The following is a 71,650-nucleotide window of genomic DNA, read 5'->3' on the forward strand; positions in this document are numbered from 1 at the left end:
AGCTTCTAAAAAGCTTCCATTATAAAATTAATTTATTTTTACCTACTTTTACTTACTTCTACCTATTTATACATGTAATTATTAGCTTACATGCGTATGTCCATGACATTACTTTTGCTTTAAGAGACGAGTTCTACAATGAGCGGTCATCATATGTTGAAGAAATCTATGATGCGACAAATTGTATTTGCCACATACTCTAATCATTTTTCTCTTTGAAGATGATTGATAGGACCTTTCAACCTTCGATAGTATTCCATAGATGGTTATTCATTATCTTTTAGAGATGTCTTTTTATAAAAATAATAATCAATAGTAATAATAGCTTTGTAGTATTTAATATCATTAAATCTCTCTCTAATCTAATCATTTTAGGCTAATCATGGTTAAAAAAATACAATCCTTAAGTAGATTGAATTTCTTGTACTCTTAATTTTTCTAAAAATATAAGTAAGAGTATAATTAATCAAATAGAAAATGACAAGTCTAGTAGAATTAAACCTATGTTTATCACGGACACAGAAATACAGACTCGAGATCTAACAAGAAGTTTAAGAAGAACTGGCAAGAACTAGATTAATTAGATGAATACAAGAACAACACCAGAGAGGTGAGCTAGAGCTCCAAGAGATGTGTTGTCGAGATTGAAGAACTCTTCAGCCTCGATTCCAATATATACTCCTATTTAGGAAGCTTTTCAAGCAACTTCTACCAACTAGGAAGCTTCTAGAAGGTTCTAGAGACTTGCTTCTAGAAGGTTCTAGAAACTTATCTCTAGAAGGTTCTAAGGACTATGTTCCTAACATCTTCTATCAACTAGGAAGCTTCTAGAAGGTTCTAGAAACTTGTCTCTAGAAGGTTCTAAGAACTATGTCCCTAACATCACCCCCTGCTTTAGCTTTGAGGTCTGTGAGAAGCAATATTGTTGTTAATCAGTACCAACACAAGAAAATGAAGATCTGTTACATAACGTCTACTATGAACTCCAACTGTTGTTCACGAGGCAAGTGGTTCATCAGTCCTTGAAGCCAACGGTAGTGGCCCACTCCTTCAACTTCTGACCAAGCATGAACTTCTATATCCTCATTGTGAAATTGTCCTGCAAACACGCCTTTTGGCTGACCATCGTAAGCAAATTCGGACTCAAATACAATCACCAGTGATTGGTTACTCGGTATCATCCTTCGTCGTCGTGGTATAGGCAGTTCTTCATCTCGAGGTTGCCTTCGTGAACTAGTCGGTTGAGATAATCTGACTGGCACAGTATCTATCTCTTGGCTATCCATATCATAAGACCAAACTATGGCTATTGAAAAAATTCTATTTTATCTTAGAGAAAATAACTACATCAACTACAAATTTTGGTGGTGCTCTCCCCCTTTCTTATATTCTTGGGTGAGCAAGCTTCAGAAGGAAGCTATCGTTGAACCGGCTTAGGTTTATGAGGATGTTGTTGATGAAACTCCTGTACCTTTTGCGGCGCATTGGTGAGATTTTTAGCTGGCTCCCACGTTCGCTCATTAATATCATAGCCGTACTAATGAACAAGTTACTCCAACTTGTCCCACCTTTGCCGTGAATCCAGCATCTTTTCAACCTCGTATTCCTCATGGTTCTTGATCTCAATACTAGGTGGCGAACATTGCACTCTTCCAAGAAAAGACGACTCTTGATAAGGCTCCAACAGACAAACATGAAAGACTGGATGTACCTTCATAGAAGCCGGTAATTCCAAACGATACGCCATTGGATTGATTTGCTTCTGGATGATAAATGGTCCCAATCTTCAATAGTCCAACTTATCACATAGTCGCTTGGTCTTAATATTTCGTCGAAGAAGTCATGTTTTATCTCCAATTTTGAAAGTAGGTGCTTGATTTCGAAATCTATCTACAAATGCCTTGTAGGAATCTTGAACGGATTGTAATTGAAACTTCAATGTATTTTGAAGCTCTAATAGTTGTTTTGTAAATCTTTCAGCTGTTGGATTATTATTTGTTGACAGACTCAATAAATCAAGCTTCGGATGATATCCATAGTTGGAAAAGAAGCGTGTGTATTGAGTCGACGCATGGAGGATGTTGTTATATGCAAACTCGGCTAGAGACAGATATGTGGTCCAATCGTCTTGCTGATAGTTGATGCTGCATCGTAAGTATTGTTCCAAGACTTGGTTCACCCGTTCCGTTTGGCCGTCATTTTGAAGATGAAAAGTCGAAAAAAGCTTGATATCCACCTTCAGAATCTCAAAGAGAGATCTCCAAAACTTTGATACGAACTGGGTTCCTCGATCTGATACGATATCATCTGGTAGTCCATGATATCAATACACATTATCGAGAAAGAGCCTTGCTGTGACTTCACTGGACAATGTCTTCTTGTAAGGGACAAAGTGTGCCATCTTTGTAAGTCGATCTACCACGACAAAGATGCTGTCAAATGAATTCAATGATGGCAAGTCCGTGATGAAGTCCATGGAAATTGAAGACCATGGTCGACGTGGAATCAACAATGGTTGTAGGAGTCTATAAGGGCGATGCCGAGGATTCTTGGATCTTGAACAGATGTCAGAGGAAAGGACAAAATCTTTCACATCCTTCCACATTTGGGGCCACCAAAAATCTCGACAAATAAGCTCTAAGGTCTTGTTGAATCCAAAATGTCTCGCAGTTGAAAAATCATGGCGAGATTGAAGAACTCGGAGTCGTGCTGGTCCTTTTGGGATATATAACCGCTCCTCAAAGTATAAAAGATCTCCCTCCACCTTGAACTTGTCGTCATTGGCACACTACTTAATATCAATGGCTACTGAATCTTCAATGGTCACGGCACGTACCTGATTCAAGAAGTCAGCATCAATTGGCATAATAGTAGCGCAAAGCTAAAATTGCTCTGGCTTCAACAATGCCGTACATTGTTGATCAAACGCTGCTTCTCCAGCCTTTGGTACAAGATACGATCTCCTCGATAAGGCATCAGATTGTCCTTGCTGCTTTTACAGGTCGATAAGTGATAACAAAATCGAACCTAGATAGTAATATACTCCACCGAGCTTGACGTTGATTTAAAACTCAAGCCGACATGAAATACTCCAAATTCTTGTGATTTGTGTGTACGGTCATTGGATATGTAGCTCCTTCAAGAAAGTGACGCCATTCTTGGAAAGAATCCACTATAGTAAGAAGTTTCTTATCGTGGATCTCATAATTGATTTCAGTAGTAGAGAACTTTCGAGAATAGAATGTAACTAGATAGAGCTTCTTGTCTTCTCTCATTTGTGAAAGTACAGCTCCCAAAGCAAAATCCAAAGCATCATTTTCTAAATAAAAGGCCTTTGTAAAGTCAGGATGTACCAAGATTGGAGCCATAGTAAATGCGATCTTCAGGTCTTGAAATGCCTTCTTCGCTAGAGGTCCCCATTCCAGCTTATCCTTGCATGTCAACTAAGTGAGAGGAGCAGCAACTTGAGAGTAATTCTTGATGAAGATCCGATAGAAGTTGGCAAAACCAAGAAAGTATTGTACGTCTCTAACCGTCTTCGAAACCTCCCAGGATACGATTGCTTCCACCTTCTTGGGGTCCATCTTCAAGCCTTTCGTAGTCGCAATGAATCCCAGAAACTCCATCTCTATTTGGTGAAATAAACACTTCTCTAACTTGGCATATAGTCCTCGCTCGCGTAGTTTCTCCAAGACCAAACAAATGTGCTTTTCATGCTCTTCCTAGTTTTTGGAGAATATCAAAATATCATCCAAATAGATGACAACAAAATCGTCAAGGTGCTCTCGGAAAATGTCATTCATTATATGTTGAAAGACCGTTGGAGCATTGGTAAGACCAAAGGGCATGATATTATACTCAAAATGGCCATACCTTGTACGAAACGTTGTCTTCCACTCATCTCCTTCCTTGATTCATACAAGGTTGTAAGCTCTCCTTAGATCAATTTTTGTAAAGATCCTTGCACGTCAAAGTTATTCTAAGAGACGAGAAATCAAGGGTAATGGATAACGATTCTTGTTTGTTACCTTGTTGAGGCCTCGATAGTCCACGCACATCCACAATGAGCCATCTTTCTTCTTCACAAATAAGATAGGTGCTCCAGTTGACGATTTTGAATGACGGATGAAGTTCTTGGCTAGATTCTTGTTGATGTACTCCCGCAACTCCGCTGACTCCATCTGCGATAGATTATAGATTGGGCCAAAAGGCGGTTGTACTCCTTCCTGCAAGTCTATGGCGCAATCATATGGTCGATGTTCCGGTAGCATGTCGGCATTCTTCTTTTGAAACACGTCTTTAAAATCCTTATATTGCTCAGGTATACTTGTTGTCGAGATCTTCTCCTCGGTAGTTGGAGCCGCATAAATGACAAACGATCTGCCTTCCTTAGACGATCTTATAAACGCTCTTGCTCCAATGAATAAGGATTTTTCTATTTGGGGTTTTCTACTAGGCTTGCTCTTGGGTGGTTTTGTAGGAAAGGTCATCTTTTGCAACCTCCAATCTATGGATGGATTATGCTTTTCCAACCAAGAAAGACCAAGAATAACAAGATTTGATGGGGTTCTAATAATATTAAAAATAATATGACTACTATGGCCCTTAAACGACACTTCTATAGGTTTTGATTCATGGATGACACTACCAAACAATAAAGATTGCCCATCTATGACCTCAACATGAACATGTTTGGATTTTTGTACGAAAGGGATCTTATGACACTTCATAAATTCTTCGTCTAAGAAACAAGCAGATGCTCCTGAATCTAATAATGCTAAGGTTCTCAGTTTTTGAGGACCAATAAGCAAAGGGATTGTAAAGCAAAGGGATTGTAAAGCAAAGGGCAGGTTGAGCGGAAAGAAAGGAACCTGGTTGTTGTTGCGATATTTCACTGTCCAGCTGCACGGTTCCTATTGTGACTGGGCATCCTCGTTTTCCTAAACAATCGCACTCCTAGTCCTAACAATACGTCGATTTTGCTTCTTGGGGTAGTTTTCAACTTTGTGGCCTTCTTCACAGCAATACAAGCATAGACCTTCCTCCATACGCCGCTTTTTTTCTTCTAGGATAAGGGATTTGACATGTACCGCATCAATTTGCATGTCTTCTACCTCTAAATGTGAATTCACACTACTTGCCGAGATAGTTGAGACGTGGCGAACCATATGTTGTCTTGAACGTTGGTCTTGGCGGCATTGGAATAGGTGATTATTACACTTCACAACTTGGCTAATAGCTTCGTTGAGCATTTGTGGATCAGGAAGAGTTAACATCAAATCCTTGACATCGTCCCTTGAACCCCAATAGAATTGATTCATCAACGCTTCTTCATCTCAATTGATGTCGTATGCTAATTGCCTGAAGTCCGATGCATAGACTGATGTAGAGCGCATTCCTTGTTGTAGTGATCGGATCTTTTTTGTAGCCCATCGAACCTTGTCGTGTTCACCAAATGCTTCCGCAAACGCCTCCGTAAAGGTTTCAAAGTTGTTTAGTATGGACGATCATTTCTCAAACAAAGGAGAAAACCATGATAGAGTTTGCCCTGTAAGTAAGGTTCCAACAAGCCCAACACGTGACTCCTCCGTTGGATAGCATTCGGGCTGTAAAACTGTTATCAACCTGATTTGATTGACGAATCCTCGAAACTTGGAACACATACCATCGAAGTTATCCGGAAGGCTAACTCGAGGCTCTTTATGTTGTAGAACCAGCGGTGCTTGTCGAACCTGAGGCAAAGTTACTTTTCCAAGTGCAGAAGTTTGAAGCTGGTGCAACCTAGATTGTGCCATCCCAGATGCTCCATCATTATGAAGCCTTGCCACGACTCCTTCAATCTCTGCAGTTCTTTGCGATAACGTAGCAAGGGCATTCATGATAGCATCCAACTTGGACTCTGAACTTTTCGTCATACTAATGTCTTGGCCTCCGACCATTCTAAGAGAAGGACAAAAATGACTCTACAAGAAGACAATATTGGTTTAGAGGAGGATACTTCACAACCTCTAAAATGCCTTAAGAGCTTCAAGAAAAGGGGTAATCCACTCTCTCCAAGAAGAATAAGACTCCAATATTGTAACAAAAGAAGTATCAATTTAGAGGAGGGTAATCCGCAACCTCCAAAATGCTAGTTTACTTCCAAGCAGAGGGATAATCTGCACTAAAGAAGCATCAAAGAAGGAGATGAATAGAAGATTATATTTCAAATCAGATACACATATTTTAAATATAATGTTATGCCTTTTGGAGTTATAAATGCACTAGCAGCTTTTTGACATCTTATGAATGATTTTTTTTGAGAGCTTTTAGATAATTTTGTTGTCTATTATCTAAAAGATATCTTAATCTATTCTAAAAATATAAAAGATCATAAACTTCATATTTATTGTGTATTACAAAAATTAAGAGATGCAAGACTTTATATCTAAATAAAAAAGTGTATATTCCATACCACTCAAATTGACTTCTTAAGTTACATTATTTCAAATGATCAACTTATGATGGATCCTAAAAAAGTTCAAACTATTATGGATTAGAAGATCTCAAAAATGATATAAAATATCTAATGTTTTTTGAGATTTGTCAACTATTATCAAATCTTCATCAAAGGCTTCTCTTAAGTTGTAGCTCCACTTACACATTTGACTTGTAAAAATAAAATTTAATAGAATCAACAAGCAGAAGAAACATTTCAAGCTTTAAAGATAACTTTTGTATCTGTACCAATCTTGTATCATGTTGACTTTTTTAAGGCAATCTTTACAAAAATAGATGCATCAAACTTTACTTTGAGTATTGTATTATCACAAATGGAAACAAATGATAAACTTCACCTAGTAGCTTTTCATTCCAAGAAATTTTTAGCAATTGAAATTAACTATGAAATCTATGATAAAGAACTTTTTATGATTGTGGATTCTTTTTAAGAATGGCATCGTTATTTAGAAGGCACTTTTAATCTAGTCATCATGCATTCAGATCAGAAGAATCTTGAATACTTTATCAACATGTGTTTTGAATTGTTGCCAATGTCGTTGGAGCATGTTTTTATGAAGATTTGATTTTAAGATCACATATTGACTTAAAAAATAATAAGATTTGTCAGATGTTCTTTCTAAATATTCTTAACATATATCAAAAGAAAAAAATACATCTTTTGATCAATAAAGAATGATTTTCTTGAAGCTTGAGCATTTTCATCTTTAAGTAATGAAATCAACATTGGTTGTTGATTCAATCTTTGTCAAACAAATTCAATCAAGTATGTCTTCTAGTATTCTTATTTATGATAATAAGAATTCTTCTTCTAAGTCTCATGATGCTTCCAAATTCAAATTCAAAAACAACCTATTCTATTTTGAAAGCTGCTTATATGTTTCAAAAGGAGAAGCACATTTATGTGTTTTTTAAGTATGCCATAATTTTCCAACAACTGGACATTTTAGATCCAACAAGACTTTAGAGCTCATATCTAGAGATTTTTGGTGGCACAAATATACAAGGTGGTCAAAGATTTTGTTCAATCATGTGATGTTTGCTCAAGATCAAAAACTTCCCATCATTGATCTTATGGATTTTTTCAGCCGTTACCTATTCTAGAACAACCATAGTCTTTTCTTTCTATGGATTTTATTACGGATCTTTCAATTTCAAGTTCATATGAAACTATATTTATTATAATAGATTATTTTACAAAGATGGCATATTTTGTACTATGTAAAAAATCTATCACAAGTGAAGAAACAACCAAGCTTTTCCTTGAGAATATCTATTGATATCATGGATTGTTCAAGGATATTATATCGGACAAGGAAACTCAATTTGTATCAAGATTTTGGAGAACCCTTTTCAAGATTCTAAAAGTAGACATAAAGCTATCTTTGTCCTTTCATCTACAAATTGATGGACAGAAGGAGCATATAAATTAAGATTTGGAGCAATATTTAAGATATATGATTAATTACCAATAAGATAATTAAAAAATTCTTTTGCTATTAGAAAAGTTTTCTTATATTGATACGATGCATTCTTCTATGCAACAAACACCTTTCTTTGTCAATTATGGTTACTATTCATGATTTAATACTTTTGACTTTTCAAAAATTGATAAACTTATGGTAAAAGATTTTAAAAAATCATTTATCTGAGCTATATACAAAAATGAAGGTGCAATTAAAAGAAGCTCAAGAACAAAAAAAAATCAATGCAGATGCCTATTGAAAGGAACAACCACAATTCAATGTAGGGGATAAAGTATGATTATTTTGTCATAATATCAAGACTACTTGTCCTCGCGACAAATTGGACTATCGTAAGTTTGGATCTTTTCCTATTTGTGGACAAATTAATCTAATTTCTTATTGATTACATCTACTAGAGTCAATGAAGATCTATTTTATCTTCTACGTGTCTTTTCTAGAATTATATAAGTCTGTAAACATTGTGAGCATAAATTTCACTCTTCAACCTCAATTAAGAGTTACTTTTAATTGGTGATGTAAAGTGAAATATTCAATTGACAAAAAACCAAAAAAGAACAACCATAATACAAGGAAAAGAAATGAAATCAAGTAATTACAACATCCAAAACTAAGTCATAGTCTATTCACTATATTTTCATCTAATAAAAAGTAAAATTAAAAAATAAAAAGTATATTTTTAGATAGATAATTTTATTATCTTTTCAATGACATAAAAAACATGTAAATTTTAATTATTATAAATAAGTTATAAAGTTATAAATAATTAAAAAGTGAAGTAAAAATATTTTACCTCAAAAGTAACTTGTTTATAGATCAAGGATTCGAACCTCACCAAGACTCACATGTAGTGTATAAAGGTATCTAAAAGAGGCTACAGGACCTTAGTCTTATCCTCCTAACTACCTTCAAGGTGCTACAACCCATATGAGACTTATGCACCTCCCTTCCTACAAGGACTATACTAGCTACTAGTCCTCCTATTTTCTACTATAAGAACCAACATTTTTACATTTTTGACCACACCATGGTGTTTAAAAACATCCAATTAGCCTTTGAATCTTATTTGGCCTCCAAATCTTGCTCTAATTCTTCATAAAGGCTCCCAAATTGGTAAAATTTATTTTTACCAAGATCTCTAAAATTATTCTAAAAATTCCTAAAAAATATTATATAAATTTTAAATAAATTTTGAAAAATCCTATAATATTTCTATAATACTAATTTCCATTTAAGGCTACATTTTTTTACCTTAGTGATTTTTTATAATAATAAAAATTAATTTAAATCCACTATAAATCTGATTTTTTATATCAATAACTAAAATGACATGAGGTCATATCCAATGAACTTTAAGATGTTGTCTAAGACCATACTTGGATTTGAAGCCACTTTAGGATAGTCATTCAAATTTCAAAGTTTAGGATTTAGTAGATTGTGTTAAGGACTAAAAATTTTATATAAAAATCAAAGAATTTGAAATTTTTATGAGATAGAAATAAGTAATTGAACTTAGGATCTTAAAATTGTACCTACTAACACTCTTTTTGTAAATATAAGGGATTATATAAGAGCTTTTAGAAATCAAAAAGTGAGATTGAAAAGTTGAATTAAGAAAATATATTTTATATAAATAATTTAATAAATTCTAATTAAAAATAAAAGAATAAGAGCTATTAGAAGTCAGTGCTTTAAAACTTGAGTTTTTAAATAAGTTCTTTTTATGGAGGTTTTGATTTGGACCATATCTCAAATTTTTAAACGAAATTTTTGCTCAAAATTTCTATAAGTGTAGATGACTATGTTAAAAAGCTACGTATGAAATTTCATGATATTTGAATATTAGATTTTTGAGCTATAGTAGATTTAATGTGTAAGTATTTAAAAATTGATATATTTAAAATTTGCTAGAAATTAGGTGATATTTGAAGATTTATAATAAATTTATGTTAATTGTTTTTTTAAACATGTTTAAGGATATAAATTAATCTATAGAGAGGTTTGAGTACAATTGAATAGTTAGATTAGAAGTTACTAGATGATACAAATTTGGAAAGAATCTCCATAAGAATAGAAGTAGTTTTAAGATATTTAGTTATATCTTGGAAACTCTTGTGCATTCAAGACTTGTAAACTTGATGTAATTATCTTTATAGAGATAAGCTTTAATAAGATTTGTGTTTTATAAACTTGCAACTTGTTTAAACTATTATTGGCACCTAGAGGATTAGTGCTTTTTTGAGACAAAATTTTCTCTACTGTGATAATTTTTTTTTTCAATTAAGTCAAAACCTCCTTATGATGCTTATTAATAAAATGGCTAAAATTCTTAATATTATTTATGCAACTTTAAAATGAGATATAAACTTTCAATAGCAAATTTCTTTGTTGAATTAAAGTTTATTTCAATCTTTTCTATAGTCATTTATAAAGATTGCTTATAGTGAATCTCTTTCTTAAAGAGGTGGAAAAAAATACATTTATTTCAAAAGTCTACAATCCGAGCAACTACATCTAATGATGTTGTATTATATGAAGTCTTACTTAAGAATGCACCAAGCACCTGGCTATAGAAGGTAGAAGAAAAATTGCAACAATAAGATCCTAACAACTCTAATAGAATATTAAATAAATTCTAATTAAACCTTAACAATACTAATAAAGCTTTAATCAAATCCAAAAGAAATATTAAAGAAATTAAAAATATATATATATATATATATATATATATATGAAGAATCCTAAAGAACTTCTAAAGAAACTGTAAAGAAATTATAAAGAAATAATAAATAGATCTTAAAGAAATCCTTAAAAAATCCATAAAAAATCCTAAAGAAAAATTAGAAGAACCTTAAATAAATCTTAAATAAATTCTAATAAAATCTTATTTTAATTCTAATTGAAATCCTAATGGATTTTAATTAAATTCTAGATCAAATTCTAACTAAATCCTAAACCAAATCCTAGATAAATTAATCTAATCCTAGAGTAGTTTAGAACCTCAATATCTATCAATTATATCATTGATCTTGATTAAGATTTAATACACCTCTCAACAATTAACTTCGAAATAAGTACAAAAAATTTGAAGAAGATTAAATTTAATAAATAAAAGATTAATCCTAAATTCTGCTTGGGTGTTGGCCAGCCTCCTACTCCAATCCAAATGTTAAACTTCCAATACCACTATCTCCTTCTTCAAATATTGAATTATTTCCAAATTTCATCTAAATTGTTGGAAATCAAGTCTAGTCTCTATATAAAAAAATTCACTTCAATCCAGTTGTCAAATTGCTAAAAATCTTAAAAATACTTGTTGACCTTCAAACTCTAATTTCTGAGATTACAACCCACAAAAACTTTCACAGACTTTGATCTAACTATTTGATTGACCTCAAAATTTGCATTCACATTTATAACAAGCACATCAATACTCTATCCAAAATTTATCTATACATATACTACAAAATTCAAGAAATCCTCAATTTTGTAAACGTAACTTTATTTTTTAAAATCTAATCCAATCAAGAACAACACTAACTTTGAAAATTCTCAAAAAATTAAATATTAATTTGATTGACATAAAACCAATGCTCAAAAATCTCTTTGCAAGTTTTCTCTCAAATCTCCTTCTTTGATCTACCAAAGAACCATGGAGTTGCCGTAGTTTTGTAGTTGTGTACCTCATGGTTTGATTTCAACCTAGGTTGACAACCAGTCCTCTCTAGGTATCAAAATTTGGTAATGTGAGGTAATTTTTGCTTGAACCTAGCAATAATTTCCTTCTAAACATGTTTGTATTAATTACTTATCTCATTTACTTTGATTTGAGGTATTTATGTTGCTACAAATCAAATAGAAGCCTCTTCTCTAAAAAGCAGCATTAAGCCTAAATCTTTTATTACCTTCCTATCATTTATCCTTGTTTTTCTACTACATCTTTCTACTAGGCTCTTCTATAACAACATCCATGTTTTTATTTTTCACCATATAGTCGTGTTACTCCATAACATTGGTTGTTTAAGAGTTTGAAATACTTGAAGAATATAAAAAGAGAAGTATGCTGTATATTCTTAATTACTCTAACATGGAGGCATCCAATATATTGTCATTGGTAAAGAAGTTTGCAATCAAGTTTATCTATACCTTCTTGAGGTAGATATACAAGGTCCTTTGGTTGAATTACATATACTGCAAGCATTCTCGATTGAAATTGGAGTGGTCTATAGAATGTAGATATTAAAAGCATCTTTTAGTATGCATTTATGTATATGTTATGTTTTTTTTTTAAATAGGTCCAACTTTTGTCATCCTAGTATATGAAGAAATTTGTTTCATCTAGAAAGAAAAAAAATAAAAACAAAACAAACAAACAAGGTTGCTTAAATATGAGGTGGCAAACACAAATCCATTATTGAGTTGAAGATTTTGAGAGACTTCACATATGTAATTGAAAAAACCCAGATTATTAAAATGTCCATGTAAAAACCTCATAAGTGTTTAAAAAAATATAACAAAAAATAAATAAATAAATAAATAAAAATAGAATTTTTTTTTCTAAAATAATATATAGCTACATCTTTGATATGCTTTCATATTACAAAGTCTTTGAATATGTCATCTATTCTTATTTATTAGTTCTAAGTAGGGGTTTTTTTATACTATCAACACTTTCTACTTCATTTTTGTACTTCTGTATGATGGACTAGTTTATGTTACAAGGTTTTGTAGCACTTGACATTTCATAGTATTTTTATATATGAAATGTGGAGGTGATCAAGGTTTGTTGTAGCTATCATTGCATGGTTTTGTTTTCATACAATAATGATGGACTTTCTTTTGAATTCATCTGTTGTAAAAAAAAAACTTCTTACAAGTTCTGGTCATTTTCAAGTGTGCTTCATTTGAGAATAAGGGCCTTGTAGCTTTTTTATTATATTAAAGTAGGAAAATTTCTTAAAAATGAATCAGCTATACTCCATTGTATGTTTAGTGAGAAGTTGTGTAAATTGGAAGAAGTAAGGAGGGCATTTGGATAGTTGAGAAAGTGTGCAATCATAAAATATGTAAAGTGTATATGAGGTGGGATTTGTAGAACAAAATCAATATTAGATAGAAACTGTACTATGCACCATTTGCAAAGGTAGTGGAATATAATCGATACCTTTTTGACATTCCACAATGCCGGTAGAATCATGGAGTTGGAATAGATGCATTTGTGATCAATATCGAATACCTTGGCAATTTGGAACAAACACCATTACAAGAAGGCACATCCATCAATGTATTTGTGGTCCAACACATCTTATCAATTCAATGTTCTACAAAATAATCATTTTGTTTTTAATTGATTAACATATGATGTTGTGAAGCTAGATTATAAAAATTGAAAGAATTATAATAAGACTTTCAACATTAATTAATATGCAAATAATATAATTAAATAATTAAAGTTTTTATTATAAGTTAGATTATCAAACTTTTAGACAACAAGAGTTCCCACTAGACTAGTATAGCATTATATATATATATATATATACACACATGAAAAAGAGGAGAGAAGTTAAAAGAATAAAATACAAAGAGTGTAATGGAGTAGAATAACCAGAAAGACATCGAAAAATATCTGCTCATTCTACGCTCCTCTTACGAAAGCTTAAAAAAAGCTTCCGTATTGAGCTCATCCTTGCAAATTGGCGCTGCGGATACTAAATTATTTATAAATTCATATTTAGGGTTAGGGATTCTCTGAGGAAAGATCGACCTGCTGCACGATCTCAAGACGTCGTCTGATCATACCGTCGTTTCTGCCGCCGCTCTGTCTCCTCGAAACAATATTATTCGAACCTATCGTACTGCGAGATCCTAACCAATTCTATAAACCTAGAGAAGTTACAGATGAACGGATTGTTTGTGAGCACCCATGCATAGGTTCCATAGCTGTCCAGTTCAGACTAATGCTCTTGACGTCGCTACGAGATAAAGCTAAAGCATCACCATAGTCTGTGAGCGAAGGTACTAATTGATCACCAAATTAAGAAAACTAAACCTCCACAAAACTCTGCCAACCACCAAGTCGCTGCCATCACGCAAAAACCCGTCCCCTAGTATGAAAATCCCATTACCTACTGCAATTTAGGACAAGAACAATCCAAGAAAATGCATTACGCTTCTCCTTTTGATCGATTAGCATACGCTTCCAGTATCAATTCTCCTTCTCGATCGAGATATAACTCCCGGTAAAGCAAAGCACTACAAAGCAAAGCCCCCAGAAAAGCACTACCAATCATACGGGCTAATCAATAGCTGGAAGAGAAATTGCAGCGGACAAGAAGCAGCCTGAGTGGCACAAGTGCAGCAAGAAGGGTCTGGTGAGTGGCACTGAAAGAGCTGCGAGAGTGAACTTGCGCCGCTGCGGAGACCATTGAAGTTGGGTGATATGACAGTTCTGAACTTGGAACAGTCGTTCGCGTCTGCTGCACACCAAAATGATTGGACTAATAACAGAAGAAAACGAAAAAGGAACAAAACTTAAATTCAACCTCTACATATATATATATATATACACAGATTTTCACACATATGGTGGGAGAGGGTGGAGGAGGAGAACAAAAAATAGAGTACAAGCAGAAGACAGATAACAAGAACAAGGGAGAGGTGATATTATATTGTTGAACCAAGGCACTTGAACTATGTACAAAAGTACATTTTGCTTTCTCACCATAAGTTTTAGAAATATATGATAGTATCTGTGAGATGCTGAAAAGTTATTATAAAACTCATAGCATGTAACAATATTTTAAGAACTTATTATTAAAACGTAGAAAATATATAATTGTAGTTTTACTTTATTTTGTAGATCCAATACTATTGCAATCCATCACATGCCCGACTTATGTTTTTCTTATAGGAGTTGTTAAAATCCTGATCGCAATATTAGTTTTTGGAAATAAAAAGAGTCCTGTTAGTTTAGTTGAATTATAATGTTTTGTTTCACTCATTCGGTTGAGACTTGCTTGACCACATATGCTTGGAGTGCATAAAAACAATATCAAAACAGGGCAGAATAATATTACAGCTAGCATGTTGTGAAGCTTAAATACTCAAAAATTATAATCCATTGAGAATTTAACCGACATTTAAAAGTATTCGAGCAATACTTCAATAGTGAGTACGAGTGCCGATGAGTATATTCAAGGGATTGTCCTCCTTCAAGAAATCTTTAAAAATGACTTGATTCGCAATTTTGGGAAATACTTTCCTTGGTCATCAATCCTCGACGATTTGGACGAGCACACCACACTCCACACAACAATTCCGATGATGGAACTGTCCAATTATATTGTACAATTCCAGGTGGAATTTCGACGGAAGGGCATAACGAGGATGGAGGAGGCACATTCCAAGGCAGAACGGGAGGGTGGCCTTATCTTGGGGAGCGAGTGAATCGCCTTATCGAGAAGCAGGGACAGGCGCGGGTGAAGCCGGACCACCCCCTGCCATTGGCCCAGCCGGGCCCGTCTTATCTCTTCCTATTGGGACTCATACCGTGGGTCCGTTTTACTGCTACTTTTCTCTCATCCTCTTTAGACTCCATAGCCATCACGTATTGTCACTGTCCTAGACGTCGTCTTGAGCTCTTGCGTCAACCCTCTTCTTCTCAAGCTGCGCAGGAAGAGCTACGAGATCAAGCAATGGCGTGCTCAGCAGTTGCCACCAGCGTGAGCGCGGCCCTTGTGCCCGCAACCCAGGCGTGGGAGGGCAAGACTTTGTCGCGTCAGGGTCTCGCTCTGGCTGCTCCGCCCAGGGCATCCAGGATGGTCGTCAACAGAAGCAGGGTTGTCATGAGGTAATGCGGCGATCTTTGGACTTAACCCAATTGGATTTCTTATTTATGCTGTATTTCTGCTGCCTAGCTTGCAATAACTGGCAATGGCTTGCTCATAGATCGGATATATGCTCGTTATTGGTTGGCTTCTTAGCATTTGAGACTCAGCTGCCTGCACTTAACTTTGTGTTCCGAAGCCGACGTATGTTGCATTGCGAGGTCCGTGTGCTGTTTACACGCCTGAATATGCCAATTCTGTACTGGGTACCTTAATGTCTGGGAAACTTCACTCTGTGGGGGTTTGTGAATTGAGGTTGTGACATGCACAGTGCTTACTATGAGTATTGTTAACTGTCTCCGCATTACAGTACGTACATACTGATTAGGTCATAACAAAGATTGGTACCGACTGTTTGATTCTGATTGCCCTTCACCGGTACTCGTTTGCAGTGCTACCCCGTCAGACAATAAGGTGGTAAGCTTGACTAGCCTCGCCTTGTTGGCTGCCGCCGTGGTTCCCGAGATCGCTGAAGCCGCTCAACCAGGAGTATCTCCTTCTTTGAAGAACTTGCTCCTCAGCGTAGTGGCAGGAGGAACTGTGCTGACGGTGATTGGTGTCGCCGTTGCCGGAGTATCAACATTCGATCCCGTCAAGAGAAAGTAGATCATGAGTTTTTCTTAGTGTGACCAATCTGTCGACTTGATTTTCTAATTCTATCGTAAACACGTTATCACTTCTATGGCCTGTACCTTTCAATGAGATGGTTTACGCATGTCGGTGCTTTATATACTATTTGTCCCAGATGCGGGAAATAATGTCCATCTCACATTGTGATTTGTGAAGTTCTAATCCTTCGGGCAGTTTGGATAATGTTGTTGAGATACTCCTCTGTAGCGAAGGCCAATGAAATTCAGCAACTTTACTGTAAGTGGAACGGTCTTGATCGAAGTAAAAACATCAGGTCTTAAATTATCTTTCATCTCAAATAGCACGGTACCACTGTATGCGGAATTTCTTGAACTGTAGTTTGATGTATGTAATGGACTAAGGCGAAATGACGTAGTTTTAGCACTTGTCTCCACTGAAATTCACCTTAAACGCGGTTAGGGATTCTATCACTCAATTATATTCTTGGCGATAGTAACATGCTAATTACTTGCAGTAGAAGCCGATGCTACATACGCGTCACACCGATCGTAGCCGAGAGACTGGCTTATTTTCATCGCGCAGGGTAATTGTGACGGTAATTGGCCACCATCCAGAACAAGTGAAAAACCTGTAATCTATTGATGATGTATCTTCTGATAATTGCAATGGAATTGTCACACCTCAACTACAATTTGCAACAATCAGCGCATATATCTGATATACTCCCATTCCTTTTATATCTTTTAACAGAATTAAGAAGAGTTACCATCACTTTCACACAGCACACAATTCTCCGCCAAAACCACATATAAACCAAATTACATTTCAGCTAAAACCTTAATTTCCCACTTCACGTATACATTTACTTGACCATCCTCTTCGATTATCGCAAAATTTGTATGTTTTAATAATTACAATTTGCAAACATCGTCATAACTTCAATGAACTTGTCGGCTGTAGGAAATAATAACCAGACTTGGTGAAACTCCTTTCAGGTATTAAGGTAGAAAGTGGTTTTTAGTTGTAATGTGTAGCAGCTAGCTTTTTATAATAAAGTTCAACTACATATTGATCCTCAAAACAGCTTGCAATACAACCTAACAATGCCACCAATAAATGATTTTCACATTTCAAAGTTTTATGTCCAAATCAAAGTAACACAATCAACACACAGGCTCATTCGACCGAAGAGGTCTATCTGTATTAAGAATAGCAAAGCCAATATTCGTAAATGCAACCACATTGACGTGATTTGAACATCATCCATAAACTTCGGTATATGTGATGATACCATGTTATTATTTTACAGTGAGGTATGCACCCGTTAAAAAGGACAGACTGCTCCACTAACAACTGTTTAGTTCATGTATTCCAACCACCACGTGTTAGGGGTGCACAATACAAGTGTAAAATGAAAACAAATATTTACAAAATACAAAGCCCACAATGGATTTGTATATCCACACATCCAACGCTTCCCATGAGATGTTTACATTCTGTGTCGCTTTGACGACACAGGAGACGATGGCAAGACGATCTCCTTACAAAGAAATCCTAACACCAAGCTGACCACCTAGCCCTTCGCATACTCGATTTCTTCATCATCTGAATTCCAATATCAAAGAGCAGCTTGCCCTCGAATAACCTACTCAATTCGTGCTATGCTTGACATCAGATGAACTGGATTCAATAGTGACTTCAGCGCTGCAGACAGGGCAGACCTGCCAATAAATAATACAAATTATAACATGATCATGACCCAGCTTCGAGGATAAATGCACATGTAATATCATTAGATGAAAGCAACAGCGGGTGTCAACAAAAACTACAACGCCCTTCAAGAAGCATGTCACATATGTCACTAACAAGGATGAGCATAAACCACCGCCTACGATTACAATACTGATTAGGCTCTGTACCTTATTATGTTGCAGCCATTGTTGAATGCACTCAGAATGGTAGTGATGTTTGCAAGGCAACCTAAGCATCTTGTCTCCTTTTTCGTACTCAAGCCGACAGACTACACACCTGTACAATAGAATTCAACATCAGTTCCTTCGTTGAAAGCAAGGTTTATATGAAAAAACTAAGGATGACGAAAAAGACATGCGTCAAGAGTAATTTCGAAATTGCGAGTATTAGGTAGGCAATATAATCTCTTACTGCTCTTGATCAGTGCTAATGTCCTTTGAATCAGGCACATACGTAAATTGTTGAAGTGATGCAACAGACTGGGCATTTAGCCCTTTGCTTTCTGTTCCTACTGCTTCTCCAAGTGCAATTAGCTCCTGGTATTAAATGCCATATATAAGCATCAAGAAGTTCCAAAAGATTTGAAAGTCATTCCACTTACAACTGAAATAGGATGAGGTTCAGCTCACGTCAGTCAGAATCTTACTTTTCATAATTAGATTGACAAATTAAGGGTAGAAAATCATCACATCATCAGATACAGTCGATCGAACAACTAGAAGGATGTGTAGCAATCGATTAAAATAAATAAAAAATCAAGATAGACTAGGATGGATTGAGGGGTTGATGTGAAACTTACCTCGTAAGACATATTATCCGGATCCACATCCTCCCACATGTCGTCCTGAAATGATCAACAAACATATTCTTTTTTACTACGTGCCATCCAGAAGCAACTAACAAAGCAACAACAGTTTGTAGATTTTATTTAAGTGAACACTGAACCTTTTCAAAGCGAAATGATATCCGCCACAAACAGCTCAAATTCATTCCTTTAACAAAGTGCACAAAGTTACTTACATGAGAGTCGTTGCTATCGGTTTCCAACCCCCCGTCAGCTGCAAAATAAAACAACACCAACCAAAAGAAGTAACCACCAAATAGTCAATTGCAATGCATTTCCGACACTAGTTTCATTGACACTAAAGCTGAAGCATATACCTTAAGAATCCATGATCTCTGCTCTTGAAAAGGCCAGACAACTTACGATCATGAATGCCAGCGAGCGCCATCAGATGTGCTGTAGTATCCCGATCCTCCTTGTCCTGGAGAGCCCGCGCATAAGCCTCATCACTATCAAAGTTAGCACCATCTAGCTGTTCATCACCAGCAGCTCTTCCCTCTATCCCTGGTTCCTCAGGATCATCTGCACCTTCTTCGACCTCTTCATCATCTTCCTCCTCTTCCTGCTCCTCTTCATCCTCTTCTTCATCTCGGTATTCCTCGTCGTCACCTGGAATATCGAAATGGTTCCCCTCATAAAAGAACCTACCAGAATCGTTAAAATCACCACCACCATGTCCCATCTGTAGTAAGAAATATGCTCTTTCCTGCATACATCATACAAAGTGACACATTGTAAACACGGTCTTCATCTCCACCATCAAACCTGGCAACAGCAACCTGGCAATGCTCGCTAAACCCCAACTGCTAACTAATCAGCAATGCAACAGACACTATCCCTGAAAAAGTTGGATTTCGAACTTCTACGGACACAATCACCGTTACGAAGTCACCCACAAAATTCAAATACGACAACGGATTCACATCCATTAAGGATCGTGCTGAGTAATAACCTGCTCCTGAAGAGCTCGAGCCAACGCCATGTCCGAATCAACTTGACTTAGAGAGGTGAACGGCACCCTTCCAGCAGTGCTCGGCTCTGGTGCTGGACTATCGTCGCTTACCACATTATTTTCGGCATCGCTGCCAAGACCCTCTACCTGCTGTGGTTTCTCATTATCATTACTCATATTCGAAGCTGCTCCTCCTTCCTTGCCCTCCATTTTAGAGGCTTCTGTGCTTTCTTTGTCGGCGTTGCTGCTCATCGATTACCACCTAGCTACAGTTCTATCTATCTACCTTTGTGACGGATCACCACCTTCACAAAATCAACAAGCTGCCCCGAGTTAGCTTCAATTGCAAATCTACCACCATACCATTCAGAATAAGAATTTAGTGTTTCATAGCCTGCCACCACTCTGCCCAGTAACACCACTATCGAGATTCCCGATGTCAGACGTGGACGAGAAATATTCTACCAGTGCACTACTGTCATGCTGGGATCTTAAGATACACTTAAACGGAAATGCATCCCGGAAGAACAAAATCAATTCACAGATTCCGCCATCAACTGATTTGGAACTCGATCTAACGTGCTGACATCAAGACGTAGACAATGCCCCTGCACAGCTGAAAATAACGACATGTGCATCGTCCACCACTCCGCAAACTCTAATCAGATAACAAACGTCCAAAAAACCGAAAGCAAAATCGTACAGTCTACGCTCGCAGCAAGTCAATCTAGCAAATCTACTCCCCAAGGTCAGCAGAAAGCGAACATGCTCAACAAACTCCTGAAACTTAACCCACATACATATTCTTCACGAACACATATAAACAAATATAAAATACAAGAAACCTACCTCAAAAAAGACTCGCCAATCACGGCCACAACGCGACCACGCCTGCAACCGATCGGATTTCCCTCGCCGCTACCTCTACACCCTGCTGCTCTCCAATCTCAAGACCACCGCCCAACCACCGCCTCGAAAGACCTCAAACGGTTCTCACACACTACAATCGCCCTGTTTAACCTCAAGACACACCCAACGACTCGAAGAATTGCCTCTAGGATTTCTCAAGAACACGAAGAAACCATTCGCAAGCGTCTGCCGAGGCGCTGGAACCCTAGCTTACAGGCCCAGCACCGCGAATTGCTTATTTGCAAGGACGGGCGACCGAGGAGAGGAGATACGGGATTGGAAATAAGAGACGGACCCTAACAGGCCTTCTTATGCGAAGCCCATTTCTTTCCAGGCTTTGGTAGGTTGGGACGATTTCGAACCTACCTGCCCGCTTCGTGACACCGACCTTCCTCATAGGTCTATCCCGGCCGGGCCTGGTTCCTCCTGTACGAGACCAGACAAGTACACACATTGATATGAGTACTGTGCCTGTAACCGACGCTGCCCGGTCATGTATACGCGACCGAACGAACGGGACCTCTCGTCCAGTGGTACTTGTTCATCAAAGGAGCATTGAATTATTTGGTGTGTTTTACACTTACGAGCCTCAAAAAAATTGGATGGTTTACAAGTCTCGGGAGGTTTATTTAGTTAGAACCCCGATTAAAAGGTCATGGTCCAAAATAAGTCTCCTCATTTGGTGAGGAAATGTTCTCTTTTGGAAGTCTTGATTTTTGGAGATAATATGAAGTGAGAACAGGTTGTTTAATCATGATTATAAATATGGTTAGTTTTAATATATTTCTTTTTGAGTTCAAGATATGGGAAAAAGGAAATGATTTAAAATAAATAACTATTTGGGAATAGTTTTTTTTAGAAAGTTATGGAACAACATGCTTCTATTTTTGGTAGTATGCTCCTGGGAAATAAATTCAAATTTTTGTGTACAGTTTTTAAATAAATTATTCATGAAAGCTGTGGTTATATATGAGTATAATATCAAATCAAATGAACTAGTAATTAATTGGAAACTAAAATTAATGTTGATATCATTTTAGAATATAATATCATAAACAACATTTCCTAGAATTTGGGTCTTGAAATCATGTAATATTATTTTTAACTTAAAAATTTTGTTTTAAATTTATATAAAGGCAAATGTTAAGATCTTGATAGATTATTGTATAATACTATGTATTGAGGTGCATTTGTTGAAAGCTTTTTAGTAGAAACATTCTTGACTGTTGAATTTTTTTTTAGTTTGTAAGATCAAGATTTAGTGTCTTTGTGTCTTGGAAGTTAGTTTTATAATAAAATTATAGTGAAATGTAAGTATTTTTTGTTACTTAAATCGGATTTTAAATAATAAGAAACTATAATTTTAAAATTATAAATATATATATATATATATATATATATAAAAATTTAGCAATAAGTTGTAATTATATTGATTTATTACTTATAAAATAGAATGAAATTTTAATTTTTTAAGAAGACAACTTATTTAAAACAACATATTTTCAAAATGCTTTTGCAAAATACTTAAAAAAAAAATGTTTCAAGTTTATTTTTTATACCTTTAAAAAATATTAAAAGGCCCTCTACTTAAAATTGTGCTTATTTTGTAGCCATGTTTAATTTTCTGTTTTAATACTCAAACTGATTATTATTGTTTAAAATGAATAATCTTCTTTATTTTTTAAAAATATAATTTCACACTTAAAACTAAATATATATTAAAGAAATATTATTATTAGTTACATTAATTATTAGAAAAAAAATGATTATAATATTTTTGCAACTTTGATATATTTGAAATTAAAATGATTTATAGATTAACCAATAAAGATGAAATAAAAATGTCGTCATTGTATGTTTAATCCATTGACAAGACACATACTATCTATCTATCTATCTATATTTTTCTTTCTTTAAAATATCTTGTTGTAATATCTTCTACTGACCACTTATTAGATTTTTATACCAATGAGAATTTCTTTTTATAAAAAAAAAGTCAATGTATTAAAATTGATAGAAATAATGTCATGTATATATATATATATATATATATATGTTTAGATTTTTAAAAATAAAAACTCAAGTTTAAAGTTTTAAAATTATTATTAAAATAATTTATATATTTATTTCTAAATAAAATCTTTGGAAATATCATACATGGATGTCAAGGATATGTTTCTAGATATATTTTTTTAAATATAGTTATTTTATATAACACCATTATGTATTTTAAAAAATTAATATGAAAAATTTACAAATATAAAATAGAGAATACGTAAAATGGTCATTGTCAAATACAAAGAAAGTTGAAAATCTTGAACCAAGACTTAGACATATGGAAGATATTGACAAGAGTATGGATGGCCTTAGTCTTACCTCCATATACATATATATATATATATAATGAAGGCCATGTGGTAGCTTCCTCAAAACCATAAGGTTTATACTCCATGTCTCCAAATCATAGGTTGTTTTTTTTAGCAACTTCTATAAAGTAGAAAATTTGGAAAACAAGTTTTAATAGCCATGTGATATATACAGAGATAAATAAAAAGATTTTATTCACATTTAAGAAGCTCCTTTAATGTATTTAAAAGAAATTATTATCAATTTAATATATACATATATATAGACATAATTTATTTAATTAATTTAATATAGATTTTTATTAAAATATATGTAAAATTAACACTATAGATAGTTTTTAGAATCTGATTTATTTTTTTGATTTAATTTTGTATATTGTATAGTATTTATTCATATTGTATGTTGATATAAATATTTATTTGCTTCTTTTTATATTTGATATTTCGTTTTTATTTATAAGCACAAAATACTTATTTATTATAATTTTTCAAATTGCATTGATAATAAATAATTTAATCCACATATATAATTAATAAAACAGCTATAGACTTTATTAAAATTAGAACATAAAATTCTAAAATTAGATTAGAATAGTAAAAATTTATATTTATATATTTATGTCTAACATTTTTGATTATTTTAAATAATAAATATAACAAAATATCGAATTTTTGCACAAAAAGTTGAATAGGGATTGAGTTTTTTTCTTCAATTACATTTGTTTTGCAATATTATAAATGATTACTAAATTGTCAGCATTTCACATTCTTGTGTATAATTAAGAATATGATACATTTTAAAATGTAATTTTTATTTCATATTAAATTTAAACATTTCATTTATTTTTCGTTTTGTGTACTTAAGATAAATCCAATTACATCCAATTTAAATACCAAGCACTGCTTTCTTCAATAAAATAAAGGTCATGTGAATCAAAATAAAATTAACAGATACCTTTTGATGTTTTTAAACATTAATCAAGCTTTAAAAGCTGTCAATAACATACAATATACATAGAAGCAAATTATTGAAAGCATTAGTAAACTTACTATTTCATGAAACTTGTGAGGTTTTGTTTTGTTTTGTTTTTTGTTTTTTTTATTAAATGTACTTAAAAGTTTAAAAAAAATTCCTTACTAAGCTTTTTAAACTCAAATTCTTTTTGCTCAACTATCACAGAGATGCCATTTCTTTTTCTTTTTCTGTAGACATTTAAAAGCACAAAATTAAAAAAAGCATTTTTTTTTTGATATGCAACGTAAACAGATGTGACTCAAAGCAAACAAATAAATAACAAATGAAGGAGAAACATGACAAGCAAACACAATTCAAGGAGGTTCAACATGTTCAGAACGTTCTAAGACGGTCAACAGTGCATTTGAATCCCATCAAAACTCAATTGATTATACTTCCTCAAAAAACCCTTTCAAAAATTAGCTGCATTCCATCATATTCTAAATCAAAAGTGTAAGTGAATATGACACTCATCCGAGTACAGTAGTTGTGTTACCACTCTCTAAAAATACTAGCTTCCTGTAGGTTTTACATTTGTAATGTTGCTTCTCAGCACGTCCATTTGTTATGAATTCCAATACCATTTTGTTGGGTTCCATTTTGATAAACCTGGTGTGGTAGCAACCAAGGCATGGATATAGAAGCCCAACCCAGCCCAGCCCAAGCCCAAAGCCCCAGAGCTCTTGAGGGATGGGTGGCACCACAAACTAGCGAGAGCTTGGAAGAATAAGAGGATAAGAGAGTGAAACCCTGCTTCCCCCCTGGCACGAATCCGTTTCGGAACTCTCTCCCCAGAGCAATTCTCACCAGGTGACAATCTCTTACCATAAGGACCCTGCTTTACTCTTTGCCAGAATGTGCAAAGATCACACCTTTGTAGCGGCTCTGCAGATAGAGTTGCATCAAAGCCCTTGCAAGTCAGTGAGATCAAGCGCATCGTCTGTAAATGGGCTCTAAGGTGAAACCTGATAGCCTTCACCGCTCTAAGTATCCCACCAATTGTGTTGTTGCGGAGCTGTGAGGGTTGGTGTAAGCTTCTAGGAGCTGGGGCAACAGGGTTGGGGTGTTAGGGGTTTAGGGTTTAAGTGTTCGGTACAATTCTCCCCGTTAGTGTTTGTGAGAGAGGTCTTGATTTAGCTGCTTTATTCCACGGCGTGATTTGGGAGGCTGGAATGTGTTTCTGCAGTTGTGGGTTGAGCGGATTGTTTGGTTATTCTTGGCTTGGGTTGGAAGCATGTTTTTGAGGTGGGTTTTTGCTTGAGATAGGCTGTGAGTACTGCTTGTGTATTGTTGTGACGGACAGTGCTGTGGGGTTTATATTACCCTGTTTAGTGCGTGCGTGCGTGGTGTTTAGGACTAAACGATGAAATAAATGTGGCTCTGATGGTGTGCAGATTATTGTGACGGAGAATCATCTCTAGCGACTTGGGGCTTGGTGCACTGGGGGTTCATACCTCATTGAGATTTCCCAGTCAAGAGTAGTGGCTTGGGCTGGTTTGAACTGGTATGACGGAGTTTCCACATCACAGCGAGCGTAGGTAGAATTTGAGCGATAGTTGAAGTTGGGGTGCACGCTAGGAATGCAAGAACTTGACAATGTTGTGTAAGGGGATAACGCACGAGCGTGTCCTGTTCGGAGAGGGCCAAATGACGATGCCTTTTTTGAGCAGTGGGATGCATGGCTTGTCATTGGCGACTTTTCCGAGTGTAAAACCGTCCTGTCCGCTTCACTGCCATTTCCGTAAGTTTACAACATATTTGGGTTGATGCCTAGGTTTCCAAATAAATGAATATCACCTCCTGCACTAATCACTGGTATAGCAGGAGTGTGTCTGTCTATCTTTTATGCTGAAACTATGTTCTTTTGAATCGTGGACTTTTGCAATTTCGTATGTGCACTTCGGCATGTTATCATTATATTCATCAATTCATGCGTTATTCTTGATGGTGATTGTTTGTTTTCGAGGATTCCGACCAATTTTAAACATGCTTTAAGATACTGAATCGTAAAATTTCAACTTGTGAGTCTTGATTAGTGTTTCCGTTTGTGTCCGTGGCGTAATGGTAATTTGTGCAGCAACTGTCAAGGCATCTCTTTCTGCCTCCGCCAGAGCTAAAGATAATGGATTTTCTTTGGTATCAGAGGAATCTATCCCCGCAGGAACCAAGAAGAAGGAGAGACTGTCGCGGCAGGAACGAGCTGCTGTGGTTGAATCTTTTGTGCTCAAGTACGTTGAAGTCATTTATGTATGCACAACTTTAGATTACTCACATGCCGATTATTGGATTAGTGGGAGAAGGCTAGGATGTGCTTAAGTTTGTGCTATACCCTTCCATTCATCTCACCTGGAGACGCTGTTGCTTATATACGGTGATATATCGATGGTGGTGTAATTATTTGAGAGTTGATAGTGTTATTAGCTGTGTTTCACAGATACATGGAGGCTCATCAGGGAGCACTTCCAAACGTTACTACTGTGCTCAAGAACACTGGTGGGGCCAGGAATGTGGTAAAAGACATCCTTAGTGGTTTAGAGAGCCGCTACACGCAGCCAATATCTGCACAGGATTTCGCGAGCAACGTAAGCATTGAAGAAGAAGAGAAAGAGGAATCGTCCAGTGAAATTATTGATGAAGAAAGAGAAGAAGCTGGAATGTACAATCATTTAGGTTTACATGAGGAAGACGAAGAAGAAGAAGAAGAAAAAGCAGGAGAAATCAAAATCGTAGGAGATGAAGATGCAGAAAGCGAAGGTGAGGACGAAGATGCGGAGGATGAATTTGAAGAGTGTGAGTCTTCTGGGGTTAGAGGTAACGAGAACGAGGACATCGAGAGGAAAACTGTGACATCTAGTTACGATGGAACAACCGGTTCAAGTCAAGTTGGATCAGAGACTCACAATCGATTGTCTTTACGACTTCGTGGGATGGGAATCTCTAATTCACTACAGCAACTTACTAGATATGACTCATCTGAGGTACAGGGAACATCTAGAAGATTTCGTCCTTCTGGTATGGCTGGCTCATATTTGCCTGGGCAAGACTTTTCAGAGAGTGATTCTAACAAGGAGAATGGAAGGGTACCAGGACGGCAAGCCCTTGGTTACTCTAGTGCTGCAGAAAATGGGCCTAGGAATGGCACTTATAGTGGAGGTCGTATGGAGGATGCTTCAGGAACAAGTTCGGACGAAAGGCATGGTATCTTCGTACGGTACTTGTCATGTCGTGCTACTCCGAAAGATTTAAGGGAAGCTTTTGCTGACTGCGGGGATATAGTTAGAGCTTATGCTATTAGAGCTCGACCTAATGTCAAGTATACATATGGGTTTGTTGACTTCAAGGTTTGTGCTTATCTTCTTTGGTCATTAGGTCATCTGTTGTTATGGAGGTTGAAAGAGTGTCGAAATTTTCTATACAAAAGGTGGCATTCATCTTTTTTCTGGGGAAGTACGACTATTACTCGATTGGATGACGAATTACCATCTTTCTAGACATTGCACTTGTTACCGGCTCTTCCGCTTTATACTTGAAGTTAACTGAATTTTTTCTCTAAACATTGTCTTATGCTTGGTTTATTACGCAGACAGCCGAAGCTTTGCAGAAAGCACTAGCGAAAACCAGAGTTTATATTAGAGGGTCTCGAGTAACAACTGAGCCCAGTACAACTACCCCGCACCACCTCTCGAACAAGTCTTGGGATGATAGTCAAAATTCTAGCGCTGGCGGTGTAGAATCCACCACATCTCAAGGGACAGAAAAAGTAACTGGTACATATGTGGATGCACCAAATGTGAAAGCGATCAGAGGGAGCGGTTACAAAGTTGCGGTTATGGGGATCCCTATGAACGTTCCGTTATCCGAAGTTCAAAGTGCCTTGTCCAAGTATGGTGAAATTGTTTTATCGGATATGAAACAGGAAAACATAGGAACTTACTCTGCTAACTTGGAGTTCAAGGTAATTCTGGAGCGTTATCTAAGTTTTTCCCTCTGAACATGAGATAAATAATAATTTGGTTTGGCAACTTCGATTGTTAATGATTGACCCATGTATCCACCTCAATTTGATGTGTCGCATTACAGGCTGTCGATTCACGAGATGACGCACTCTCGGCAAAGTCAGTGCAACTAAACGGATCACAGTATCCTATTTTTAGGGTCAACCCTGTGAATACCTCAGTGGTGCGATTGAGCAATGTGGGTGTCGAAGCGAATCTCGACCAGATTGGAGCAACATGCGAACTTTTTGGGCGGGTTTCGGAAGTGGTTGCTCGCTGTGATTTTTCAGTAGATGTCTACTTTCAATCAACGGAGTTGGAAAACATGTCAAGGATCCTGGCCAGGTGAGATCGTATCCATTGATGAATAGCAATCTGAATGGTTTCTACGGTAATATCATTAATGTCTGTTTTGATGGCATTGGTCGGAAGCTTAGAACGTGCTCCTTTATTACGATGTTGGCCTGCCCTCATGTTGATCATTCGCAGGCTGAATGAGGTGACAATGAATGGTCGGCGGTGGCATGCACAACCTTCTCCTTGTTTGGGTTCTGGTTCCTATGAAGCTTTGTTAAAAACAAGAGAGGGTCAAGAATGGTTGCAACTTGAAAGCGAGCGTATGCTCAGTAAAGTTGAAAATGCGCTCAAGGAACTGGTAGTGGACGTAGAAGATTTGCAAGAGCTGGTGAAAGTTAACAGACGCTACATGGAGTTAACCAAAAATAGTGGTGATTGATACGCTCCACAATCCTCTCTTCATCAGATATCTAGTACAAGAATGATTCACTTAGTGTAGGAGCCTCTGTAGTAGGTCAAGTCCAACATCACGTCTTAAGATTTACCTGCTCTGTCAAAGGTGTCTCGGAAATACAAGACTCAATTGAGGAATCTAACATGTTGCCTGAGAACATATCTGTATTCAGTGGGTATCATTTTTCATGAAACCGTGTTCTCAACTTCCCTCTATGATCATCAATCTCTCTTATTTTTTTTAGAAAGTTTTGACCACGTCCAGTTTTTCAATCAGACGTTGCGAAGACATTGTCTAGAAAACGACGCAGGGCTCTAACTGGTGGAATGACCTCTTCACTTCTCCGTCAGCTTTCAAAACTTTAGTGTATGACACGTGCATGTTGGTTACGCAGACTTGCTAAAGGTTACTAAAAAATGTGACGCCTTTAAGCACTTCATCTTTCTTATTTTTACTCTCGTATTGAACTGCTAATTAACTGCAGCTCTTGCTTCAAAGGTGCAGAAGTGCAACAACACAAGCTTGCACAGCTTAGGCTTGCGAGTGTGCTAGAATGTATTATCGTGGGCAGAGTTTTTGGCCAGCTTCACGTGTTAGTGTAGCACTCGGATAAAGGGTATCAGAAATATCGCACATTTGGATGAACGAAGGAGAAAACCGGACTGTTGGGGTGTATGATGAGCATAACGTAAGTCCAACACATTTCACCATTTCTACTGCTGCAATATTGCAACAATATGAAGTCACATTTCGCCATAAATGTCGTGTAACACATACAACCTTTCAAATAGAAATGAGCATAAGATGAATTAAATTGTACTTATATCTCACTAGAATCGATGAAAAACTCAAGTGCAAACATTGTACTTGTATTTCGCTGGAATACATAAAAAAAAACTCAGCCAAGTTCAAGTTTCAATTACTCATGATTGAGACCAAAAAACCAAAAAGTGAATCATATATCCTCAATTTGTAATTTTAGAAATACAAAAAGTGAGTAAAAATTATAATGAGCTCAAGATTTACTTTTTAAGCTTGAAAATGAACTCTATTATTAACAATATTATCTTTCCTCACAAATATCACAAAATTACAATTCATCCTTCCAAACATTCAATACTACGTATCGAAATCCTTACTTTCCCCTATAATAAAATAATCGTTGACATTGTACTACTAATTCGATTCCAAAATAACATCAAATGTGCACAGAAAAAAAAAGCATATTTATTTTAATCTAACTGACATCTCAATCATCTGTAGGAAAAAAAACTAATTTCATTCCTGAAATTCTTGAAACATCAAATCCACTTCGATAGTGGTATAAACATGAAATACAATTTTAGACCAGAATATACTCGAAAATAAACCGGAATTGATTGGACTAAATGATGTAGTCGACGTACAAAAAGCCGAAAAACAAACATGCAAGAATTTAAGACAAGTCCACAGAAATTTAAAGATTGAAGACCATCGCGTGAGCACAAAACAGTTCGGTCAATAAGTATAAAATTTCACCACACAATAGAATAAGTAACTTCCCCAGTCCAAGACCACGCAAAACCAATCAGAGAAAGTATGGTGGAAAATTGTTAAGCTACAGAACAACTTTCGCGAAAGTAGCGTATAAAAAATCGAAAAAATAAGAATTATCGCCTGCCACATAAAAAAAAGAAAAGAAAAGAAGTAACAATATCGAATCTGCAACAGTACCGTAAGACATGTGGCGCTGATTCCCCATGTTCTAATTGCTAAATAGAGCTTAGAAGTAACAGAAACTACACACGTGCCAGAAAGACATACAATCATACAAACTTCAACCGGAACCACAGCTGCCTCGGCAAGAATAATAAAAAATTCACACAAATGCTACCAGAAATGGACTCGTATGATCAATCCGCCATGAGAACAGCCAGAGCGCTCATCCAAACACTCAAAATACTCAGTTCAGATGCACCGCATATAAAATATCAAAACGAATAATCCAACGTTGCCAACTGTATCACTCATGCCCAAACCTCTTGTTTATATGCTACGGCCGTGCATCTCTTGTCACGTTCCCATTCACCACCTCATTCTCTGCCAGCCATTTTGCTACATCGCATCTCTCTGTTGCGTATTTCTCTCCGTCACACGTGGTTTCTTGTCGCGTATCCCTCGCAGCAAGCCCTATAACCACCCTCGGTGCTGTGGCTGGCCAGTGGGGGCCTTTTCGAGCATTGCGGCGTCGATGTTCATGTGAGATTCAAACGCTTCCTCGACACAGGGGAAGTCCTTCATCCCCTTCTGCCTCGACCCTTGTGCAGAATCCCACTGCGCAGCCAACGCTCTAATTGACCCCCCTCCCGGCCCTTTCAGAAACGCACACTACGCACCTCACCAAAACAAACCTCGTTTTCCACATCGTATAGACGCAGTCCAAGCTGCTACCATTCCGTTGTCTGTTCATCCGACCTACCGGTCTCAGCTGCCACCCCAGTAACCATTCGACGCCAAACCCCCTCGCGTCAAGCCTCCGTTCTCGAAGGCTCACCAGACCAATCCGACATTGCCACTGTCAACGAGGCCACGCTGCTCTCGAGCTGCCAGATTCAAAAAATTATGAGCCTGACAACCCGATGTTCGATTCAAAACCAAAAATGCCCCTTTGCGTTGTATCATTGAAAACACCCAGACTTCGTTGCGGCCACCCTGTCCCGCACACAGCCTCTTCGGCGTTCACGCCCGCCAATGGCGTGACACAATGGCACACCAGCTCCAAACCGGATTGAGAATCTTCACACATGATTCGGTACAGCAGGCGCCGGCACACATCCATGCCTCACAGTTCCACAACGACCATCAAAACGAAAAACGGTGCCCCCAAAAACATCCCACTCCTCGGCGCCGCCGAAAAGAGGGCTCACGACTCTGACAACCGTGTTCGCGCCAAACGCCGCAAACTGAGAACACGTCTCACATCCTCGCATCGGGCGATACGAAATCCCCGCCCAACACGAAGTCGTTCAAAGGTCCCCGCGCCCATCCTCGCCTGCCACTTGTGCGCCAAATCATTCAAACAAACACAATACGTATCATCCAACACTGCATTACCCATACCATAGCAAGGAATGCAACCAACACAACCACCAACAGTCCGGGAGGAACCACGCCGCATCTCATGCATCATGTGCGCATTCAGCCACCCCAATTCCCATCCAAACATCAGTCACCGCAACGCCACTCCACCCGATCCACAGGCCATCCACTGACAGCCACCACGCAACACCTTCGCTAAAGTTCTCACAACAAGGTTCGCATTTCAATTTTTTTTTGTTTTGTTTTTCCTCTTTCTTTTTCTGTAGCTGCGATTCCTGATGCCTTCGTTGATACACAATACTGAACCAAACCGACTCCCTCTCAAGAGCGATCAAATTTATGTATGCGGCACGCTCGACTATTCAGTTCGAATACCACAGCTGTCCCACATCTACCAGCTCCTGTCTCCAACAACATCCATTTCACTCCGCCCCAACTCACTCTCACTCTCCTAAGCCGTCCCCCTTTTCCTCTCCCGCCAGTTCTCCCCCCACACCCGTGCCTCCGCCACCGCTCGCTCGCGTTCTCGAGTCGGAGCCTGGGGCTTCAGCCCGTCCCTCCCCGTCCTCCCCGCGTATCCGGGGCTGTCCCGCCCTCCCCCCTCGTGCCTCTCCCACTCCTCCGAGTCCCTCTTCCTCCCCGATCCTGACTCCGACCCCCGCGACTCCTCCAGCACTCCGTTCGTCACCCGCGCTCGCGCCCCTCCCTCCTTCACCCGCAGGTCCGGAGACGCTGCCTGCGACCGCACCGACGGCGACCGTGGTCCTGCTTTCCCAGCTCTCTGCTCCTTCACCATCCGCTCCTCGATCGCGTTCGGACCCGGCGGCATCTTCTTCTCCTTCTCCCGCTTCTCTCGGGACGGTGTCGCCGGTGCGAACCGGCTCGACCCCAGCGGGTGCACCCCGGGGTCGTAGATCTGCGACGCCAGATAGCTCAGCGCTGTCACCACGTCCCCGATCAGAGGCCGCGTTGCCGCCTGCTCCTGCAAGCACATCGCCGCCACCGCCAGAGCTTGGTACAGCCCGCGCATTGGATACCGCCCCTGCAGCATCGGATCTGCCATCGACGGAAACTTCCTTCTGTCCTTGAACAGCGGCCGAGCCTGCACCACCAAGCCCCCAATCCACCGGCCTGTCAAGTTCTTCACTTCATCACACGCCATGCACGAACTCCATATCATCCCTCATTCACTCCACTCTCCCCCACCCCCGCAAGCTACCCCAACTCACAACTACGTCACTGACACCCTCTTCACTAAAACCACAAACCCCCGCATCTCCGGCCCCCATGCTACATTGCCACTCCCATTCTCATCGCTCTATTCAGCCCACCAACCCACACACATTCGCACGCACGCACACACACCAACACTGCATCCATGCTCCACCGATGTCCGCTTACCCACGCCACCAGGTTGTGCTCCCCGGCCGCCCGAGAATTATCGATCGCCTTCCGCCCCGTTATCAGCTCCAGCAACACCACGCCGAAGCTGTACACGTCCGACTTCAGCGTCAGCTGCCCCGTCATTGCGTACTCCGGGGCGCAGTACCCGTAAGTCCCCATCACCCGCGTCGATACGTGCGTCTTGTCCCCCACCGGACCCAGCTTCGCCAGACCGAAATCCGACAGCTTCGGATGGAACCCCTCGTCCAGCAATATGTTCGAACTCTTGAAGTCCCGATAAATTACAGGTGGGTTCGCCTTGTCGTGCAGGTACTCCAGACCCCGAGCTGCTCCCGCCGCGATCTTCATCCGAGTGTTCCAGTCCAGGCACTCTTTGTCCTGCGGCAGGTCTGCGACACCCACATAGCTACGTCAACCACAACTTCACCACCCTCCTCGCTCCTCCACCCTACCAACCCCCATTTCCCACTCCACTCATCTCGACCCTCCGCATTACCAACAGTCCTCCTCGCACGCCCCACTCACAACCCCTCTCCTTGTCGCGCACATCAACCACCCACACTGCACATGCCCCTTACCATGAAGATGATCTTCCAAGCACCCCAACGGCATGAACTCGTACACCAGCAGCCGCTGATCACCGTCGGCGCAGTATCCGATCAGGCTTACGAGATTCGGATGATGCAACAGACTCAGCATCAACACTTCTACCAGAAACTCTCGGTTCCCTTGCAGCCCGTTCCGATCCAGCTGCTTCACTGCCACCACCTGCAACCACCCACTCAACACCCCTCAGCCTCGTCCTCCGCCCAATTCATCTGCTGCTCGCCCTCTAATAGCCTCACCCACCCCATTCCGCACCATAATTTCAACCCCGAAAACCCTCACGCCACTCCGTTCCGCCCAGCATGCCCTTCTCTCCACTCACAAAACCACTTTTCTCCACTTGCCTGCCCGGTGTTCTCCAGACGCCCCTTGTACACGCGACCGAAGCCTCCCTCGCCCAACAAACACTCCGGTCTGAAATTCTTCGTCGCCGCAGCTAGCTCGCGGAACGTGAAAGTCTGAGCGGCGATGTGCGTGCTCCCTTCGCGCTGCGGCTCCTTCTTATCGAAAGACCCCTTCGCGTCGTATTTCTTCGAGTTACCTGACAGCCCCCAACAACCACACCGACACCAACCAAACTCCCCGCGTCAGATTCGCACCCACCACCGCGTCAATTGCGACATCCGACCCACGCACACAACCCAAATTAGGTCATACTCCCTCTCCTGGCCCACTCGTCCCTTCCGCTCGCACCTCACCAAACATAAACCAACACATCGCATCACTCCATTCCACCCTAGCAAGTCGCATGCCAGCTCCACCAACGGGATGCTGCCCTTTTTTCTCCCCCAAAACTAGCTCACCCCAGCCCCAACCACACCTGCCTCGTAAAACTCACGCTCTCGTTCCCCTAAGCCTCACGCATCCAATCACATTCGCTCCCACAGCCCACCCGCATCATCCATCCCCGCCATTCTTAGCGCCCCGTCCCGTCCACTCACAAGACCAACAGCTCTCACGTGACCGCACCCCAGATGTCACCAGCACCATAATCGAACCACCGCTCAATGCAGACCCCCTCCCCCCACCACCCAATCGCACTGCCACGCCAAACAAGATTCGCCCTACCCTAACCATAACCCACCAGGATCACGCTCCACCGCACCAGCATGCGCCCTGCCGACCAACATCCTACCGATTTCGCGCTCACACTCTCCTACCAGGCGCACGGACGCACATGACAGATGCACCACACGTACCTGAGGGAAGCTTGGAGATTTGCGCGACGGGGTTGGCAGCTGCCGATTGCCCATCACGGCTGCTGTTGTTGTCGTCCCTCTTCAGCGGCTTCCTCTCCTTCGGTTTAGAGTCGAAGCATGGGAAACAGCCCATCTCTGTACACGTCCTACGCCTGAAATGATAATCACAACACTTTCACGCCTCCCGCTCCTCCCTCCCCCGTCCCTACTCTAACACCCGCGCGTGGGCGTGCCCCGCATCTGGATGCCCACGCCAATAGCTCCACCGATTCTACCCAGCCTCCTCCTCACATGCATGTCCCGCATCCCCGCTCACGCGTCCTCCTCCCCGTCCTCCACCAACACCTCCGCCCCCACTTCGACTTCGCCCTCCACCTCAACGGTACTCGCTGTGCCGTCGCAGCTGCTTGGGCCAGAACAACCCTCCGCTCTCGTTATCATTGCCTAAAACCATCGCCAGATCCAGCTGCCTTCCGCCTCTTCCTCATTCACTCGCCCAACCTACCCAACTCACACCCTCCGGGGCCCTAAGACACACACGCGCGCAAAAACGAGCTCCGGCTCTCGGTAACGCCCATGGCACAGGCACGCATCCAGGATTCCCTCGCAACTCCAACCTCCATCTCCATCGCCTGCCTGCTCTGATCTCTCAATCGCCCCAAACCATCCTCCTACCTCTCCATCCAAACCAAGCAGCAATAATCGAGACTAGCTCCGTGCCGCGAGCGAGCCACTGAACCGAAGCTGCCAACGCGGTAAAAGTATAGCGCTCGGATTTCAGAATGCGCAGGGGTCCTACCACACTGTCTCCATGCTCGCTATGCTAAAACTAGAGCTAAAAGGGTTGGACGATGGCGCTGCGAGTCTCGCCCAATGCAACCCCAATCCCTCCCCTTCCCCTACCTGCCCGGTCTCAGTCCTCTCTGGGCTCCCTCGTGTGGCTGTGTATGCGTTTCAGGCACTTTCTTAGCACCTTCTCTTCCTAGTCGTGGGCCGGGCTGGGCCGGGTGACCGCCCCGTTTTCGCGGTTATCGCTGCCTTATATAGTTATAGTCAGTATTTGGCGAGGACACTTTTGGAATGAATCATGGTTTCCTTGTTCATTGTGGAATCACGCTGAAAGTGTGCATACTATAAACAGAAAATCAAACTTGCACCAATGAACACAAGCAATCTTCCAACGCTGTAACAAAAATTGCTCAGTGGTTCAAACGTTTGAACAGCGGTAGGGGTACGATAAGAAGGAGTGGAGTGTTCTACGGACTCGACTGATTAATGGTGGGTGTAGACGCCGGAGAGTTACGGGGGTAAGAGAGGGACCTAGTGTGATAGGGAACCACACGGGACACAGGCGTAAACGGGGAGCCCAGAGAGGACTGAGACCGGGCAGGTAGGGGAAGGGGAGGGATTGGGGTTGCATTGGGCGAGACTCGCAGCGCCATCGTCCAACCCTTTTAGCTCTAGTTTTAGCATAGCGAGCATGGAGACAGTGTGGTAGGACCCCTGCGCATTCTGAAATCCGAGCGCTATACTTTTACCGCGTTGGCAGCTTCGGTTCAGTGGCTCGCTCGCGGCACGGAGCTAGTCTCGATTATTGCTGCTTGGTTTGGATGGAGAGGTAGGAGGATGGTTTGGGGCGATTGAGAGATCAGAGCAGGCAGGCGATGGAGATGGAGGTTGGAGTTGCGAGGGAATCCTGGATGCGTGCCTGTGCCATGGGCGTTACCGAGAGCCGGAGCTCGTTTTTGCGCGCGTGTGTGTCTTAGGGCCCCGGAGGGTGTGAGTTGGGTAGGTTGGGCGAGTGAATGAGGAAGAGGCGGAAGGCAGCTGGATCTGGCGATGGTTTTAGGCAATGATAACGAGAGCGGAGGGTTGTTCTGGCCCAAGCAGCTGCGACGGCACAGCGAGTACCGTTGAGGTGGAGGGCGAAGTCGAAGTGGGGGCGGAGGTGTTGGTGGAGGACGGGGAGGAGGACGCGTGAGCGGGGATGCGGGACATGCATGTGAGGAGGAGGCTGGGTAGAATCGGTGGAGCTATTGGCGTGGGCATCCAGATGCGGGGCACGCCCACGCGCGGGTGTTAGAGTAGGGACGGGGGAGGGAGGAGCGGGAGGCGTGAAAGTGTTGTGATTATCATTTCAGGCGTAGGACGTGTACAGAGATGGGCTGTTTCCCATGCTTCGACTCTAAACCGAAGGAGAGGAAGCCGCTGAAGAGGGACGACAACAACAGCAGCCGTGATGGGCAATCGGCAGCTGCCAACCCCGTCGCGCAAATCTCCAAGCTTCCCTCAGGTACGTGTGGTGCATCTGTCATGTGCGTCCGTGCGCCTGGTAGGAGAGTGTGAGCGCGAAATCGGTAGGATGTTGGTCGGCAGGGCGCATGCTGGTGCGGTGGAGCGTGATCCTGGTGGGTTATGGTTAGGGTAGGGCGAATCTTGTTTGGCGTGGCAGTGCGATTGGGTGGTGGGGGGAGGGGGTCTGCATTGAGCGGTGGTTCGATTATGGTGCTGGTGACATCTGGGGTGCGGTCACGTGAGAGCTGTTGGTCTTGTGAGTGGACGGGACGGGGCGCTAAGAATGGCGGGGATGGATGATGCGGGTGGGCTGTGGGAGCGAATGTGATTGGATGCGTGAGGCTTAGGGGAACGAGAGCGTGAGTTTTACGAGGCAGGTGTGGTTGGGGCTGGGGTGAGCTAGTTTTGGGGGAGAAAAAAGGGCAGCATCCCGTTGGTGGAGCTGGCATGCGACTTGCTAGGGTGGAATGGAGTGATGCGATGTGTTGGTTTATGTTTGGTGAGGTGCGAGCGGAAGGGACGAGTGGGCCAGGAGAGGGAGTATGACCTAATTTGGGTTGTGTGCGTGGGTCGGATGTCGCAATTGACGCGGTGGTGGGTGCGAATCTGACGCGGGGAGTTTGGTTGGTGTCGGTGTGGTTGTTGGGGGCTGTCAGGTAACTCGAAGAAATACGACGCGAAGGGGTCTTTCGATAAGAAGGAGCCGCAGCGCGAAGGGAGCACGCACATCGCCGCTCAGACTTTCACGTTCCGCGAGCTAGCTGCGGCGACGAAGAATTTCAGACCGGAGTGTTTGTTGGGCGAGGGAGGCTTCGGTCGCGTGTACAAGGGGCGTCTGGAGAACACCGGGCAGGCAAGTGGAGAAAAGTGGTTTTGTGAGTGGAGAGAAGGGCATGCTGGGCGGAACGGAGTGGCGTGAGGGTTTTCGGGGTTGAAATTATGGTGCGGAATGGGGTGGGTGAGGCTATTAGAGGGCGAGCAGCAGATGAATTGGGCGGAGGACGAGGCTGAGGGGTGTTGAGTGGGTGGTTGCAGGTGGTGGCAGTGAAGCAGCTGGATCGGAACGGGCTGCAAGGGAACCGAGAGTTTCTGGTAGAAGTGTTGATGCTGAGTCTGTTGCATCATCCGAATCTCGTAAGCCTGATCGGATACTGCGCCGACGGTGATCAGCGGCTGCTGGTGTACGAGTTCATGCCGTTGGGGTGCTTGGAAGATCATCTTCATGGTAAGGGGCATGTGCAGTGTGGGTGGTTGATGTGCGCGACAAGGAGAGGGGTTGTGAGTGGGGCGTGCGAGGAGGACTGTTGGTAATGCGGAGGGTCGAGATGAGTGGAGTGGGAAATGGGGGTTGGTAGGGTGGAGGAGCGAGGAGGGTGGTGAAGTTGTGGTTGACGTAGCTATGTGGGTGTCGCAGACCTGCCGCAGGACAAAGAGTGCCTGGACTGGAACACTCGGATGAAGATCGCGGCGGGAGCAGCTCGGGGTCTGGAGTACCTGCACGACAAGGCGAACCCACCTGTAATTTATCGGGACTTCAAGAGTTCGAACATATTGCTGGACGAGGGGTTCCATCCGAAGCTGTCGGATTTCGGTCTGGCGAAGCTGGGTCCGGTGGGGGACAAGACGCACGTATCGACGCGGGTGATGGGGACTTACGGGTACTGCGCCCCGGAGTACGCAATGACGGGGCAGCTGACGCTGAAGTCGGACGTGTACAGCTTCGGCGTGGTGTTGCTGGAGCTGATAACGGGGCGGAAGGCGATCGATAATTCTCGGGCGGCCGGGGAGCACAACCTGGTGGCGTGGGTAAGCGGACATCGGTGGAGCATGGATGCAGTGTTGGTGTGTGTGCGTGCGTGCGAATGTGTGTGGGTTGGTGGGCTGAATAGAGCGATGAGAATGGGAGTGGCAATGTAGCATGGGGGCCGGAGATGCGGGGGTTTGTGGTTTTAGTGAAGAGGGTGTCAGTGACGTAGTTGTGAGTTGGGGTAGCTTGCGGGGGTGGGGGAGAGTGGAGTGAATGAGGGATGATATGGAGTTCGTGCATGGCGTGTGATGAAGTGAAGAACTTGACAGGCCGGTGGATTGGGGGCTTGGTGGTGCAGGCTCGGCCGCTGTTCAAGGACAGAAGGAAGTTTCCGTCGATGGCAGATCCGATGCTGCAGGGGCGGTATCCAATGCGCGGGCTGTACCAAGCTCTGGCGGTGGCGGCGATGTGCTTGCAGGAGCAGGCGGCAACGCGGCCTCTGATCGGGGACGTGGTGACAGCGCTGAGCTATCTGGCGTCGCAGATCTACGACCCCGGGGTGCACCCGCTGGGGTCGAGCCGGTTCGCACCGGCGACACCGTCCCGAGAGAAGCGGGAGAAGGAGAAGAAGATGCCGCCGGGTCCGAACGCGATCGAGGAGCGGATGGTGAAGGAGCAGAGAGCTGGGAAAGCAGGACCACGGTCGCCGTCGGTGCGGTCGCAGGCAGCGTCTCCGGACCTGCGGGTGAAGGAGGGAGGGGCGCGAGCGCGGGTGACGAACGGAGTGCTGGAGGAGTCGCGGGGGTCGGAGTCAGGATCGGGGAGGAAGAGGGACTCGGAGGAGTGGGAGAGGCACGAGGGGGGAGGGCGGGACAGCCCCGGATACGCGGGGAGGACGGGGAGGGACGGGCTGAAGCCCCAGGCTCCGACTCGAGAACGCGAGCGAGCGGTGGCGGAGGCACGGGTGTGGGGGGAGAACTGGCGGGAGAGGAAAAGGGGGACGGCTTAGGAGAGTGAGAGTGAGTTGGGGCGGAGTGAAATGGATGTTGTTGGAGACAGGAGCTGGTAGATGTGGGACAGCTGTGGTATTCGAACTGAATAGTCGAGCGTGCCGCATACATAAATTTGATCGCTCTTGAGAGGGAGTCGGTTTGGTTCAGTATTGTGTATCAACGAAGGCATCAGGAATCGCAGCTACAGAAAAAGAAAGAGGAAAAACAAAACAAAAAAAAATTGAAATGCGAACCTTGTTGTGAGAACTTTAGCGAAGGTGTTGCGTGGTGGCTGTCAGTGGATGGCCTGTGGATCGGGTGGAGTGGCGTTGCGGTGACTGATGTTTGGATGGGAATTGGGGTGGCTGAATGCGCACATGATGCATGAGATGCGGCGTGGTTCCTCCCGGACTGTTGGTGGTTGTGTTGGTTGCATTCCTTGCTATGGTATGGGTAATGCAGTGTTGGATGATACGTATTGTGTTTGTTTGAATGATTTGGCGCACAAGTGGCAGGCGAGGATGGGCGCGGGGACCTTTGAACGACTTCGTGTTGGGCGGGGATTTCGTATCGCCCGATGCGAGGATGTGAGACGTGTTCTCAGTTTGCGGCGTTTGGCGCGAACACGGTTGTCAGAGTCGTGAGCCCTCTTTTCGGCGGCGCCGAGGAGTGGGATGTTTTTGGGGGCACCGTTTTTCGTTTTGATGGTCGTTGTGGAACTGTGAGGCATGGATGTGTGCCGGCGCCTGCTGTACCGAATCATGTGTGAAGATTCTCAATCCGGTTTGGAGCTGGTGTGCCATTGTGTCACGCCATTGGCGGGCGTGAACGCCGAAGAGGCTGTGTGCGGGACAGGGTGGCCGCAACGAAGTCTGGGTGTTTTCAATGATACAACGCAAAGGGGCATTTTTGGTTTTGAATCGAACATCGGGTTGTCAGGCTCATAATTTTTTGAATCTGGCAGCTCGAGAGCAGCGTGGCCTCGTTGACAGTGGCAATGTCGGATTGGTCTGGTGAGCCTTCGAGAACGGAGGCTTGACGCGAGGGGGTTTGGCGTCGAATGGTTACTGGGGTGGCAGCTGAGACCGGTAGGTCGGATGAACAGACAACGGAATGGTAGCAGCTTGGACTGCGTCTATACGATGTGGAAAACGAGGTTTGTTTTGGTGAGGTGCGTAGTGTGCGTTTCTGAAAGGGCCGGGAGGGGGGTCAATTAGAGCGTTGGCTGCGCAGTGGGATTCTGCACAAGGGTCGAGGCAGAAGGGGATGAAGGACTTCCCCTGTGTCGAGGAAGCGTTTGAATCTCACATGAACATCGACGCCGCAATGCTCGAAAAGGCCCCCACTGGCCAGCCACAGCACCGAGGGTGGTTATAGGGCTTGCTGCGAGGGATACGCGACAAGAAACCACGTGTGACGGAGAGAAATACGCAACAGAGAGATGCGATGTAGCAAAATGGCTGGCAGAGAATGAGGTGGTGAATGGGAACGTGACAAGAGATGCACGGCCGTAGCATATAAACAAGAGGTTTGGGCATGAGTGATACAGTTGGCAACGTTGGATTATTCGTTTTGATATTTTATATGCGGTGCATCTGAACTGAGTATTTTGAGTGTTTGGATGAGCGCTCTGGCTGTTCTCATGGCGGATTGATCCATGGAGCCATGCTTTGGCGGTACTTGTTTATCTATTTTTGACTTCAGTTGAGATTGCCTATAATTTTTTGAATTTAGTATCTTTTCGACATCTCGCGCTCTCTTTATATGATTGTTTGAGGTTTGAGGCGTTTTTCTTTCGTGAATTACGCCTTGAATGGTATTTAATTTGAGTTGGGTTTGGATTTATGCATTTTTTTCCTCTGCATCCAATGTGGGTTCTCAGCGTTTTATAGTTGAAGGCATCATGTTGTGAATAAGTTTGTGCATAGATTGGTTGTACATGTAGAACATTCTACTCCCTGCCTATCATGCCACTGCCGCTATCCCTTTTCTTACGTAATTGGATTGCAATTAGAAAGTCGATAATCGTAATTAAGTCGATAATTATAATTTTAAATTGTATAGTCAAGTCTTCTATCACCTCACTTATTTATTTTTATTTTAATTATGAATGAGAGTTTTTGAACATCCAAATTTATTGATAATCTATTCATAGAAAAGTTTGGTGTCTTGCTTGGCATAGTTGGCTTTAACTAGTTGCTAGCACTGTGTATTTCAAGCACTGTGTATTTCATTCCACCAGTAGAATTAAGATGAACCTCTGTAATACAATCAATTCTCCATTTTTCGAAGGAAATTAAAGATAAGAATATATAAAGAGATATATAAAGAATATTTAAAGATAAGAATATATAAAGAGACAAATTGATCTTTAGGTCATTCTTTGCATATCATTGACATATATCATAGATTTTAGCATATTTATGCATATCTTGAAATAATATAGGCTTACAATAGATAATTCTAAGGATTTTTTAGTTAGTCAAGGCTCTTAAAAAGTGACCTCTGCATGCACTTTTGTAACATGCTGATAGAATGGTAGGAATTTCTTAACCCATTATACACCTTAATATCTTGTTGACTCCAGATCTATACAATTTGTTTCTAATTATGACAAAGTATCTACTATTGATTTTCACCTTCTTATGTCTTATTTTAAAAAGATGGAAAGAAAGAGCTTAGGTTGTCAAGAATTTGGTAATTAATTCATATCATGCAGTAGTAGTTTAAATAACAAACAAGCTTTTATCTATTAAGGTGTCATCAATTAGGGCATCATCAATATGTTCTAACAACCTAGATAAATGATTTTCTTGCTTGTGCATCTTTCTAGACTTGTATTCTATTGTATAATCAAACTCTTCTAGTAGAAGCATCTACCTTGCAAGTCTATCATTCAAATCTATCTTTTTAATAAGGTAATTGATTGCGATGTGGTTTACAAAAAGTATTACGATGTCGTGTTGTGACATGATTATATGGTGTAAATATGACTAAAAATGATTTTTTAATTAATACTCTATTATACTAGTTCAATAATAATTCAAAATATTTTAATAAGGCTTTTATGAAAGTCTCTTAGTCTATTTTCTTGTCTTAATAGCAAATAGATAAAAGTTAGTATTTTTACCTTTTAGGATATAGGAACTCTTTTACTGCCTTAGAAAGGCCATAAATTGATAAAATAAGGATAGAAGAAGTAAATGGTTGATATGGTTGATACTAGGGTCAAGTTGAAGGTAGGATTGGACTAAAAAAATCCTTAGGATAGGTTAGATTGATACCCGGGGGTCAACCATTTGTGAGACAGGGTCAAAATCAAACCTATGGTCACTAAAACAATCGCCTAGGGCAAATTAGGGGAGCATTTGAAGATCAAAGGTTAGGATTTGAGAGCTAGCTTTAAGCTCTTTCTAGAGGCATAAGGGTGGTTTTTGTGGCATTTTTGAAGACTTGGCAATTGTTGTTCAAAGTCAGGGTTTGCATTGGTGATTTGGGTTTTATATAATATAACTAGGGCTAGCAATTTTGGCTAGTTCATGCAATTGATGTAACATCTATGGTTCAAAATTTGAAACTATTTGGATTATTGAGTGTGCAAAGTGTTTACAATACTTTGTAATAATCTAACGGTGTAGTTTAGAGATATCTGATTTTTAGCACAAGAGGGTTTCAAAAGTTGGCAGTTTGGGATTGGATAGGGTTTCTATGATATCTAGAGATCTATTGGTCGTATCAAGGTGAAATTTGGCATGGTGTTGAAGGATTTGAAGATCAAGGTGTACACAAATTTTGAGTCAAAGTTAATAGTTGAAGAAGGATAAATCATTGCTAGAGATTTTTGCTTCACTTTTTAAGTTGGAAGCTGAGTGATATTAGTGTAATTTTTGGAGGTTTTCTCACAATCTATTTGTCAGATTGGGCTGAAAATTCTTGAACATATAGAAGACTTACATTGACAATTGCATGCAAAATTCTACATCAAGTTGAAGGTTAGATTAGAATTTATAGCTTGTTAAAGCTCACTAATTAGAATTGGAGCTTATAAGAAAAATCTAAATTGCTTAAATATGAAAGTAACAAGGTAATTGAGGTTTATGTGTGATTGAGGCTACTAAGAAAAGTGATTTTTAGCACTTTTGAATCAAAATTTGAATTATTCTTCTCATATGAGTGAAACCTATTAGGATTTTTTGGATGTTTGTGAAATACAACCTCACCTTTTATAGCTAGGTGTCTGGTGCATTCCCAAGTAAGATAACACATAATGCAACAACAAAGTTTAGGAGAAGAAAGTGTTTAAACTTCTTGATAGAGAAAATCCTAGTATGGCATTCTTGTTCTATGGTAGTGTAATTCCTTTCCACCAGATTTAATTATCTATTATTAAAGGTAATGGAATAGTCTTTGCTTTTCTTTCTACTTGCTTGATACAATGTGCTTCATATTGCCACCAATAAAGCATCATAGAGCTCTTGGAAGGATAATGACGAATTGGATGGTTGTAATGTAGGGAAGGTACTAAGTTTTCTTTTAAGGATATCAAATGCATTTTGATATTTTTTTCCTCTCTCAAATTTCACCTCTTTTTGTATTAGACAAATAATAGACATGAAAAGTATAGCATAGTCTTGTATGACTTCTTTATACCATTCAATGTGTCCTAAGATTCTTTGCACTTTTTTTACTATTGAAAGAAAACTTAATTCAAAAATTACATTGATTTTCTCTTGGTTGAGTTTCCTATCTTTTTTTGATATTACACATCCTAGTAAGACTCTCTTTTTAACTGCTAAGAATATTTTGTTAGGATTCAAAACTATCCTAGCATTTTTATACCTTTGAAGACTAGCCCTTATACAATCATGATGTGATGTCTTAGAGGACTGGATGCTAAAATCATCAATGAACATTGTCATTGATTTATATAATAGATGTGAGAAGGTATATGACATTGTTCTTTGAAATGTCATAGGAGTATTACAAAATTCAAAAGACGTGACTACATAAATGAAGGTGCCTCAATATATAGTGAAGATTGTTTTATGGTCATCTTTTGGAGGTATAGAGTTTTGATTGTAACATAAATATCCATCCATAAATGTATATAATTTGTACCTAGCTATTTCTACTAGGATGGTATTTATAAATGGGAGGAAAAAATAAACTTTTTGAGTGTACTTGTTAAGCTTCTTATAGTTAATATACACTGAAAGTTTTCCATTCTTCTTTTTAATTAATCTCATTGGTGAAATCTAATCCATAATTTCTATAGATTGAATAAATTAAGCTTAAAAGATTTTTTTAAATTATGCCTTAATAAATAATTAAAAATTAGGATTCATTCTTTTTACTTTTTGTTTCATAGGAATTAAATTGAGAAAGAAATAGATTCTATGTTGGATGACTTTTCGAGATATGAGCTTAAGATTATTATAAGATCAAGCAAATACATCCCTATATTCCATAATTAATGACTTATAACTTGTCAATTGAATCTCTACTTTGATGAATTTTTGATCTTCAATTTCTAAAGGTATATCCATCAATTTGTAATCAAGGTTGTACACATGAGATTATTTTATGGGACCTCTATATCAATCATTCAGAATTCGTAGATAAATAGCCATATCATTTCTTACCATAAGACTACTAATAGTTTGTTTAAATTATAAGTGAAATAGGATCAATCTATTTTGAGAGTCTAATACTCTTTTAATCCACAATTACATAAAATTTCATCACAAAGTAGGAAAAAATGGACCAAAACAAAATTGAATAGAACTAAACAAAATAGGACACAAAAGACAAAACTATGCAAATAAAAATAGAATAAAATGGAGTTGAATAGAAAGATGTAAAATCAAACTTTACTAAGAAAGAAGGTCAAAAGCCATTCTTGATTAGATGCCTAGAAGGCTCTCGCCAATCCTATTTATACTTTATTTTATTATTCAAGACTTTCTAAAATATTCTTAGATGATAGATCCTACTTAGATAATCACCTTAAATTCCTTCTTGAATGTTTTATAGTGAGCCCTACCTAGATAATTGTCCTAAGCTCTTTCTAGAATGTTCCATATTAGATCCTACATGGTCCACTAACCTAGCCCCAATTCTAAAAACTTTCATAATTTCTCAAGTATGGTTCTAACTATCTATTCTTATGTGCCAATAATACAAATATCTTATACATATCTTGTTATAATTAATCCTCTTTGACTAATATAAAATGTCTTTGTTTTGCTTTTGATGGTATTTCCAAATTATCTCTTGGTAATAGATGAGGTTTTGTGCAGGTTTCCATATTGTATCATAGATAGGATAACCTTTCTAGAGAACTTTGTATTGAAGTTGTGGATGTCCACTACCACAGCAAAGGTAACAATGCTCCAAAATGCTATCTACTTCATATTTTTCTTGGTCATCAATTACAATAGGTCGTAGTAGTTGGTATCAATTTGAAAAATACTTTGGGTTGGTAAAAATTCCTTCAGTTACAAAATATGAAAGATTGGATAGACTTGAATATGTGACAAAAGCTTAAAATAGTATATGACATCAAAAATCATTGTAGAAATGTAAAAAGGTCCAAGCCACAGAGGTGCTAATTTACGGATTTGGATTGATGTAGCAAGTGGCAAGTTGGCATTAGAGAGCAATACTTGATCACTCTCTTAGAAGATCTTGTATTGTTGATGGCTATCCGCATACTGCTTTTATCAATTTTGTGCAGTAAAGAGGTAGTGCCATGCCTCTTGTAAGGTCGTTGTAAGACATTGTATAAACTCCACCATTTCTAAATTGTTGGTGATGATGGGATAATATAGAGTTGTTGGTATAGTTTGATGTTGATTGGTGTTAAGAAAAAATAGTGAATGATTGGTACTTATTTGAATACTATCATTGTAAGCAAATTTCAAAGGCATCAAGTATTTATCTCAATCATTATGATGAACTATCACAAATACCTACAGCATATTCTCTAAAGTATGATTTATATGCTTTATTTGTCCATCTGTATGGGGATTGAAGGTTGTAGGTATAGCAAATTATGTATCAAGTAGCTTGAATAAAGCTTATCAAAAGCTTTCCATGAAACATAGATTCCGATTTGAAATAATGACATGCAGTAATCTACGGTGATAAAAGACAATAGTAAAGAAGATCCATGAAAATATTAGGGTATCAATATTTGAGCACAATATGGTCAAGTGAAGTTGCTTCAAGAGTTGATCTACATAGACAAAAATCGCAGTGTGTGAGCTAAAATAAACCTCTACTAATTGGAAGTTTATTCTAACTCATAATAAGTAAATTAACTATATGAATTTAAAATAAAGTTATTATTTAAATTCTAATCCACTTATTTCTTATTCTTCTTAAAACACCAAGTTATTAATCAAATCCTCTAATATTACTACATTTATAATGATAATTCACTCTTTAATTTCATGCAAAATAATTCTTTCTTTTACTTCTAATTAGATAATTTGGTTTAATTTTTTTTTTTTTTTTTTTTTTTTTTTTTTTATTATGTATTATTATTATATTATTTTATCATTTTTTAAAATATGTAATTTTTTATTTTTTAAATAATTGATGGTAAAAGAGAGAAGATTAACAATTAAAAATAATTTAAATCACAACAAGTACTACCCATGATACAAAACCAATGCTTATATATTCCTAAAGTTCACAATGATATCTGAGATCAAGAAAGAAGCAAAAAAATAAGATTAGAATTAAGGTTGAGACCACACTTTGGTATGGCTTTGCCCTCATGAAAAGAAAAAAAGAAGGGTGCTTGGAAAATCAAACCACTCTTATACAATTGAGTGGTGGCTTGTAGAAGGGCGGCCACATCTCCACCCTTGATCTCTAAGATCTTTAATATAGATCTACGGCCTTCCTTCATCCAAGAGCTAATTTCATGACTAAGGCTGATGGCTCTTGTAAGTGAAAAAAAAATACTTTTTGATAAATCTAACTTAACCATTGTATTTATAATACCTTTTTATGCTAAGATTGACTACTCATATGCATCAATCTATGCTCCTTTGCAACTTTTATGAAGGTTTTTTTTACTTATAAGGATTTAGGCAATATTTGTAAAATTCTTAAAATGAGAATTTTATTTTTTTTCTTGTACTTTGAAGGAAAGGGTGCTGATCTTGTTTTCTTCACTCTACATGATGCATTTGATGCCTCCATTGCATTTGAAAGGCTTCTATAAATTAGAAGAATCACTTTGTCGCTTGTATTTGTTGAATTTGGAAAAAATCTTCAAATCCATCATAATTAAATCTCACTAGAATTTCTTTTTTCTTTTTTGACACCAAGACTAGTTGCTTTGTAATTCTTCTACTACTAGCCAACTAGAAAAATATAGTCTTTATAGTTTTTTCTTACTAAACTCTATCCTAAATTGCATATCCGCTATTAGTAATCTATTTTCTATTTTTTCTTAAAATTCTAATATTAACTCATAAAATTTATGTTTTAAGCACAATAAGTATTTTTTTTATATTAAATATCAAAGTGAGTCAATTTAATGGCTCATACAATGTAGTTATGAAGCATCTATGGCAAATACGTAATGAGATCCATTGTCATCTGTTTCAAATGTGTTGTAGGTAGTAGAATTGAATGCAATAGTCTAAGACACGCTGCATTGTGTGCTAAGATCTCTAAGAGTTTGTTCAATATTTTTTGCAGCTCTTCAAGTTCATTTGGTGCAAGATAATAAATTGGCCAACTTATTGATTTGGCTCTAAGCAATAGTTTTGTTTGAAAAGAGGCACCTCAATTAGGAAGCATGCTACTTGGTAGGTTGGTTGAGAAGACATTTTAATATTCTCGTATAAGTTACTCTACCCGTTTTACTTCTTTGGTTGTCTTTCCTACTATTGATGCAAGATTTGGAACCACCATATACACTAGTTGTTTATGCTATATTTTCTTCTTCATAAAGGTCATTCCTACAAATAAGTATTTAGTTACAAATTATTTTTTTTCTTCACTTGATGTGGAGGTACAAAGAATCACCTTGCATCCATCATCTTTGAAAGAGATTATCTTTGTTAATTAATCAACTTGCTTATTTTCCACCTCAACTATGGCATACTAAAGATAATATCATATCTTAGCTTCATTACCTTAAACCTCTCTTTTAGGATGTAGGTGTCAGTCAACCTCAAGGTTTTTTCTTCACATGTTTTACTTAATATATTTTCTTGATCATTTGCAAAATATATACTCCCTCTTTTGATTACCTTAGTTTTAATTCTAAGTCAATTTACAATTTTTGTCAAGATATAATTTTCAATAGAGCCACAATCTACTTAGTAGTTCGATTAAATGCACAAGTCGATCTTTTTTATAGTTGTTTAAGGCTATGCCATTTTTTTCTAAGAAATAATAGCTATTTCTAATACTAGCTTTGACTACCTTTATGAGGAAGCTTTATTTCCCTATTCTATTTCATTATCAACTTGGTGAGACTTGAGACTATGAATCCACCTTGTTTTGTTGATGATTAAATTTTGATATTTTGGATAACCTCTGATCTCATGGCCTAGCTCCAAAAAATAGAAATACAGCCCCTTTAGCACTAATATTTATTATCTTTGTAGTATCAATGATCTTTGTAGGATATTAATCTCGATTAGCATTGATTGTTGTGCCATAGTATTAGATAGTAGCATAGAACTTTGTGCTATAGGTTGTGCTCTATAATTTTTGACATTTATAGCATCAATTCTCTCTACAATTCTAATTATCCCTTCAAATATTTGTAGATCTTGTAGTTCCACCTTTCACTAAACCCAAGATTTCAAACCTTGTAGAAATTGATCCATCATCTCTGCATCTAAAAAATTACTAATTTAAAGATATAAGGAGTTAAAGAAGGAGATATAATCTTACACCAACCTAGATTGTATAAGATTTGTCAATTGATTACATACTATCTTCTCTGCAATAATAGATCAAAATTGATTCCTAAACTTAGTTTCAAACTCCTCTCAATTATAAAATTCAGCTTAAGTTCTATAGCTTTGAACTCAATATTGCTACCAAATGGCTGCTACATCTTTCAAATAGCTGGTTGCATACATAATTCCTCTAGTAGTATTTACTCCAAATAGTTAGAGGTATTTTCACATATTGAAGAGCTATTAACATACATCTTCTTGTCTTGAAGTTCCAAAGTATGATTAGGCTTATTCAATTTTAAGCTAGTAAATGTCAACTTCATTGTCCTAGAGGCTTTTATTTACCCTTGCAAAGTAGCTATTTAGCCTAAGAGGTATTGTATTTGAGCCCTCATCTAGGATTGCTTCGCCATATCTCCCATGTTGAAATTTCCTTGTTGGACTCTACTATTATAATGCCTTTTCACCTTTCAATTGACTTTTTGAGAATAGCTCATGATAGCCTCAATATAATATCTAATATAACCACAATAATTGATCTCAAATTAAATGATGGCTATTGATATATTACCAAAGAATAATTTAACATTCACTTTGATATGAATGAAACAAGACTAATCTATCTTCAAAGTCTAAGATCATTTTAATCCACAGCCACATAAAAACTTATTATAAAGTAGGACAAATAGACCAAAATAAAATTGAGTAGAACTAAATAGAATAGGACACAAAAGACAAAACCATATAAATGGAAATAGAGCAAAATAAAATTAAATAAAAAGGTACAAAACAAAACTTTACTAAGAAAGAAGGTCCAAAGCCATAGTTGATTAAATGTCCAAAAAGCCCTAATCAGTCCTATTTATACTTTGTTTTACCACCTTGGACTTTCTAAAATGTTTCTAAATGATGGACTCCACTTAAATAATTGTCCTAAATTTCTTCTAGAAGATTCTACAGTGGAGCCTACTAAGATAACCATCTTAAGCTATTTCTAGAATGTTCTACAATAGATCCTACATAGTCCACTAATATAGCCCTAATTCTTAAAACTTCCATAACTTCTCAATCATGGTTCCAACTATCTATTCCTATATGTCAATAATATAAATATCTTATCTATATCTTGTTATAATAGGGATAGATTAAGGTCAACATCTTCAATTATGTCTTTTAATTCTTAACTTTAAGTACCATCAAAGTTTATCTCAAAGACATCTTCAATCTTTATGTCATCTACTAACGTTGCTAAATCTACTTCTACTTTATTATTTTGTTAAGTGACAAAATCTTCTATGAAATTGACAATCACTTTATTTTATATTTAAAGTAAGATATTTTATTAACTATTGAGTGAATTCCCTATCAATCTTCTAATTATATAATTCGGAGCCTATATAACTTAGTGGAATAGATTTGATTATATTAGATTGAATCAATTCATTCTTTTCTAAATCAAAAAATCTCACCTTCTTTTTCAACTCTTATTTGGATTGAAGAATTTATGTTTCATCTTTAAAAGAATTGGTAGAGGATTTTTTTAATGCTAATCTTTGGAGTTAAATGAGGATTTTTATTAAATTTTTTAGAAGGCTATAAATGATATAGAGTTTTTTACCATTCTAATTAATTTTTTCCTTACTTGCCCTTAATTAAGATCTATTTATTACAAATGAATAAGATTTCTTATTTAGATGCATGTGAATAATGTGAAAAGTGAAAGAATACTCTTCACCACTAGTTGTTATTCTACATCCACTAATTTGGCCTAAGGAGGTGACTTGGCTTTAATTAGCCATATTAATTACATAAGAAAAAATATTAGTGATACTAAGGTCCAAATTTTTCATATTTCTTATAGGCATTATAATTAATTCACTATTCCTCTAATAATTGAACAATGGTTATATTAATCTTAATTTTATTCAATTTTTTCTAAAAATCATAAGATTTACTTTAATCTTTAATTTTCAAAAAGAATAATGTACTATATTTTTATTCAAGGATCTTAGGACCTTTTTACTCTTTTATAGAAAGAAATATTTTTACAAAATTTTAATTTTTATTTTTACTATTTTAAATCTCTGAAAGAAGTTGGATTTAAAATTTGGGAGAAATATTTTTGACTTCTCTACATTATCCATTGCCTTTCTTATGGCTTTGTTTAAATCAAAGAAGTCAAGAAATTGCTTTAAGCTATTCTCTCTTTTTATTAAGGTAGGAGAGAGAGAGGACTAGTATATTTAGATCTTATCATAACTGCTAGGTTGGCATATTACAAAGTTTCTTATTTTCACTAGGAACTTCTTCAAGGAAGATGTAATTTGTTTAAAAAGATGAAAACTAGTCTCTAATAAGTTGAAAACCTTATTCTTTGGTTGGTATTTCTAAATACCTTATATCTTATAATTTATTTTCTTTGTTTTATTGGCCATATTGAAATTTGCCACTATTTAATGAAATAAATCTTCTTTGTGTATTTAAACCTAAAGGATGATGTTGGATTTGATGATGACTATTATAATCATAAAATAGGTAAAGAGGTCTTAAGTTATTATTCAAATTTGATATTCTTGCCCCCTTCAAATAATTTTGGAGTAATTATTGATAATTTTGTTGTAAATTTTTTTTAAAAGATATCTTTTTAGATTATCTATACACATCCATAGGATGATTTCTCTCATATTTTTTACATACTACTCCATTTTCTATCCAAAAACTATATTTTAGTTGGTTTTTTTTTGCAAAGGTGGTACATCTTTAGTCATTGTCATTGTTGGTTCTTAAAGCCTTGGATAGGATTCTTTTAAGGTTAGAATTGGAAATTAGAACCCACTATATTTTGGTTCCTATAAGGTAGAACATACAATTACAACCCTCCCTAATTTTGTTGGGAATTTTATTGGTTTGAGTAAAATCGAGTTGTATGGCCTAATTGGTTGCTTTTAGTACATCAAAGCTCTAAAGTGTGCCTATTGGATTCTATGAGAGATGGGACTTGGTTTAGATTTTGATGTTTCAATTAAAATAATCATCTATTCTTGTATAGCCTTTATTTCTTGGACAAGTTTATTTTAAAATCTCCATTGGTTTTGAAGGATTTTATTCTTAAATTCTTCCTTCTATCTATTTTTATCCTCTAGATATATCAATTCATGAAGAATGAAAGATATTATAACCTCTATGGATATTGGATAGTAGTTTATGAACTAAAACTAAGTTTCTACAGTTTCATTCAAAAGTCCTTGTAAATTCTTTATATTTTGAACATGTATAGGGATGAAACTAGAAATTCTATAATCTTCTTTCTTCTACATTTATTATTATTATTTATCAATATTTCTAACTATCTAAGCAATTATTTTAGTCTCTTTTAAATTATTTGGTCTTCTCTTAAGGATCTTCTAAATTATTATTTTTTTTTATTAAATCCTTGAATAAAAGAGAGAATAAAGGTATCACATATGAGAAGATTTCTTACAAATCAGGTTACTATAAGCACAAATTGCTGAATAAATTTTATGATTTCTTCCCTTTTTTTCTTATCTCAAAGAAAAAAGGGCCGTTGTTATATTGTAAATTATTATAATATGTAAACATTAACTAAAACATATAATATATTTATAAGTGTTAAAATCAATCAGAGTAGTTAGTAGGTTAATTTAAAGAAAGTTGATGTAAGAAAATTTATTTTGAGATTTACCTATGTTATTTATGGTGTTAAAATTATATAAGATTTAGATATTTAATATAAAATTTAAGAAAAAGATTGGAGCTCAAAGATAATGATCCAAATATCTAAGAAACTTATTTGGAAAAATGAAAGCAAAGTATAGATGGATGAAGGTAAAAAATAAAAATCTTCATCCCTATTAGTTAAAAGCCATGCCCAATAGGCATTCAGCATGTTGACTGCGACCATAACAAGGATTTTGGCAATTTTAGATGGGGCATTTAAGAATCAAAAGAAAAGGTTGTAAGTTTTAGGATTTGGACTACAATTTGTGTACAAATTTTAAAGGATTTGGAATTACAATGATGAAGTTATAGCCATTTGAAGTTAAGGTGTCTTTTTAAGATACACTATTGCTCTTTTGAGGATAAAAGGAGTTTTACGACAGATTTTGGAAAACAAGAGGTACAATTGTAAGAATGATTTTAAGATCTATATCTTTTGTAAAAGAATTTTTGTATTTGGAGTTTGTATGAAGATGTTATAGAGCATTGAAGACAATACATGTAATTCAAAGGAAGTAAGTAAGTCATTTTATTAGTAGTAATGGTTGGAGCCATATTTTAAATTTATAGATGAAATTTAGACTCAAAATTTCAAAAAGTATGTATTATTAGGTTGAAAAGCTATAAATCAAAATTTTATGGTATTTGAATACTTAATTTGTAAGATATGAAGAAAATTACATATACACATATATATATATGTATATATATATATATATATATATATATATATAAGGATTTGAAGCTATTTTTAGGATTTTGGTGATATCTAAAGATCTATAATGAATTTGTAGTTGAAATTTGTTGTGATAGTTGTTAAAAATATATCATTACTTCATGTAAAATTTTAATTTTTTTGGATAATCTAATCGTGAGATATCAGTTGTTGAAGTTTGGAAAAATTTGCATTAAGAATATACAAGGTTTTATAATATTTTTATCAATCTTTGGTACTTAAGGCTTATGTATAAATGTAATTGCACCTATATGGAAAATTTTATGTATAAAATTGATATGTTTTTATCTTGAGATCTTGTTGAGCAATTAGTAATAGCCAAAAGCCTAGTACTTTCTTAAGACAAATTCTTTCTTTATCAACACTATATATGTATCACTCAATAACTTCTAATTTAATGATTTAATTGGATTAAAAATTCTCTATAAGTTTATTTATATCTTTGACTACTTCCATATAAAAATCAACCATAAATTTAATACAAGTCTTTGGATATTGCCTAATTACTAGCTTGTACTAAATATGTCAATTACTAAGTATTTACATACTATTTTTATTATATCTCAAAAATTTGAAAAAAAAAGTTTGGATATAATTAAGTAGGATAAATTATAAAAGAGAAGATTCACTTAAGTATTAAGAATAGAGTACAATTATAATGATAGATGAAACGATTGTAGATTAAAATTAAATTAAGTAAGGATAATAGTGTCATATTGATAAAATAGTGAAGAAAAGAATAATTGATAGAAAATATGTTATTTGGACCTTTAGAATTAAAAAAATATACTAAAAATAAATAAATAATAGACATACTATTTTAAAGCAAGAATAGAGTAAAAAACTTTTAGAAGGGATCCTAATAATTTCTCATATGAATGTGTTAGGGACTTTAAAAAAAAAATCCATAAATCAGCGACCTACTTTGTCAAATCCATATGTGCTGCATATATTCCAGTCTAAAAAATGATTTTAGACTAAGCATATTGTATTAACCATATTATGTGGACAAGATCAAGAATGCCAAAATTTGAATGCTGCAAAATTAATGAAGACAACATAAGAAAGTGGTGCAGTTAGAGTTAATGGGGGTGATCTTGTCTGAGATGTGAATATTGCTTAGAGAGTTTGTGCTTAATGAGAAGTTGAGATTGCTAGGTAGAGTAGCAATTTGGATCAAGGTTGCATAGGAGATTAGATTAAAATCTAATTTTATAAGATTAGTGGAAGACTCCAAGTAAAATAAAGAAGGGTTACAGCATGAAGAGGTTTTTGGTTGTAGAACATAAAAATAGATTTAGATCAATAGCAAAGATTGCTAATCAAAAGAAAGAGGAGGTATAGATTCTTTAAGAGCTTGAACTAATTGAAAGAAAGGCAACGGTAGTACTGCATTGAGTTAATTTTGACGGATCTAAGCTACATGGCCATTTAAAAAGAGGCGGCAAAGTGAAGGCATTCCTACTAGAGGAGATTAGAGCGATAGTGTTGTAGAGACATGGAGGCAATCTGGTAGTAATGAAGGTAGGACTTGGCTTGGGAATTGATGACTATAGTAGATTGGCCATAATTTGTCATATTATTATGAAGTGATAGTTGATTTCTAGTAAAAGTTAGACAACAAGTTTGAAAGAGTTCTTATGCATATTTTTTGGTGTGATAGTAGGCAATTGTGGTGTTATGATATTTGGTTTAGTGTAGTCATTTCTTTGCTAAAGAATATGATTCATATAAAAACTTTCATGAGTTGATTGCTAGATAGTTTAAATAAATAAATAAATAAATAATAAAATAAAATAAAATAAATAAAAAATAAAAAAGAATAATAAAATAAATAAAATAAATAATAAAATAAATAATAAAATAAATAAAAATTTGATAAAATAAAATCATAGATAAATAATGGATAAGAAAGAGAAGACATCTAATCTCATGTAAGTGAAGTTATTCCACTAGACTACCAAACGCAATTAAAGTGGGTTGATTTTGCTGACATAAAAATCATGAGCAAAAAAGCCTCCTAGTTTTCTATGAAAACAACCTTTCTTTTACAAGAAACTATATTACTTAGATCATATGGTTTAAATCACATCTAGAATCAAAATTTGAAATGTCAAAATCAAGAGGTAGCAATCTCACACTCTATCTCAAGAGTGAAATTATTATAGTTCTATAAAGCCTATTTATGATACAATAGAACTATGCTCTTTAAGTAATTCAATACTTTGGCCCTGAAGAATATCAACTAATTTTCACTCGAATGGTTGAGAGGCTCAAACTTCTTAACATACATGAAGACACTACATGAAGACACTGTTGATCCTACCTAATATAGATCTATAGTTGAAAGACTAAAATAACTTGTATACTTACAACTAGATGTCTTCTATTTAGTTGGAATTGTGAATAGATTTATGATAAAGCCACAAGTTCTTTATCTAACAACAACAAATCATATTCTAAGATACATTACAAGTACATTAGATTATAGCATTTTTTATTCTATAAATTCAACAATGAGACTTTCAGGATATGTTGATAGAAATTGGACAAAAAACTTATTTGATGGGCGATCAACAACAAGATTTGTATTTATGTTGAGAGCCAGCTCAATAACTTGGCTATCCAAGAAACAACCCACAGTAACTCTTTCTTCTTTTGAAGCTGAGTACAGCTGGCCATTGGAGAGGAAATTTTGAAGCCATCAGTACCATCACAGTACTCCATAGTCTCCCCCTCGGAATTCAAGTATGATACATTATTACACAAAAATTCAACAACAGCATAGGATTTCTGGGATCCCACCTCTGAAGAATCCTCACATTGATCAATAGAACCATCATCTAGGGATTTGCTCTCTACGCTTAAAACCAAACAATTGTGCTCGTGGTTCACTGGACTCTACTCTAGGGTTATCGATATTAACATAGAAAAGATCAACCAGCAAACAACATTGCACAAGGAAAAATTCAAGAACTAAAGAAAAGCACTCACAAGAGCAAAATAGGAGTACTCCCATAAAGAATTTTGGGAACTCCATTACAGTAAAGTTGTATATTGTTGTCGCTTCAGAAGAAGCCGATGAGGAAAATAGATATGTTAAATCAGAGTAGAAAGTCTTCTTGTTTCGTTAAAACTCATTACATGATTTCGTAGCAGGGGAGGGTGTTGGAACATCCATCTCTACTTATCATCCACGTAGATGATTGTCGTAGCGGGTAATTTAGATCCTATAAACAAGGCTTAGCACTCGGCTCCAAGCATGATCTCATTTGTATTTATACCCACAAACTCTACAGTTTCTGTGTATAAGTGTGCACCTCTTTTTTATATTATTGATTTTATTCCCTCAGATCCATGTCAAAAAACATGCAACAGTGCTATCGTGTAAATAGTTGTTGAAAATTGGAATTGTCATTCTATTGGAAAAAGGTTTAAGCGCACCAAAGATAGGAATGGTCTGACCCAATTGCTGGCAGTTTGTGGAAGCAGGAACAGTGCATTGTAACAAAACATTGGAGAATTCAGAACCAGACGGTTGTGGGGAGTGACCCAGTGACTCACAGACACATATATTGTCTTTTTAAAAACATAAACGTAAATAAATTTCAAGAGCGCGTGTGTGCTCAGGAAGTCTGCAAGCTTAAGGCTACACAATTGCAAAGCCCGGCCCGAGAATGCAGATAGTACTGCATGGGACTCCCAGACGAGACGACGAAGCCCGACAAAAAGCTGCAGAATATGTTTCATGGATTTCAAATTACCATAATTGGACAAGCGACATCCCACCATGCAATCACAAGTCGAGTAGAAATGAGGGCAGGCCAGGTGATTACCTCACAACCAAAGCAGCGCGATTGCTTATTCAATTCCTCTCAGGTTTCCAATTTCACATACTGTATTTGGAAGATCGAACTCCTGAACTTCTACACGACCCTCGATCTGATCGTCGGATTTCGCTAACTTGCGCTGTTAACTTCTCATTGACCACCTTCACTACATCACGCTCAGCAGCAGTTGTAGGGTCCCCGCTTCATCCTTCGACACTGCACCGATGAATCGCATCTGCGACATGGGCACCAACATCCTCGGTTGCATCACGACTCACGTTGAATCTGGAGCTACCAGGGGTTCTACAGGATTTGCACTAGGTTGTGAAGCACCGAGCGTCACATGCAGCCCTGAGTCAGACAACAAATGTGGCTGTAAGGAATGAACCTACCCCTTTTGCAACCGTTGAGCCTGTATGCCTCCTTTTTCAGACTACAGGTGTCATGGTCTTCCTGAGGACTTATTGATTCGTATGGAGTCTGTGGACGAACAAGTTCGGTCCAGTCAAACGTGTGCGTATGCACCCAGCGACCATACAATGCAGTGTGTAAGAACGAGTCGGGAGTATGTATGGATTCTACTATTCTTGATTGATTTACATCAGGGAGTGGAGCATGTATCTCTACACCTGACTGTCCAGCCAATAACGACACTAGTGTCTGACATTTGATTCAAGTCGAGATGAATAAATTTCGGTTACGTCGATGTTCACTGAATCTGCTTCTAAGACCTCCGCAGCTTCATGGCGTTGTGGCATGTGATTATCCGCACTTTGTAGTCGGATACGTGAGTGACGTCTCCACAGCCAGGGACGTTGATACTCCGGTTGGTTAGTGTGAAGACGGCAAACTTTTCAGTAACTTGTGCATATCGCATGTGAAGAACTACTCTGTAAATGGATGTTTAAAGGTGATGTGGTCTCAAACGACATTGTCATATGTTTTTGATTTCTAGTATTCGATGCTCATTCTGAGTAAATCAGTGTGGAGAGAGCAGATTTGTAGATGCCTCCCTGCAATCGGGTGAAAGGTGCAATAAGCTCTGCAAGTGAACTCATGGGATTGGATAGAGTGGGGAGCCAAATTTGAGATGGACTAGATGCCAGTGAGTCTTGAGCAGCCTTTCATAATGCCTCAGAAGCCGTCGGTACTATAAGCATTTATTTAAGTTATGAGATGTTTATGTCGGTGCATATGAAGAGAATTCAGCAGATGTAGTCGAATGGGTTGCATAGAATTGGACCTTATTGAAACAAGTTAATAAAATCTGTTAAATATAAGGAACTGCTAGGTGGACACCCCATTTTAACTGTGTGAACACCCCTTTTTCCTACATTCAAGCAACAAATCCCCTGACCCGAATTTCAGCGTCGCAGCCATCGCTTGAAATATATCTGGATAGACTTTTCCTCTGAAATGAGAAGCCGGGTGAGCCATCGCAATTAGCGAATGTCAACGTGTACGTCAGTACGGTGACTCCCTTGAAGGAGCCTCTGATCGTCACAACGAACACCAACTTGTTCCTGAATTCTGTGAATGCATTACCCCGCATGCACGAATCTTGCATGGTCGGACTAGTTTCGTGCTCGCATTTGAGAGTTTGGTTACCAGCGCTAGTTATTTACTTCTCCTTTCTCTTTTTGCAGCCATTTCCAACGTGGGCAAGGTCGACGACGCCACCATGACGACGGCCGCCAGGGTCTTGAAGGGCGATCCCCGCTACAGCTCCTTCAGTTGGCAGGTGCAGCTCGTCTCCAGGGGCGACACCACCGAAGTAACCTGGACTGCCAAGTACGAGCCGGTCGGCGACATGGGCCCTTCCGAAGAGAAGGCCCTCTCAGCCCTGATACTCAAGACCCTTGAGTGCGCCGTGCTCAACAAGACAACCCTCACGCATGTCCAGACGCTGGATGCAAGTCCCGAAGACATCTGGAAAGATTGTGAGGGAATGGACGCCATTTTCTCCAAGCCCATGCCCAAAATCTTCGAGACCATCACGTTGCTAAATGGTCACAGCGAGCCTGGCAGCGTCCAGGTTGTAATGATGGGACCTGGTAAATACATCCTTCTTGCCCCGTTCCGTTTCGAACTCATTGTACCGTCCGCCTGATCTCTCCCTCTAACTATTTGCTCACGAATTTGCAGCTGTCACCCTCGTTGGAAAAATCACCGAGAGCATAGACCTGTTCGACAAGGATACTCGAAAGCTCGGCTACACAGTGCTCAAAGGCCATCCCCGGTATTGGTGCTTCCATGTTACGGTGCAGATCAACGAAGTTCTCATCAAGGGCACCACTAAGGGCCTCTGGATGTGGTTTTACGGCTACATGGACAATGTCTCGTTTGTGACCATTACATCAACAACAGAAAGGCCATTCGCGAGGCCATGTGCTTCATTGTGGATCCCAACGTGGGTTCGAAAGTGTGCTACGTCCTGTTCCCCTAGCTGAACGATCGATATGCGAATCACAACAGTCTTCTTCGATGTACAGACTATTGGAATCCCATTTAACCAATAAATCTTAACTGTCAAAACAAAGTAAAACGTCACACCCCGTCGAGGGGTCGCGACCCTTCCGATTGCACCCTCTTCGACAGGATAAACCCTGTACAAACACAAAACATATTAAGAATTTTATTACAATTTTCAATGCTCTCAGATTTTCCTATTTCTGATATGGTATTAGAGACAAGCTCTGAGAAATTTATGATTCAAAACCCAAAATAACAAGTAAAGAAGCTGTTTAGAAGACGTTCTACATAAAAATTGGGGCACCAACAATTCCTTTGTCTTAAAAAACATGGCTACAAGTAGACTCACCATAAATGGCCAAAATTTGATGGCTTGTGGTACATTGTCTCGAGACAAGTTGAAGTTTGAAATTGAAAATATGTGGAATTTAGTTTCCAAAAAAAAAAAAAAAAAAAAAAAACTAAAACTAATGCCAATGCAAGAAATATATGCAACAACATCACTACTAATCAATCAAATTGAAACCTTGTCTTAAAAAAAGAAATCATATTATTCTAGTAGCAATTTGGAACTATCTAGAAAATTTGATTTTTTCTCATGTTGGATCATATAAAACAACCAATGAAGCAATGGTTGGCCTTTGAAAATACATACTTTATAATTGATATTATTACTAAAGCATATTTATAATTATTTTTTGTCTTCTTCTAGCTAACATGTAACTACTTGGCTCAATAAAAATACCACAGAACATAGTTGTGGCTCATACCAATTGTATTTTAAGTGCTTAAGTGCTTGTACCTAACTTGCTTTTTATCTCTACATCAAAGATTTCTATTATTAAACTGAATAAAGTATGCCTATAACTTCCATTCAATTTTAATATTATAAAAAATTAGAAGCATCACTTTGTAAATACCACCATCACAATAGTATTTTCATACATCAAATGTTGCCATGATTAATATTTTTATACAATAATATCTTTCCTACCATTGCATATTGTCGGGGTATAGAGAGTTTGCGTCAAGAAAACGTTGGGCTTCTGGCTATCACTAATTATTCAATCAAGCTTGAAAATAAGGGAAGCCCTAAGTTTATATATAATTTTTCCCTTTTTGAGTAATTACACAAAATACACAATCCTCAAGTAATCCACAACTTCCAAAATATGATAAAATCTTCTAAAACCTTGTTTATTCTTATGTGGAGATTTTTCCGAACTTCAACACCTCATATCTCCTAATCCAACCGTCCAAAAAAACTCTAATTTTACATGAGGTACTGATATATTCTTATTAACTTCTACAACAATTTTCAACTGCAAATTCGTTGCAGATCTTGAGATATCTTGAAAACCCTAATAGCCGCTTCAAATCCTTGTCTTTATACATACGCGTGCAATTTTCTTCATATCTCACAAAATATAAGTTCAAATGCCATGAAATTTGTATATATAGCTTTTTAACACAAAATTTTACATTGTCCAAAAAGTTTGAGCCAAAAATTCGTCCGAAAACTCAAGTTATGGCTCCAACTATTATTACAAACAAACCCGCTTACTTACTGCATTTGATTTGGAAGCGCCGCCTTCAACTCTTTACAACTCCTTCATATGAACTCCAAAAGTAATAATTATTTCGTAAAAGATATAGGCCTTGAAATCGCCGTTCTAGTCGCACCTTCCAATCTTCAAAAGCTGCTATAAAACTCCTCGTACACTCAAAAGAGTAACAATATGTCTTAAATAAACACCTTAACTTCAAACGGCTATAACTTCTTCACCCTTACTCCAAATCCTCTAATTTTTGTACAAAAATTGTACCTCAAATCCTAAAATTTACAACCCTAGCTTGTAATCTCCAAATGCCTTCTTTGAAGGCGCCGAAACCCTTCTTAAGGTCGCCGGTAGCCTCCTCAAAGCCCATTGGGCATGGTATTCGACCAATAGGGATGAAGTTCCCCATTCCTTGCCTTCATCCGACCATGCCTTGCTTTCATCCCTACCAATTAGCCTCCTATTAGTTTAGATTTTCATCCTTAGGTTTCCACCTTCTCCCAAGGCTTCATACTAAACATTTAGGTCCTATATATATATATATATATATATATATATTAATATCAAAATCAAAACAAGTAAAGAAACAAAGTAAAGTTTCTTATATCAACTCCTTTTAATTTAATCTATTAGTCACTCTAATATACATCTAGATTTATAAACATATAATATATTTTAACTAATTTTTACATACTGTAAGGATTTGCAGTATGACAACATAATAAAGATCTCTAAACTGTTGACTTGACCTCTCTTTCTATACTCAATACTTTTAGTCCTTGATTGTATCTACTAGAGTCACTACAAGATTCTACCCTCTTTGCTATAATCCAAAAGCTACTACTATTCTATACTTATTTTGCTTTAAGCTTCAATAGTATTGATGATTTTTTTATTACTTAAGGTAATTTGAGCATTTGAATATTTTGAGATAGTTCACTCAAACTTTGGTGGTTGCATAATCATGCCAAATTTATTTTGGATATGAATGCTATATTATATTTATAAATAATTTTTTAAGATATACCATGCTTAACCTTCTTTGCCAAAAAAATAAATATCTATATATATTTAATTTTTTTACACATGGATTAAAAATTAGATTAATTACAAGCTTTATATCTTTTATTTGCTATATATATATATATATATATATATATATATATTTTTATATATATATATCTTTCTTCCAAATTCAACCAATATTTAGAAACTCATGGAATTTAGCACCAATTTATTATCGCTTCACACTACATGAAGATGGTGTTGCTAAATAGAAAAATTGCATTCTTTTTAATACTATTGGGTGCATGTTTGATGAAGTTCTGTCATGGACATATGCATGTAAGCCAATAATTACATGTATAAATAGGTAGAAGTAAAAAAAAGTAAGTGAAAGTAAATAAAAGTAAATTAATTCTATAATATTTACCATCGAAGCTTCCTAGAAGGTTCATAGACGTTGCTTTGACTTTATATGTGTCTTTAATTGACTTTTTGGATTAGAAACGTGGTCAACAAGTTGGCCATGTTCCACACATGTTGTTAGCTTGAAGACCAAGCTAACTATGTGGCCCACACGTAGAAAAACTTGCCTTGTAAAGTATATAGTATATATAAAGACAAGAGTGAAGCCCTCTTCTGTTAGGGATATAGTCCTTAGAATCTTCTAGAGACAAGTTTCTAGAACCTTCTAGAAGCAAGTCTCTGGAACCTTCTAGAGGCTTCTTAGTTGATAGAAGATGTTAGGGACATAGTCATTAGAACCTTCTAGAGATAAGTTTCTAGAACCTTCTAGAAATAAGTCTCTAGAACCTTCTAGAAGCTTTCTAGTTGGTAGAAGTTGCTTGAGAAGCTTCCTAAATAGGAGTATATATTGGAATCGAGGCTGGAGAGTTCTTTAGTCTCGACAACACATCTCTTGGAGCTCTAGCTCACCTCTCTGGTGTTGTTCTTGTATTCATCTGATTAATCTAGTTCTTGCCAGTTCTTCTTGAACTTCTTGTTAGATCTCGAGTCTGTATTTTTGTGTCCGTGACAGTTTGTCAAGACTTCACTCACCTCAGATATCAGAGTTAGTTTCTTCCTCGTTAGAGTGCAGATTACCCCTCTGCTTGGAAGTGTACTAGCATTTTAGAGGTTGCGGATTATCCTCCTCTAAACTGATACTTCTTTTGTTACAATATTGGAGTCTTATTCTTCTTGGAGAGAGTGGATTACCCCTTTTCTTGAAGCTCTTAAGGCATTTTAGAGGTTGCGGAGTACCCTCCTCTAAACCAATATTGTCTTCTTGTAGAGTCATTTCTGTCCTTCTCTTAGAATGGCCGGAGGCCAAGACATTAGTATGACAAAAAGTTCGGAGTCCAAGTTAGATGCTATCATGAATGCCCTTGCTACGTTATCGCAAAGAACTACAGAGATTGAAGGAGTCATGGCAAGGCTTCATAATAATGGAGCATCTGGGATGGCACAATCTAGGTTGCACCAGCCTCAAACTTCTGCACTTGGAAAAGTAACTTTGCCTCAGGTTCGACAAGCACCGCTGGTTCTACAACATAAAGAGCCCCGAGTTAGCCTTTCGAACAAGTTCGATGGTATGCATTCTAAGTTTTGAAGATTCGTCAATCAAATCAAGTTGATAATAATTTTACAGCCCGAACGCTATCCAACGGAGGAGTCACGTGTTGGACTTGTTAGAACCTTACTTATAGTGCAAGCTCTATCATGGTTTGCTTCTTTGTTTGAGAAATGATCGTCCATACTAAACAACTTTGAAACCTTTTTGGAGGCATTTGCAGAAGTATTTGGTGAATACGATAAGGTTCGATGGGCTACAACAAAGATCCGGTCACTACGACAAGGGATGCGCTCTACATTAGTCTATACATCGGACTTCAGGCAATTAGCATGCGACATCAATTGGAATGAAGAAGCGTTGATGAATCAATTCTATTGGGGTTTAAGGGATGATGTGAAAGATTTGCTGTTAACTCTTTCTGATCCACAAATGCTCAACGAAGCTATTAGCGAAGCTGTGAAGTGCGATAATCGTATATTCCAACGTCACCAAGACCAAAGTTCAAGACAACATACAGTTTATCATGCCCCAACTATGTCGGCAAGCAGCATGAATTCACATTCAGAGATAGAAGACATGCAAATTGATGCAGTACGTGTCAAATCCCTTACCCTAGAAGAAAAAAAGTGGCGTATGGAGGAAGGTCTATGCTTCTATTGCGGTGAAGAAGGCCACAGAGTTGGAAACTGCCCAAAGAAGTAAAATCGACTTATTGTCAGGACTAGGGGCGCGTTTGTTCAGGAAAACGAGGATGCCCAGCCATAATAGGAACCGTGCAGTTGGACAATGAAATATCGCAACAACAATCAGGTTCCTTTCTTTCCGCTCAACCTGCCCTTTGCTTTACAATCCCTTTGCTTTACAATCCCTTTGCTTATTGGCCCTCAAAAACTGAGAACCTTAGCATTATTAGATTCAGAAGCATCTGCTTGTTTCTTAGACGAAGAATTTACGAAGTGTCATAAGATCCCTTTAGTACAAAAATCCAAACCTGTTCACGTTGAGGTCATAGATGGGCGACCTTTATTGTCTGGTAGTGTCACCCATGAATCAGAACCTATAGAAGTGACGTTTAAGGGCCATAGTAGTCATATTATTTTCAATATTATTAAAACTCCATCAAATCCTATTATTCTTGGTCTTTCCTGGTTGGAAAAGCATAACCCATCCATAGATTGAAGGTTGCGAAAGATGACCTTTTCCACAAAACCACCCAAGAGCAAGCCTAGTAAAAAACCCCGAATAGAGAAATCTTTATTCATTGGAGCAAGAGCGTTTATAAGATTGTCCAAGGAAGGCACACCGTTTGTCATTCATGCGGCTCCAACTACTGAAGAGAAGATCTCGACAACAAGTATACCGGAGCAATATAAGGATTTTAAAGATGTGTTTCAAAAGAAGAATGCTGACATGCTACTGGAACACCGACCATATGATTGCGCCATAGACTTGCAGGAAGGAGCACAACCGCCTTTTGGCCTAATCTACAATCTATTGCAGACGGAGTTGGTGGAGTTGCAGAAGTACATTGACGAGAATCTATCCAAGAACTTCATCCGTCATTCAAAATCATCAGCTAGAGCACCCATCTTATTTGTGAAGAAGAAAGATGGCTCGTTGCAGATGTGCGTGGACTATCGAGGCCTCAACAAGGTAATAAAGAAGAATCATTATCCATTACCCTTGATTTTTGGTTTCTTAGAATAACTTGGATGTGCAAGGATCTTTACAAAAATTGATCTAAGGGAAGCTTACAACCTCGTACGAATCAAGGAAGGAGATGAGTAGAAGACAGCGTTCCGTACAAGGTATGGCCATTTTGAGTATAATGTCATGCCCTTTGGTCTTATCAATGTTCCAACGGTCTTTCAACATATGATGAATGACATTTTCCGAGAGCACCTTGATGATTTTGTTGTCATCTATTTGGATGATATTTTGATATTCTCCAAAAATGAGAAAGAGCATGAAAAGCACGTTCGTTTGGTCTTGGAGAAACTACGCGAGCGAGGATTATATTTGAAGTTGGAGAAGTATTTATTTCACTAAATAGAGATGGAGTTTTTGGGATTCGTTGCGACTACGGAAGGCTTGAAGATGGACTCCAAGAAGGTGGAAGCAATCGTGTCCTGGGAGGTTTCGAAGAGGGTTAGAGACGTACAATGCTTTCTTGGTTTTGCCAACTTCTATCGGATCTTCATCAAGAATTACTCTCAAGTTGTTGCTCCTCTCACTCGGTTGACATGCAAGGATAAGCTGAAATGGGGACCTCTAGCGGAGAAGGCGTTTCAAGTCCTGAAGACCGCATTTGCTACGGCTCCAATCTTGGTACATCCAGACTTTACAAAGGCCTTTTATTTAGAAACTAATGCTTCGGATTTCGCTTTGGGAGCTGTACTTTCACAAATTGGAGAAGACAAGAAGCTCCATCTAGTTGCATTCTATTCTCAAAAGTTCTCTGCTGTTGAAATCAATTATGAGATCTACGATAAGGAACTTCTTGCTATAGTGGATTCTTTCCAAGAATGGCGTTGTCGTGTTGTAACACGAGTATATCGTGAAAATATAAAGAAAGGGGACTTTTATTAATGTTCAGTTACCTCGAATATTGGGAGCAACGATCAACTCCAGTGCAAATACTGAGTGGCCAGGTTCAGTCACCCCGTTACAATCAGCCGGGGCATACTGAAATGCTCCATTCGATTCCAATAACGGGAGTCAGCAAGAAGGAAAAGGACCAATTCACACGACGAGTGAGCCTGGTTCGAAGAGCCAATTGGATCCAATTTCAAGAATCCAATCCGGGTCCTTTTACCCAATATGAGACCTGAAATAGTCGGGCAACCCAATGTAGTCTAATTACGGGAAAATCCAGGTCTTACTACGGGCCTCAGCCAATCTGATGCGAAGGACCAATTTGATCCAATTTCGGGAACATCCGGATCTTACTGCTAGACTCTTACCCAATATGAGACCTGAATTGGTCGGGCGACTCAATGTGGTCCCGATTACGGGGTTTCGATTCTGTTTCAGGCTGTCTTGTTCTCTGTGCCGTTTCAGGGAACGTTGTTTTCGGTAAATGGATATCTTAAAGGTAAAAATGGAGGAGAAAGCTCTGACGACGAGAGCCAATTTCGGATCTAAGCCTTCACGGCTGGAGCCAATTTTGGATCCAAGACGGAAGATTGAAGAAATTCAGAATTAAGGTTAAGAAAGGAGGATTTTTTTTTTTTTTTTTTTTTTTTTTTTTTTTTTTTTTTTTGAAGGATCGGAGAGAGCTAGCTTCATGCTTCGGGTGGAGAAAGAAGACAGAGAATTGGGTTTTTTTTCTTCATAGGGTTTTGGGAAGACTGAGACAATCGTTGCTGAAGTCAGTGTTGTAATGGTGAATCGGGATTTTTAATGAAGTGGGTTTGATTACTCTTGACTGTTTTGTGAAATCGAGTTACATCTGTGATGAAGAGTTAAAAGGGTGTCTATAAGATTGAGTATGTGAAGTGAATGAAATTTATTGGGTTAATCTAATGAAACAGTCAGTGGATACAAGATCGTGAGTATAAAGCGGTATCGAAGATTAGCAGTTTGGGTTGTTCGGGGTTCTCTGTAACGTCTAGAGACCTACCAACTGGGACCAAAAGGACTTTGGCGAGCAGTCGAAGGGCATCCGTATAGATTTACGGTGTATTCTTGCAATCGTTTATATTCCAGTAGTGAAAAACTGATAGACTGCTTGACTATTGGCGAATCTCCATACTACCTTCCACAACCAGACGCCCAGCGCGTTCTCGAGCAGGAAAGCACGTAATACGACAAAAGTGGTGAACCCGACGTAAAAGCTTGAGGTGGAAGGTATTGGATTTCGGTTGATTTTATCTTTATTTTATGGAAAATGAAAATAAAAATTTTGAAGGATTTTTGGGAGAAGTTTCTAATGGAGATTCTTCTAAAGGACAAGGTATGCACATGGATCTGTCTATTGCTAGTATGTTTCAAGCCTTCTCATTATCAATGTAGCAACAGCAAAGCAATGATCGAAAGGAAGCTTTGGCAACCAAAGCATTGCAAGCAGTGGTCAATAAAATTGATCAATTTGATGGGAGGAATATTTCAAGGTATTTAAGATGTTATGTTCGTGAAATGGAATTAAATCGGGTTTCTGAGAAGAAAATGGTTGAATTATTTGGACTTGCCATGATACCGGAGATATGAGACCATATTACATCGATTACGGATCGTTATGGGAATTCATGGGAGGTTTTTTCACATGCATTGAAAGACGAATATTTCTTGGAAGATACTGATCGCGTTTCTAAGAAGCTGTTTCTGGAATGGATTGAACGGCCCAATAAGAATTTGCAAGCAACAGAGCTACTAAGGGAATTTGACAGGCAGTACTCTCAATTATCGAAGGTAGAAAAATTGACATTGGAGCCAAACAAAGTTGATCTATTTCTTCAAGCTGCTGATGGAGAATTGCAAGGAAAATTAGAACTCCTTGTTGAAGATAAAGAAGAAGATGAAGGATTGACAATAAAGTGAAAGAATGTTGAAGATGCGGTGGGCTTACTTACAAAAAGAGAAAGGAGGAAGGATAGGAGCAATATTCCGAAAACAGTTCAAGCACCCAAAGCTCTAGTACGTACAACACCACCAACAATGCCTACAGTTCAACCTTCGACATCCTTATCAAAGAAAGCAGATTTGGAGATGGAAGAAATTATATGAGGAATGCGAGATCTTCAAATCAAATTGGCAAGACTTGAAGAGAATACTTCTATAAACAATTCGAAGAATGTTTCAAAACAAGGATATGTACAAAGATGCATTTGGTGTGATGATGCTTCACACACTAGAAAAGATTGCAATGAATTTAATAATATGATACGGCAGGAAATTATTTGCTAGAAAGATGGAAAGATAGCATTGAAAGATAGGGAGGATCTTCTTCAAACCAATTTTGGCAAGGGAGGAATGAGAGCATTGGTTCAAGATTACTTAAAAGAGCATGAAACAATAGTACGAGAAAGTGCAAGTTATGGTGCTAGAGTAGATGATGAAATTTGTGGAAGTACGGAAACTAGTGAGTTTTGGGCTTCTGCCGTTTCTACAATGCAAGAAGGAAAATTACCTCGAGAAGCGTTATTGAAAACTGCAGCTACAATACGAGGAAGAACAGGTTGGGAGGATCCTGTTGAGTCTCTTTCAGTTCATGCATATATTGCTAAGAGCCAACATGAAGCTTTGATGGAAGAAAAAAGACGAGGAAATTTTGATGATACTAGAGAAGGAAATTCTTTTAAGAGGCAAACTCGAGGAGACAAGGCTCGGGAGGCAGCTTCACAAGAATTGCCTGTAAAGGATACCTCAGCATCATTGGGAGAAAAAACAACGGAGACAAAAGATAAGGGCAAATCAATTGCTTATAAGCTACTTTCTGACATTGAAGCGGCAACAAATTTGAAAGGGGTGTTGGAAGAACGTATATTAAACGCTAAGGTGGAATTCACATTGAAAGAAGTCTTGGGAATTACAAAGAAGGAGTTTCATGATGTTATCATTGACAGCATTAAGCGAAAGAGGCAATTAATGGGCGAAATAGGAATGAGTCATGCTATTGATGCAAGAATATGTAGAGATGAAGAAGAGGTTGATATTGGTTACAAGCAACCAACAAATGAAAAGAATGGGTATAATCAACGAGTACATTTCAAAGATTATAGTGATAAAGAAATGAAAACTTTGAGCCATTATACTCGAAAGTATTAGGCAAAGACAACTACTGAGGTATTGGTGAAAGTAGAAGATGTAGAAGAACCAGTTGTTGCTTTAGTCGACCATGGTTCTGAAATAAATCTCATGTCTAAAGATCTTTATAAGAAGCAAAAATAGCCATTTGATATGGAACATGGATGGGCAATACAAGTAGCTAATAACACATGGGGCGAATTATATGGAGCTTGTCCAGATGTCAAAATTCGGATTGGGGATGTTGCGATGGAGCAACATTTCTTTGTTCAAGATACAACGTCTTATCCGTTGATTTTAGGACAACTTTATATTACGGCAATACGGATGGAAACAAAAGTACTTGATGATGGTTCTGCTTATGCAAGGGTACGGAGCGAAGATGGGAGGAAAGCTATATAGTTTCTAACAGTACCTCCTAACCATGAACGGAATCGAGATAGGTTGAGGGAGAAACCATTGCCAAAGATTGTTGAAGGATTTAAGGATTTTGGGGAGGTGTCACGGACATACATATAATTACCTATATGAATAGATAAAAGTATGTAAAAGTAGGTTAATTGTGTAATATCTTCTAGAGAAGCTTCTTAGAAGCTTCATAGATGCTACTTTGACTTTATAGGAGTCTATAGTTGACTTTTAGGTTAGAAACTTGGTCAACAAGTTAGCCATGTGCCACGCATGTTGGAAGCT

General features: G+C 38.3%; 5 protein-coding genes across 7 annotated transcripts; 3 read left to right on the plus strand and 2 right to left on the minus strand.

The window, feature by feature from the left end:
* The first annotated feature begins 15,165 nt into the window (after nt 1–15,165).
* On the plus strand, nt 15,166–16,548 carry LOC112282820 (uncharacterized). Its single transcript, XM_024520899.2, has 3 exons — nt 15,166–15,169; nt 15,339–15,831; nt 16,261–16,548. Exons 1-3 carry the CDS (start codon nt 15,166–15,168, stop codon nt 16,472–16,474), a joined length of 711 nt encoding a protein of 236 aa, XP_024376667.1. The 3' UTR covers nt 16,475–16,548.
* A 1,318-nt stretch (nt 16,549–17,866) lies between these two features.
* On the minus strand, nt 17,867–21,188 carry LOC112282401 (E3 ubiquitin ligase BIG BROTHER-related). Its single transcript, XM_024519938.3, has 8 exons — nt 20,857–21,188; nt 20,008–20,312; nt 19,419–19,761; nt 19,232–19,269; nt 19,011–19,055; nt 18,623–18,747; nt 18,379–18,487; nt 17,867–18,180 (listed from the first exon to the last, which is right to left on the minus strand). Exons 2-8 carry the CDS (start codon nt 20,257–20,259, stop codon nt 18,109–18,111), a joined length of 984 nt encoding a protein of 327 aa, XP_024375706.1. The 5' UTR covers nt 20,260–20,312; nt 20,857–21,188; the 3' UTR covers nt 17,867–18,108.
* A 3,781-nt stretch (nt 21,189–24,969) lies between these two features.
* LOC112282881 (uncharacterized) lies at nt 24,970–29,258 on the plus strand. 3 transcript variants are annotated; one of them, XM_090250533.1, is made up of 7 exons: nt 24,970–25,107; nt 25,692–26,038; nt 26,375–26,525; nt 26,732–27,638; nt 27,881–28,252; nt 28,378–28,637; nt 28,782–29,258. In XM_090250533.1, exons 2-7 carry the CDS (start codon nt 25,894–25,896, stop codon nt 29,026–29,028), a joined length of 2,082 nt encoding a protein of 693 aa, XP_090106659.1. In that variant the 5' UTR covers nt 24,970–25,107; nt 25,692–25,893; the 3' UTR covers nt 29,029–29,258. The 3 variants fall into 3 exon arrangements, with proteins under 3 accessions (XP_090106659.1, XP_073390526.1, XP_090106660.1); XM_073534425.2 differs by having other exon boundaries at nt 24,977–25,255; XM_090250534.1 differs by lacking the exon at nt 24,970–25,107 and adding an exon at nt 25,363–25,542.
* Nucleotides 29,259–30,989: 1,731 nt separating this feature from the next.
* On the minus strand, nt 30,990–35,944 carry LOC112282882 (putative serine/threonine-protein kinase PBL7). The gene is made up of 5 exons (XM_024521016.3): nt 35,331–35,944; nt 34,476–34,672; nt 34,104–34,293; nt 33,523–33,914; nt 30,990–33,223 (listed from the first exon to the last, which is right to left on the minus strand). Exons 1-5 carry the CDS (start codon nt 35,461–35,463, stop codon nt 32,573–32,575), a joined length of 1,563 nt encoding a protein of 520 aa, XP_024376784.1. The 5' UTR covers nt 35,464–35,944; the 3' UTR covers nt 30,990–32,572.
* Nucleotides 35,945–37,009: 1,065 nt separating this feature from the next.
* On the plus strand, nt 37,010–42,111 carry LOC149989284 (putative serine/threonine-protein kinase PBL7). Its single transcript, XM_090250535.1, has 5 exons — nt 37,010–37,623; nt 38,282–38,478; nt 38,661–38,850; nt 39,040–39,431; nt 39,731–42,111. The coding sequence occupies exons 1-5, from the start codon at nt 37,491–37,493 to the stop codon at nt 40,379–40,381; spliced, it is 1,563 nt and encodes a 520-aa protein (XP_090106661.1). The 5' UTR covers nt 37,010–37,490; the 3' UTR covers nt 40,382–42,111.
* Nucleotides 42,112–71,650: the final 29,539 nt, after the last annotated feature.

This window comes from Physcomitrium patens, chromosome 5 (genome assembly GCF_059467195.1).
Source record: "Physcomitrium patens ecotype Gransden chromosome 5, ASM5946719v1, whole genome shotgun sequence".
Classification (NCBI taxonomy): domain Eukaryota; kingdom Viridiplantae; phylum Streptophyta; class Bryopsida; order Funariales; family Funariaceae; genus Physcomitrium; species Physcomitrium patens.

What these genes read in the sequence shown, in the direction of transcription:
- LOC112282882 (XM_024521016.3), bottom strand. Translation starts at nt 35,463, where the DNA reads ATGGGCTGTTTCCCATGCTTCGACTCTAAACCGAAGGAGAGGAAGCCG. An exon ending in CTTGGAAGATCATCTTCATG is followed by an intron (nt 33,915 to 34,103) that starts GTAAGGGGCATG and finishes TGGGTGTCGCAG; the next exon opens with ACCTGCCGCAGGACAAAGAG. An exon ending in AGCACAACCTGGTGGCGTGG is followed by an intron (nt 33,224 to 33,522) that starts GTAAGCGGACAT and finishes TTGGTGGTGCAG; the next exon opens with GCTCGGCCGCTGTTCAAGGA.
- LOC112282881 (XM_090250533.1), top strand. Translation starts at nt 25,894, where the DNA reads ATGTTGTGTAAGGGGATAACGCACGAGCGTGTCCTGTTCGGAGAGGGC. An exon ending in GTTGAATCTTTTGTGCTCAA is followed by an intron (nt 26,526 to 26,731) that starts GTACGTTGAAGT and finishes TGTGTTTCACAG; the next exon opens with ATACATGGAGGCTCATCAGG. An exon ending in CTGCTAACTTGGAGTTCAAG is followed by an intron (nt 28,253 to 28,377) that starts GTAATTCTGGAG and finishes GTCGCATTACAG; the next exon opens with GCTGTCGATTCACGAGATGA.
- LOC112282401 (XM_024519938.3), bottom strand. Translation starts at nt 20,259, where the DNA reads ATGAGCAGCAACGCCGACAAAGAAAGCACAGAAGCCTCTAAAATGGAG. An exon ending in GCTCGCTGGCATTCATGATC is followed by an intron (nt 19,270 to 19,418) that starts GTAAGTTGTCTG and finishes TTTATTTTGCAG; the next exon opens with CTGACGGGGGGTTGGAAACC. An exon ending in CCGATAGCAACGACTCTCAT is followed by an intron (nt 19,056 to 19,231) that starts GTAAGTAACTTT and finishes TGATCATTTCAG; the next exon opens with GACGACATGTGGGAGGATGT.
- LOC149989284 (XM_090250535.1), top strand. Translation starts at nt 37,491, where the DNA reads ATGGGCTGTTTCCCATGCTTCGACTCTAAACCGAAGGAGAGGAAGCCG. An exon ending in AATCTCCAAGCTTCCCTCAG is followed by an intron (nt 37,624 to 38,281) that starts GTACGTGTGGTG and finishes GGGGGCTGTCAG; the next exon opens with GTAACTCGAAGAAATACGAC. An exon ending in CTTGGAAGATCATCTTCATG is followed by an intron (nt 38,851 to 39,039) that starts GTAAGGGGCATG and finishes TGGGTGTCGCAG; the next exon opens with ACCTGCCGCAGGACAAAGAG.
- LOC112282820 (XM_024520899.2), top strand. An exon ending in AGAAGCAGGGTTGTCATGAG is followed by an intron (nt 15,832 to 16,260) that starts GTAATGCGGCGA and finishes ACTCGTTTGCAG; the next exon opens with TGCTACCCCGTCAGACAATA.